General features: G+C 41.9%; 1 protein-coding gene and 4 long non-coding RNA genes across 14 annotated transcripts; all 5 read right to left on the reverse strand.

Moving 5' to 3' along the window:
- Positions 13,333-17,159, reverse strand: LOC109717855 (pentatricopeptide repeat-containing protein At5g11310, mitochondrial). Of its 5 annotated transcripts, none has more exons than XM_020243795.1 (3): positions 15,015-17,159; positions 13,927-14,143; positions 13,333-13,454 (listed from the first exon to the last, which is right to left on the reverse strand). In XM_020243795.1, the coding sequence occupies exon 1, from the start codon at positions 17,013-17,015 to the stop codon at positions 15,243-15,245; it is 1,773 nt and encodes a 590-aa protein (XP_020099384.1). In that variant the 5' UTR covers positions 17,016-17,159; the 3' UTR covers positions 13,333-13,454; positions 13,927-14,143; positions 15,015-15,242. The 5 variants fall into 5 exon arrangements, with proteins under 5 accessions (XP_020099384.1, XP_020099383.1, XP_020099382.1 ...); XM_020243794.1 differs by lacking the exon at positions 13,333-13,454 and adding an exon at positions 13,523-13,758; XM_020243793.1 differs by lacking the exon at positions 13,333-13,454 and adding an exon at positions 13,754-13,843.
- Positions 19,979-21,763, reverse strand: LOC109717562. Of its 3 annotated transcripts, none has more exons than XR_002218210.1 (4): positions 21,633-21,763; positions 21,431-21,563; positions 20,873-20,979; positions 19,979-20,330 (listed from the first exon to the last, which is right to left on the reverse strand). It is a non-coding gene; the product is annotated as an uncharacterized LOC109717562 (long non-coding RNA). The 3 variants fall into 3 exon arrangements; XR_002218211.1 differs by having other exon boundaries at positions 21,431-21,528; positions 21,656-21,757; XR_002218209.1 differs by having other exon boundaries at positions 21,431-21,528; positions 21,633-21,757.
- LOC109717756 lies at positions 29,060-31,900 on the reverse strand. Of its 3 annotated transcripts, none has more exons than XR_002218298.1 (6): positions 31,690-31,900; positions 31,527-31,610; positions 31,370-31,399; positions 31,204-31,271; positions 30,934-31,057; positions 29,060-29,258 (listed from the first exon to the last, which is right to left on the reverse strand). It is a non-coding gene; the product is annotated as an uncharacterized LOC109717756 (long non-coding RNA). The 3 variants fall into 3 exon arrangements; XR_002218296.1 differs by having other exon boundaries at positions 31,370-31,436; XR_002218297.1 differs by having other exon boundaries at positions 30,934-31,089; positions 31,370-31,436.
- LOC109717692 lies at positions 33,997-43,751 on the reverse strand. 2 transcript variants are annotated; one of them, XR_002218256.1, is made up of 5 exons: positions 43,580-43,751; positions 43,227-43,295; positions 43,052-43,129; positions 42,871-42,932; positions 33,997-34,012 (listed from the first exon to the last, which is right to left on the reverse strand). It is a non-coding gene; the product is annotated as an uncharacterized LOC109717692 (long non-coding RNA). The 2 variants fall into 2 exon arrangements; XR_002218257.1 differs by having other exon boundaries at positions 42,871-42,935.
- On the reverse strand, positions 49,125-49,471 carry LOC109717024. The gene is made up of 3 exons (XR_002218097.1): positions 49,448-49,471; positions 49,291-49,357; positions 49,125-49,192 (listed from the first exon to the last, which is right to left on the reverse strand). It is a non-coding gene; the product is annotated as an uncharacterized LOC109717024 (long non-coding RNA).

The following is a 72,089-nucleotide window of genomic DNA, read 5'->3' on the forward strand; positions in this document are numbered from 1 at the left end:
AGTATAGAGACCACCTATGTACCTACCTAGAGCACTTGTATCTGGGATTTTCTTGTATCACTTTATGTTTTATTTAGTGGATTTACAGTTTTATCCTTATCCTTTGTTGTAGCATTTAGACATTTATTATGCTCTGATACTCCTAGATGTCTTTTATTATTGCTTTTATTATCGTTGTTTTAGACGCCTTATACGTTTTAGACGTATGGCGGGTCTGGGCACGCGCCGGGCGGGCTTCCGCTGGGTCCCGGGGCGTGACATTAACATGTGACTCTTCTTCTTTCCATCACTAAATTTTCAATATGATTTTAAGGGTCCCATTAACTAAACTTTTAATTAGTGTATTTAAGTGGTCCCACTACCTTTCCTTCGCTATACTTTCAATTAATGTAATGGTTCCACTACCAAACTTCCAATTAGGATATTTAAATGGTCCTACTACTATCTATAAACCTAAATGAAGCCACAATACTTTTTGTCATGTGGCATGTTACCTTTCATTCTCAAAGCCCAATTTCACCTCCCTATATTTTAGAAATTATTTAGTGCAATATTTAATTATATCCATCATATTAATATTCTATGTGCTTTATAACTTTAATCCACTCTCCTTCTCCATTAATCTCCCACCCTCTCTCTTTTGTAACTCTTTTGCATGCACCATAAAAAAAAACTTTTTGCCACATGACATGTTACCCTTCATTTTCATAGCCCAACTTTAAATCAAACCACATTCTCCTCTTCTCAATGTCCAACCCTTCACCTCCCCACTCCTCTAATTACATGCAAGGTGCAACATTTAATTATATACACCATATTTATATTCTATCAATGAGTGGGTTTTAGCTATATTTTTATTTTTTTAACAGTTGAATTTAGTCATGCAAATTGGCTGTACTTAACATGGTATAACTTCCTATATATCAATAAGCTGTAAATATAAGTTTTATTATAATTTTTAAAATTTACTTCTATTATCTACCCGCTGCATTGCGCGAGTCTCTACACTAGTATGATTTATTTTGAAATGAGATTGATTATATGGACATTTAGGAGTTATTGTTTAGTTTCGTTTTAATTAATAAATTATTTAGTTTTTAACTGAGATGGTGGCTTTGGATCAATTTAAGGCCTTCCGTTTTCGGAGGTTCTTTCTCTGAATTCGTGGCCGGTTGTTGCGGTTCAGATCCGAGCAGTCGGATCTGGGGCGTGACAGCTTTAGTGGTATCAGAGCCTAGGTTATTGACACCTTAGGGCAAAATGACACCATACTTAGGGATTTAGGACGCGCGAGTGCGTGGGATTCTTTTTGGACACGAGGCGAGTGTTTAGCAAAATTTTATGTCTTGATTGTGTTCTGTTTTGTAGACGATGCCTCGTTCTCGAAGGACTATCACTTCGCAAGCTAATGTACCTGTTGATCGTATTCCACCGGGGGATCTACCGCCAGAGAACTCGCAACCAGAAGTATCCTCGGCAAGAAAGCGACAAAGAATGCCGCATGACTCATTACAAGAGATGCTGAGTGTTATTAAAACACAACAAGATCAGATGATGGCCCTACAGGAAGAGATTAGAGGCCTCAAGGCAATGCAAAGTAGCGATCCTCGAGGTGGAAATAGCCTTATTGATTTTTAGAAGCTAAATCCTCCTATTTTTCGTGGGTCAACAGATCCTCTAGAGGCGGAGTCTTGGCTCCAGGAGATGGAGAAGGCCTTGACGCATATAGGCATCGGAGGAGAGACACAGGTGACTTTCGCCACTATATGCTTCGAGAAGGGGCTTATGAGTGGTGGAAGTCAGTTCGGGACAGACACAACGACAAGACACAATCTTGGACATGGAAGGAGTTTTGTAAGATTTTCTATGACAAGTACTTTCCAGATAGTATTCGTCGAGCTAAGAAGGCAGAGTTCGTACACTTGGAATAGAGTAATCGCACGGTTATCGAGTACGAGCTCGAATTTACTCGGTTAGAGCGCTTTGCTCCTAAATTGGTGGAGTCCGAACTGGAGCGAGCTCGAAAATTTGAGGAAGGTCTGAGGCCAGACATTAGGCAACTGGTTGTTGGTTACGAGCTGCCGACTCTAAGAGATGTTGTAAACAAGGCATTGCTATTAGAGAAAGAATTACAAAGGACGCAGAGTGCACCGACTATTTCTGGGCCAAGTCAAACTCAGGCCCCGCCTTCTCAGTCTTAAAGATATGAAGTGTGACTATTGGAATGGCGACACGAGACAAAAAGATGGAGGTCGACCCCCACAATCGCAACTTAAAGGTATGAAGTGTGACTATTGTGGCGGGCCGCATCGTACAAATAGATGCAAGTGGGAGTCGGGCGCCTGTTCTGAGTGTGGTTCATTTGAACATAAAATTGCCAACTGCCCAGTCAAGAAACAAAAGCGAGATGCAAACCACCAGCAAGGTGCGGGAGCATCAACAAGCGGGATGACCCCACAGGGTCCGCATGTGCAAAGGTCGATACAAAACTGGAGAGACTCGAGTTGCTCGGGTCAGACAAGCCAAGCACGAGCTTATGCTATGACACAGCAGGATGGATCAGGAGGCGCGGACGTCCTGATAGGTATATTACATTTCTCAGCCATTTATGCATATACCTTATTTGATTCTGGTGCCACGCATTCTTTCATATCTAGTAAGGTTGTCTTAGATTATAGTTTGACATATTTACCGTTGGGTTGTGATTTGTGGGTTGACATGCCTGTGGGAGGTGTTAGGGTTTGCTGAGTGTGCAAATCTTGTCCAATAGAAGTCAACGGTCATGTGTTGCCAGCTGACTTATCGTCATCGATATGAAAGAGTTCGATGTCATCCTCAGGATGGATTGGCTAACAGCCCATGGAGCCACTATCGATTGCTCTGGTCGAAAAGTGGTGTTTCGTACTTCCTACGGATCAGAGTTTATCTTTGTCGGTGATCGAAGCCGCTCTCCCCCGAGAATCATCTCAGCCTTGAAGGCTACTAAAATGCTGCGGAGCGGGCGCTTCGCTATCTTAGCGTACGTGGTGGACTCACAGAATGAGCAGCTAAAGCTTAGGGAGATTCCAGTTGTAAGGGAGTTTCCGGATGTTTTCCCAACTGATTTGCCGGGGCTACCGCCGGATCGAGAGATCGAGTTTACGATTGATTTGGCTCCGGGTGCGGAACCTATCTCTAAAGCCCCGTATAGGATGGCTGCCGCAGAGTTGCGGGAATTGAAAGACCAGTTACAAGAGCTGCTGGATAAAGGTTTTATTCGACCGAGTGTTTCGCCATGGGATGCGCCAGTTTTGTTCGTGAAGAAAAAGGATGGAAGTCTGCGACTGTGTATTGACTATAGAGAGTTGAATAGAATCACAGTGAAGAACAAATATCCTCTACCTCGTATTGATGACTTATTCGACCAACTACAAGGATCCCAGATTTTCTCAAAAATCGACTTGCAGTCGGGCTACCATCAGCTGAAGATCAGGGCTGAGGATATTCCTAAGACGGCATTTAGGACACGCTATGGGCATTATGAGTTTCTTGTTATGCCGTTCGGGTTGACAAATGCTCCGGCCGCATTTATGGACCTAATGAATCGGATTTTCAAGCCTTATCTAGACTAGTTTGTGGTGGTGTTTATTGATGACATTCTTATTTACTCGTGGAGTGCAGAGCAACACGAACAACACCTGAGATTAGTGCTCCAGATCCTACAAGACAGGAAACTTTATGCTAAACTAAAGAAATGTGACTTCTGGTTGGAAGAGGTCTCTTTCTTGGGGCATGTCGTGTCCAAGGATGGTATCGTGGTTGATAAAAGAAAGGTCAAAGCTGTGCAGGCATGGCCGAGGCCTACGAGTGCTACCGAGATTCGTAGCTTTCTAGGCCTAGCTGGCTATTATCGACGGTTCATAGAGTGGTTCTCTCGAATCGCGGTCCCTTTGACGCAATTGACGCAAAAAAGAGCGAAATTTGTGTGGACCGATGAGTGCGAGGAGAACTTTCAAGAGCTGAAGCGACGGTTGATCACGGCTCCTGTCTTGGCACTTCCTGTGTGGTGAAGGCTTCACTGTTTATGGTGATGCATCCCTACGAGGTTTAGGGTGTGTCTTGATGCAAAATGATCGAGTGATTGCTTATGCTTCTAGACAGCTAAAGCCATACGAGCAAAACTACCTTACTCATGACCTAGAGCTTGCCGCAGTAGTGTTTGCTCTTAAGATTTGGCGTCATTATCTTTAAGGAGAGCAATATGAGTTCTACACCGATCATAAAAGCTTAAAATATCTTTTCACACAGAAAGAGCTAAATATGCGACAGCGTAGATGGCTTGAGCTTATGAAGGATTATGACTTGACAATCTTATATCATCCCGAGAAAGCGAATGTGGTAGTGGATACACTAAGCCGCAAGGCCACGGGAAATTTGGCTACACTGATTAGTGAGCAAAAGTATCTTTTAGAGGATCTACGAAAGATAGACTTAGAGGTGACTATTCACGAGCCGGGAGCTCGATTGGCTCAACTTCGAATTCGACCCACATTATTGGATGAAATTAAGTTATCCCAGTCATCCGATGCCGCTCTTCAGAAGATCCGAGCGGCCGTGGGGGCAGGTTCTGAGATAGAATTTCATATCCACGAGGATGGATCGTAAAGGTACAGTAATCGACTATGTGTTACCAACGATGAGGCCTTAAAGAGAAAAATCTTGGAGGAGGCTCATTCGTCAGCTTACACCATACATCCGGGTAGCACAAAGATATATCGTGACATAAGAGAGATTTTCTGGTGGGCCGGCATGAAACGAGACATTGCTCGATTTGCTTCACAGTGCCTTGTATGCCAGCGGGTCAAAGCTGAGCACCAGAGGACGGCGGGATTATTGCAGCCATTGCCGATACCCGAGTGGAAATGGGAGAAGATTACTATGGATTTTGTGGTAGGGTTACCACGTACACAGTCAGGGTCCAATGCGATTTGGGTGGTCGTCGACCGGCTGACTAAGTCTGCGCACTTCATACCTATTAATGTGAGCTATCCTTTGGAGAAACTTGCGGAATTATATATCAAAGATGTGGTGAGACTGCATGGTGTCTCGATATCCATCGTTTCGGATCGAGATCCGCAATTCGTGTCGCGATTTTGGCATAGCTTGCATGAGGCTTTGGGGACTCGCTTGGATATGAGTACGGCATATCATCCGCAGAGCGATGGTTAGTCAGAGCGCACGATACAGATCTTAGAAGATATGTTGCGAGCATGCGTGATTGACTGGGGTGGGTCGTGGGACCGGCACTTACCATTGGCGGAGTTTGCGTACAATAATAGTTATCAAGCCAGCATACAGATGCCCCCTTTTGAAGCTCTCTATGGAAGAAAGTGTAGATCGCCTATCCACTGGGATGATGTTGGCGAGAGGCAGATTCTAGGGCCTGAGCTGGTCCAACAAGCTAATGAAAAAGTGCGGGTTGTGCGAGAACGTCTACGAGCCGCACAGAATAGACAGAAGAGCTATAGTGATAATCGTCGGCGAATGTTAGAATTCACAGTTGGTGATCACGTGTTCCTGAAGGTGTCGCCAACCAAGGGGGTAATACGGTTTGGGCTTCGAGGAAAGCTGAATCCGCGTTACATTGGACCTTTTGAAATACTGGAACGAGTCAACAATGTGGCATACCGAATAGCATTACCACCTTCTATTGTTGGGGTGCATAATGTGTTCCATGTGTCGATGCTGCGAAAGTATGTTCAAGATCCAAAACACGTCATCGACTATTCTCCAATTCAGCTGAGAGAGAACCTATCATACGAGAAGCAGCCTATTCGGATCTTGGATCGAAGGGAAAAGGTTTTGCGAAAAGGGACGGTTCTGCTGGTATGTGTGCTGTGGAGGCATCATGCGGAGAATGAGGCGACGTGGGAGCCGGAAGAGGAGATACGGAGCAAGTATCCTCAGCTCTTTCCAGATTCTGTTAAGTAAATTTCGGGGACGAAATTTCTTTTAAGGGGGGTAAGATGTAATACCCGTATCTAATTAATTTAAATTAGAATTTAAATATGTGGCCATGATTGTAGTTTTGTGATAAACCCGTTATTAAATATTTTTGATTTATTTGTACCGTCGGATTAAGCAAATTCGGTTGGATTTGATTTTTAGATTAATTATACTCTAATACTAGTCAGAGTAGGATTGAGATTTAGCCCTAATTAATCACCTATAAATAGATAATTTAGGGAGGGTGTACGGCCAAAAAAAATATTATAATAATAAATATTGTTGCCGGATTCTTTGTGCAAGCGTGGCCGCCGGCGGGAGCAAGATCTGACAATCGTGGGGGAGAGGAAAAAGAACGAGAGCGAGGTGAGTCTCCAATAATTAGTTTTCTCGTTTTTTTCTCTCTTTTCTTTCTTCTTCTATCTCCCAATCTTATCCTCTCTCCTCGTTGTACCGCCGCCGCCATCGCCGGAGTGGTCGCCGGCCACCTACGGACGGGTTGGGGTGAACCCCGTATGGGGTAACCATGGTTGGCCATGAGAGGGGTATGAGACAGCTTCTTTGTTTGAGTTGGGAAGAAGAAGAGAGGAGATGGGATTATTTTGGATCTGGCTAGACCCGGTTCACGGTGGACCACGTTAACTTTTGCATGGTTTATTTTTACATTTAGGTTTCAATTTATCGTAATGATATTAGACGTGATTAAGTTGTTAATTAGAGTGTTTTGCTTCTATCGGTTGAATTATATTTAATTGGAAAAGCTTCTGGTGCACATTGCTGATGCTGGATAGGGTGCAGCGAAATTTTGGTGTGTATAATGGCTTAAAAGATCAGCCAGGGAGCAATCTGTAAATATCAGTTTTGGTTTTGGGGACTGATCCGTAAAAGAGGTAGAACTTTTTGTTCGTAAGGCGGAATTTTGCGATTCAAGCGCTATAGGACTCGTCTTGAAATTCGGATAAGATCGTGCGGTCTAATTATCCTGATTTAATGTATAATTTTCGCAGAACTTTTTTAATAGTTAAAGGGCTTGTTTGAAAATATATTTTATTTGGGTCTTTTCGTCGTTGTAGGTGCTGAGACGGCCGTAAAACCTCAATCTTAGAACGTGACGAATTTGTGAGCACTAATAGAGGCAAGTAAATAACTACTTTCTGCAAACGGTAGAAAATATGCGGATCAGAGTGGGTTCGGGATATAATTATTATCTGTTTTGTTTACTAATTGTTAATACATCCGAGTGGATTTTATAGTTATTATTGACAGACATGGTTTATTTATTTTGCACATTATTATTCTCATGTTCTATTATTGGATATGACTGTTGCGGTCGGATTCCTCGGATGAGAGGGATTTATCCGGTACGCAGTTTCCGAAGAGAAATGGCGCGAAATTGTACCTCTCGCGGTTAGAGCGACGGAGTGGAAATGCTCTAAATTATAACCTTTGTGGTTTCAAATTTAAATTATCGTTATTCTTGAAGTAGATTTCTTATTAAGCATTGCGCTTACTTTTGTTGTCTACTGTTTTAGGTACCGAGAGTCGGGGCGTATGAGATAATTGGCCAGCGAGAACTCGTTAGATAGATTTCAAATTTTGGACATATGATTTATTTTGACATGAGATTGATTATATGGACATTTAGGAGTTATTGTTTAGTTTCGTTTTAATTAATAAATTATTTAGGTTTTAACTGAGATGGTGGCTTTGGATCAATTTAAGGCCTTCCGTTTTCGGAGGTTCTTTTTCTGAATTCGTGGCCGGTTGTTGCGGTTCAGATCCGAGCAGTCGGATCTGGGGCGTGACAAAAAGTGTGTTTTTTGTTTGGAATTACCGGAAACTGCTGATCATTTATTCGCAAGCTGTCCAAGTACTAAAGTTATAATGGAGGCTTTGTTCCCAAACAAGCGACACTTCCCAAATTGCATGTCCACTAACCAGATATGGGAAGAGAGTAAGGCTAAAGGGGGCGCGCTCAGGAGGAAGGAAGTGGCGACGGTCGTGACCACGCGGTGGGTCATCTGGTTGGAGCGTAATAGTCTTATTTTTCAGGAAGCAAAACACTCTCTAGGTTTTTTGTTGGATAAAATTCGCACACTTATGGGACATTGGGACCGATTTTGTTCTAACAAGTGAAGTCACATTTTTTTTTTTTTTTCGATTTTCGACTGAGACCTGGATGCCGCATTCTGTAGCCGAGTTCATAACCTAAATGAATGAAACGGTAGCATGCTACCTTTTCTCAAAAATAAAAAAAAAAAAAAAATTGTGAATATAAAATAAATTTTGTTCAGCCTAGGAAAAGGGTCTCATCATCCTTGCATTTTTTTTTTTTTATTTACCCTCATATTGTGTAGTCCATTGCCAAAGATATTCGTTACAATGAGATCAAAGGAATTAGAATCTCAAATAGATATAGGATTTGAACAAACCAATACGTACATATCATGTCTAGCAAGTCTCCTCGAACCACATCCTACAAATCCACAATAATGAAGTTTTGTAATTAAGCAATTAAAATGATCATTAATTCCACTGATCGCACTTCCATGCATGCATGTCTAGGATGCATGATCTGATTCATGTACTATGGATTATTCTCTTCTCTCCAATTTTGGAAAGCCCACTTCGGTGGTCGTGGTGGCGGCGAGCAATTGTTTTGGCCGCCGCAGATGTTGTGCTTGACAGGATTGCCGGCTGGCGTTGCAGGTGCAGATCCAGCATGCCCGCCCAAATCCCTCCCCCTCACTTTTACACGAAAACGAATTAAAACAGTTAGTAATTAACAGCTCAGCACTATAAAAAGCACAAAAAACAAATGTATATATATACCTGCTTCTGCATCCAGCACTTGTGTACCACATAGAGTGATCACCAGTATCATCACCAACGCTATCAGCTGAGAGGGAAAGAGCGACGGCGAAGAAGAAGAGGAGACGGGTGTTTCCTTTTGATTCTCCATTAGACTAGCTAGCGCCTTTCGCGCATGAGTTAGATCGACAATAACACTTTATATATACACGAAAATAATGGAATCATTAAGTACTCGACATGCATGAACAATAAAAAAAAACACATCCTGATCGATCACCTAAAACAGTGGCTTGATGGCTAAGCTTCGGACTGCAATTTTTTCCTCTAACACTAATTTAATTAGTTTGAAGTTTCCCAGTAAAAGTTGGACCTCTGTGGAGCAATTAAAAACGATTTATTAATAGTTTAATACTATCTCTAAAGATATATACCAACTATTCTTGTTGAATATGAGATGAAGTTTTATATATATAGATATGAGCTAAAGTTGAGTGTTTTTTATATTTTTGGATATGATATATTAGTAAGATGGTAGATGGTAGATGGGATGAAGTTTCTTTTGACCGAGGGGAGTAGAAAGTGCTAGTGAGGTACGTTACGCCTTTTGAGAAAGATTAATTATTATATTAGAAATTTGTATTTTATGAATCCTAAGCCACGAAGAAGACGTAACAAGCGGCAACGTTAGTACAATTTTTGGAATAAGTAGTAATTAATAAGATTAATTTTGTATTTGAATAAAAATTAGATTGTTTTTTAGAATAAGAATAATTATAGTGTTTGAATAATTAGATTGAAATCATGAGAATAAGAATAATTATAGTTTTAAAACAATAGTNTCGGCGACGGCGACGGAGACGACGGTGGGGGTGGGCTCGGCGGCGGCGGCGGGGGAGAGGAGGAGGGGTCGCGGGCGGTGGAGAGGAGGGTGAGGAGGGAGGCAACGGTGAAGAAGGAGGGTGAGGAGGGAGGCGACGGTCCGATCCGCCTCTTTTTTTTCGACGAGAAAAAAAAGAAAAGAACGACCGAAACGAAGAGGAGAGAGAAAGAGGAAAGAGAAAAAGTAATAAGGGTATTTTGGTCAGTTTGCTGAAAAAGCGGACCGAATCTACAAAAATGAAAAAGGTGACCCGGTTTTGCAAAAGTCCAAAATAAGTGGATTTTTTATGCAAATTGGCCATTGTAGTTTTGTGATAAACCCGTTATTAAATATTTTTGATTTATTTGTACCGTCAGATTAAGCGGATTCGGTTGGATTTGATTTTCGGATTAATTATACTCTAATACTAGTTAGAGTAGGATTGAGATTTAGCCCTAATTAATCACCTATAAATAGGTAATTTAGGAATGGTGTACGGCCAAAAAAATATTATAATAATAAATATTGTTGCCGGATTCTTTGTGCAAGCGTGGCCGCCGGCGGGAGCAAGATCCGACAATCGTGAGGGAGAGAAAAAAGAACGAGAGCGAGGTGAGTCTCCAATAATTAGTTTTCTCGTTTTTTTCTCTCTTTTCTTTCTTCTTCTATCTCCCAATCTTATCTTCTCTCCTCGTTGTACCGCCGCCGCCGTCGCCGGAGTGGTCGCCGGCCACCTACGGACGGGTTGGGGTGAACCCCGTATGGGGTAACCATGGTTGGCCATAAGAGGGGTATGAGAGAGCTTCTTTGTTTGAGTTGGGAAGAAAAAGAGAGGAGATGGGATTATTTTGGATCTGGCTAGACCCGGTTCACGGTGGACCACGTTAATTTTTGCATGGTTTATTTTTACATTTAGGTTTCAATTTATCGTAGCGATATTAGACGTGATTAAGTTGTTAATTAGAGTGTTTTGCCTCTGTCAGTTGAATTATATTTAATTGGAAAAGCTTCTGGTGCACATTGCTGATGCTGGATCGGGTGCAGCGAAATTTTGGTGCTTATAATGGCTTAAAAGATCAACCAGGGACCAATCTGTAAATAACAGTTTTGGTTTTGGGGACTGATCCGTAAAAGAGGCATAACTTTTTGTCCCTAAGGCGGAATTTTGCGATTCAAGCGCTATAGGACTCATCTTGAAAATACGATAAGATCGTGTGGTCTAATTATCCTGATTTAATGTATAATTTTCGCAGAATTTTTTTAATAGTTAAAAGGCTTGTTTGAAAATATATTTTATTTGGGTCTTTTCGTCGTTGTAGGTGCTGAGACGGCCGTAAAACCTCAATCTTAGAACGTGACGAATTTGTGAGCACTAATAGAGGCAAGTAAATAGCTACTTTCTGCAAACGGTAGAAAATATGCGAATCCGAGTGGGTTCGAGACATAATTATTATCTGTTTTGTTTACTAATTGTTGATACATCCGAGTGGATTTTATAGTTATTATTGACAGACATGGTTTATTTATTTTGAACATTATTATTATTATGTTCTATTATTGGATATGACTGTTGTGGTCGGATTCCTCGGAGGAGAGGGATTTATTCAGTACGCGGTTTCCGAGGAGAAACGACGCGTAATTGTAGCTCTCGCGGTTAGAGCGACGGAGTGGAGATGCTCTAAATTATGACCTTTGTGGTTTCAAATTTAAATTATTGTTATTCTTGAAGTAGATTTCTTGTGAAGCATTGCGCTTACTTTTGCTGTCTACTGTTTTAGGTACCGAGAGTCGAGGCGTGTGAGATAATTGGCCAGCGAGAACTCGTTAGATAGATTTCAAATTTTGGACATCTATTAAACTATATGAATTCTCAATGTTTGTTGCCACGTGGCAAGTTTTTCTTCACCCTCATTAACTGTAGCACACTGGACCTTTGCAAATTGCGAGGTTCGAGTGTTCGATTTGTATTCCGAACTTTTCCACACTTGGTGGAGGGCCGTCGATGGTATACCGGCCTAAAAGTTCGATCTCGAGAGTTTTGGCAGAGTCCTGAGAGTTTTTACTCTCGGAGACCGGTCCCTGATAGGAGANATAAATTAATTACTCATATAGTTAATTAAATATGTATTAGAGTAATAAATCAAGTAGTTAATTATTTATCTAATTAATTAGTAGATAAATTAATATATTGTACATTACATTAAATATATTTTATTATTAAATTAGTAGAGATCTAAGTGTAGGAATTGTTGTTCCACCAAAAAAAGTGGAACAACAATTTCACCCTCTTAACAGGTTATTCTGGAATAATCCGTTAAGAGGTTGTGTTTGGGAACTAGGATGGGAATAAGACCCTTGCACTCCTTATTTCCCTCCTTGTTTCACAACTAAATAACGGTTTACCCCGAATTGGCCCAAGCTGTAGTGTATATGGAATATAAGTAGGGATGTAAAATTGGTCGGGCGGCACATGGGCCACCCAGCCCGGCACGGCCTTAGGCCGGGCTACAGCATGGCATAGGTACTGTAGCACCCATGCTAGGCCGGCCCGAGGCCCTGGGCCGTGCTGGGCCTCTCCTATGGAGCTCGACGGTCCGGCACGGCGCGGTCGAAACGGGCCTGGCAGGCTCGGCACGACCGGGCCAACCGTGCTGGGTTCGTCGGCACGGCACAGCCCGGCGGGCGGAAAGGAGCCGGTCCGTGCCANAAGGTCTGCCTAGGGAGGAGTGGTTTTGGTCCAATGGACCAAAGAATTTTGGTCCATTGGACCAGAAATCTATCTAACTTTTTTTTTTAAAAAAAAACAGTAATACAAATTTATTTATTTTTTAAAAAATTAAATATTTACTTTAGTATAATTATTTTTATAATTTTTTAATATTTTAATCAAAATATTAATTTAAATGAAAATATTTATTATTTATAATTTTAATTTTCACACTAATTTTTTAAAAAAATTTAAAAATAAATACTTAACTAGGCCGGCCCGAAGCACAGCACGGCCTGTGCCTTCCGGACCGTGCCGGGCCAGAGGGTAGGCAACTTGGGCCCAGCACGGCCTGACCCAATATTGAATCCGGGCCGGATCAGGCCAGGCCACCCCTAGCTCGTTTCGGCCCGAAAAATGTGGGTCGTGCCGGCCGGCCTACATTACACCCCTAGATATGAGGATATAGTTAACTTCATGATTAGAATGGAAATAAAATAAAATTGAATTGTACTATAATGGAGAATGAAATGAAGAATAATTCAAAAATATTTAGTTACTGCAAATTGGAATGAATAATTGGGATATTTCAAATTTTGGGAGGACTTTAGTTACGGAAGGAGAGAGTAATGAAGGGGGAGGAGATGTTTCTGAGAGCGCGCTTTGACTGGCTTATTTTGAAATGGGCTAATTAAATTTCAAAGCCGAATTGAACCATAGATAAATTAGGCCATTTCCAATCTAAAGCAAAAGGTTCAAAGCCAAATTAAACCATAAATAGATTAGATCATTTCCAATCTAGAGTGCAATGAAAATCAGAATATGATTTTTATAAAATGAATAACAACTATCAAAATAAGAAAATTCTATTTTGGTTTCAGAGTCTAAAATCAGTGAACGAAACAAGTCCACAATAATGTTTTTTTTTGGAAGGTCACGAGACCGTATCCAAGGTGGCTTTACCGTATTGAAATAACAAAGGCAAATTTCATACATACATACGCTTGCTCCATCCTTGAATTACATAGGTACTCCTCGAAAAGTGTGAATATCAAAAGTAGTCTAATTTAGAGAAACTATCATATGAACCTACAATTACACAAAATTTGTGTTCAACAGAAAAAAAAATATATATATATAAAAGACAATGACATTGATACCAAACAAGGTATCAGAATATTGATTTAGTGTTTTAGTTGTAATAGATAAAACAGAAATATGGTTGCCTTCGTATCTTCATAGCAAGTTCCTTAGAATGCATTTAAGCTGTGATTGCATCTAAGCATTGGGACCTGGGAATAGGTGTATAACTTTCAACTATGAGCAAATTCTGCAAGCAACAACTCTGGATTGTTTAAAGCATCTCCTTACGCAGACATATTTACTCCGGCTTCTGTTGATACTTGATAGTAACAATGTCTGAACCCACACTAGATTCTAACCATGCTAACTAAACCAATGGACTAGATATAAAGCACCTATATTCATGATGTGCAATCAGATAAGAAAGAACAAAGAAAAAAAGAAAGTCCAGGTATAACCATCACACAAGAGAGCTTACCTGATTCGCCCACTACTGGGCTACAACCGCAGGCGTAGAAAATAAATAGCATACAACATCCAAATAAGGAAAACCCTATTTCCTTGAAGCCCCTTCCAATCTTGTGAATTAGGCCTCGAAAACTTCGGGAACGCCTCCAATCACCATTGCAAGTATTGAACTAAGCAAGAAGACAAAGAAAGCAGACCTTCCCAAACCTTCTCTTCACCTCTCTTCTCTATCACAAACAACAAAAAAAGAGATCTTATAAGAGAAGTTAAGCCCTTCAAATTATACATGAGAAGTCCTCTCATGATAGAACCTATTAGCCCAATTCCGCTAATGGGACTGAGTGTGCCAAGTTTGGCTTTGGTTTGGCTTACGTATAATTTTCTAATCGAACCAAAATGATTACACTAGTCTTATTATTTACGAATAAAAAAAATGACATAGTCAACAATGAGAGCACCATACGGAATACACAACAATGAAAAATGACCACCATAAGTGACAAATGATGAACGTTTTATGTAAACCCTTTTGATGAAAAGTATGTAGATTGCTTCTAGACTGTGGAAAGAGTTGCGTTACTTGAGATTAAACATGCAGAAAGTTTAATAGTGTTGGAAAGTTGGCGCTAACCACAATTGCAAAAGTTTGAGCTATTATAAAGGGGTTAACCAATTCACTTAAGGCATACAGACGCAGTACAAATGGATCCCGATTTTGACTTGAAGTAGCCACAAGGAAAAGAGCATTGCAAGAAAGTTTTCTCAGGTATAACTTGAGCTGTGTGTTTCTGCATACAGAATCAGCTTATAACTCAGCTGAAAGATACATGTAAAATGAAAGCTAGGTTCAGTTGGCCTGCTCCCCCAGCAACGCTCTAGCATGGCGCCTACGCCATGGGCTCGAGCAACATTGGATATGTCAAAAATATAAGCGAGGAGTGCGAGCATAAAAAGAGAATACTAACTCAAACCCTAGTTGGCTTCCTATTCACTCTAAGACAATGAACCTCCAGAGACAACCATAGCTCTTTAAATGTTTAAAATTACTATTATGAAACATACACATGAAACGGTAAACTGGTACAAGTAATAAATTACCTTGTGAAGTTGTAAAAGCATCCCTTTTTTTACTTCAAAAGAATGAAGGAGCTCCTCTTGATCCACAAAAGAAATGAAACAATCAACTGCTTCAATCTTCCCTAAAGAATATACGAAGATACTTCATATGCAGTTTAGTTGGGAAGTATAACCAAAAATGAACACAACAGGTCACCAACACAATTCGTAGCCTCAGCCAGCCGAAGGAGCTCAAGCTAAGTCTCATCGCTAGTCACTTTGCACTGCATATACTCTTCTTCTAATATCTGCTACCAATCTATTTGCACTCTCAAGTGCACTCTCTGTAGAGCTCTTTAGTCTACTCAATTCCTTCGGATCATTACACTCCTTCAAAGCATCAGACATAGCTTGGGCCTTGTTTATAATGGACTTCCTCAACTTGACAGTCTCATCCCCTTCTTTATCCCTGTAAGAACCCGGCAATTTAGTAGAATGCGGGACAGAATGCATGAGATCGCTCAGCTTCTTTTCCAACCGGGGCATCCCCAACCTCTTCAATTCTTTCATGAGCATCCGATACGTAATGTACTGAGGAACAATTCCCCGCTTAAACATTTCCCCAAACTCCTCACAGGCATCTTCAAACCGGCGCGTCCGGCAGAGCAAATGCACCAACATGGTGCTCGTGGCCAGGTCGGATGCAAACCCACTTCTGTTCATCTCTTTTATCATCTGCACAGCCAAGTCTAGCTTATCATTCTCGCAGAACATTTTGATCAGAAGCTGGAAGGTGAGCTGATCCGGGGCATACCCAGACCGGACCATCTTCGTGTACAGGTTCATGCCCTCTTCGATCCTCCCGAACTTGGCAAAGAACCTGAAGAAGTAATTATACGTGGTAGCGGTCGGAAGAATGCCCCTCCCGATCATCGACTTGATCATCTTGCTGGCCCCCGCGAGATCACCACTCTTGCAGAACCCTTTGATGAGGGAATTATAAGTGGAGATGTCGGGGGATACGCCGTAGAGGGGAAATTTCTCGAGCATGCTGAGGGCATCTGCAAACCGCCGGGCCTCCGCGAGGGAATCGACGATGGGATTGCAGGTGAGCAGATTGGGCTCGATACCGGCGGCTTTCATCTCGTCGAGGAGGGCGGCGGCCTGGTCAGGGCGGCGCGCGCGGCAGAGGCCCTCGATGAGGGTGCCGTAGGTGACGACGGTGGGGCGCACGCCGTCGCGGCGCATCTCGCCCCAGAGCCGCTCGGCCTTCTTGAGGCGGCGCGCGCGGAACCAGCCGTGGAGGAGGACGTTGTAGACGCGGACGGAGGGGGGGGACCAGGTGCCGTCCTCGCAGCGGCGGCGGCGGACGAGGTCGGCGGCGGCGCGCGGGTGGCCCTCCTTGCAGAGGGCGTCGATGAGGAGGTCGAAGGGGCAGGAGCAGTCAGCGTGGGGGGCGGCGAGGGATTCGGGGTGGCGGAGGAGGAAGCGGAAGGTGCGGACGGCGGCGGAGGGGGAGCCGGCGCGGGCGTAGCGGCGGAGGAGGGGGGCGAAGGCGGGGAGCGGGGAGGGGCGGGAGAGGAGGAGCGACCAGGCGGAGTTGAAGGAGCGGGAGCGGGCGAGGAGGTCGACGAGGGAGGCCAGGAGGTGGGCGGGGAGGTGGGGGCGGGCCCAGAGGGAGAAGGAGAGGAGGGAGGCGGCGGGGAGGGAGGAAAGAGAAGAGGCAGGAGAGTCGAGGAGGGAGGCGACGAGGGAAGGGGTGGGAGATACGCCGCAGTGGCGGAGGGCGGAGGATACGGCGGAGGGGTCGGTGCTGCGCAGCAGGTGGAGGATGGTGTTGGCAGAGTCGGCGGCGGCGGGATCGCTGTATGCGCCGGGCTCTAGGGGTGGAGTGAAAAGGCAGGACGACGACGACGACGACGACGACGACGAGGTGTTGTTGAAGAAGCGAGAGGGAAGACAGAAATGGTAGTAGGGACTTGTTCGGGGTGGGCGCAGGTGAGGGAGGCGGAGGGCTCGGGAGAGGGGGTGGTTACAGAACATTTCAGCAGCATCATTTCAGTAATGTCATTCGGAGCAGGATGTTGGGTCGAAGGAAAGAGATTATCCGAGCGGGAAGGAGGAGGAGCAGGTTCGGTTCTGGTTAGCACTGAGCGAGAGGAGAATCTGACCGATCCGTCTCGTAACACTTTGTTTGAAACCAGAGGCGATCCGATCCGGATATCCGAACACCGTACATTCAAGGTTCGTGGGTTTGATTGTGGTCATGTTTTTTTTCGTTTTTATTCCTTCTGGTGAAGGCCCGCGCTTCGCACCGAAAAATTTACGTAATTTTTAAAATTTTTTGAACAGGTTATTCAACATTATTTACCAAAATTGGTTTTAATATTTAAGCAAAACCGATCATTTGCATAAGCGAAGAGTGAAGGAATCACATGTATAATCTGGATCATAAGTAGCTAAAAGTCTATCAAGAATGTAGAGAAAAAAATAATAAATTGAGCTTCATGTAAATAGCAGAAAGATGAACCTTCGTTGTATAGGTTAAAACATGCATAGAGAAATCTAAAAAAATATACAGGTAGAACAATCAAAAAGTACTGAACAATATAAATAGAAAGCAGGAAAAATAACACAAAAAACTAAGATTCAACTTTAAAAAAACATAATGAAGGAAAAAAAATCATGAAGTGCTAATCTCTGTGAATCTAATAAAAGATACTCCATAACAAGCTGAAAGAAAGTTCAGAGCTAACAGTAACATTCTTTATAATAAACAGTTTTAGCCGTATAACTGACCGTCCCTAGCGCAAGTGGTAAAAGGGCTTGATGGTTGGTACCCGAGACCCAAATTCGAATCCTAGTTGATTGACATTTCTAGATAAATTTATTTCTAAACAAAATAAACGAAGCGGGTAGCATGCTACCTTTCTCTAAAAAAAAACAGTTTTAGCCGTATAGGGAATACAATCTATAATTTCAGGGAGTTACAAAGTCACCAAATTGAAGGGATAAAGATGCTAGCACTTCAATTCAAATATGAGATGATTGCAACAGGTTCTTCGCATAAGAGAAAGAAAGTGGTCGAGATTGTTACACATGTAAGGATCAAAACTTAGCTGTAAATACCATCAAGTTTTGATTAAATGCAAGTGGCCTCTAGATATAACGAAGGAATCAACTTAAAAAATGGAGGCAAGATATTTATTTGCTCCTACAACAGTTTAGTAAGTAGAAAGTTTGAAGATTTATACACAGGTAAAACCTAACATACCTTTCTTCTTCAGAACCAAATATACCCTATTGTAAATAATCATCAACCTTTAAACAAACATAGGCTCTGACCCTTATAGTACAATTAAGATTTCGGAGACCTGAATTCTGAACTCAGGATTCTGCTAGGCAATTTAGAATTTAGCTAGGCAATCCAGAGAAGGCATACAAAAGGAGTTCTATGAAATTTCCATGTAGCAGAATTCAGCTAGATAATTCAGAATCTAGCTAGCTAACTTAGATTCCAAATAAATGAAGCATACAGTTATAGTAAAAGATGGGAACTTGTCTTCCATGTTATAAAATTCTCAGTAAGAATTCGATGCTAATGTTGACAGTCAAAATCAAGGCACATAAGGAAAAATCTTAGGGGAAAAATGGGACCAAAATTATTTAATTCTCAAATTCATACCTTATCAGCACGAAGCTTCCACAATGTTAATCTTTCCAACACATAGCGAAAGAATCAGTAAATATCAAGCAATAGCATCCATATAATATAGCTAATTTGGTTAGCTTAAATACATTTCGAAGGAAATCGATTTGCAGGGAAAGCAGTCAAAAATTGATAGAGGAGGCATCCATTTACCGCACAATCTTAGAAAAATGAGCTAATTGATACCAGTGAAATTAATCAAAATCCCACGAAAAAAAAAAATTAAAAAAAAGTAAACAAATCCAATGAGGATAATTTTTTTTAACAAACAGCTGAAGAATTCATACAAAGCATATAAAAAACTCAATTCGATACCTGAAAAATGGAATTCTCCATTAAGGATATACGGAGATTAAATATACTACCTTGAAACAGGAAGGGAATTTGCATAAGAGTGCATGCAAAACCTACACCTTTTGCAAATACCAATAATCACAAATTCAGAAAGGCTGCAGCTGTAAGCGACGATTTAGAATTCGGAATTTAGATTTCTAAATTCTGATTTTCATTTTTTTATATATAATTCTAACCTTTGAGAATCTAGAAATTTGAATTCCGGAACACTCATGTTATAATTCAGTATTTTGTATTCGGATCTTTCATATACATCAAATATCTTGATGCGATTCAAATCAGATTTCTCAATTTGAAACTTTTATACACAGCAAATAGCTTGATGCAATTCTAAATTCCAAATTCTCAATTCCGAATCTAGAATTCACTTAGATAAGTCGGAATTCATGTAGACAATTCAGAATTCAAGTAGACAATTCAAAATTCCACGAAGAATATAGGAAAAATAAATATTCTTTGCTCAGACTCTCCCAGTTATCAAATATTATTACTTTAGAACAAAAGCCTGCTTGGTTAGTAACGTTAACTGCATAAAAAACCCACATGCATACCGAAAGTATCTGGAGTACAAATAAAAGCGGCTGGTTGCCAAAAAAAAAAAAAAAAAAAAAAAAAAAAAAAAGGGAAATAGACCAAAAAAAATCAGAATATTTTCCCTGCCATGCAAATTGTGTTACTTCTAAAATGCCAAAACACTAAACGCCTAATAGGGGCATTGTCGAGTTAATTGAAATTTTTTTTCATGATAGCCTACCATGCAAATTGTGCTACTTTCAAAATGCCAAAACACTAAACACGTATTCACCTTTTTTATAAGTATTGCCGAGGAAATTGAAACCCAAACTGAGAACCCTAATAAGAGAATAGTGTTGGGAAGAAGCAAAGAATTCTCACAAATTTAAAAATATCCAAACTTGAATATAAGAAGAGAAAAATCTGAAAAGTTGAAAGCATCTAGCAGGTAAATATGTTGATATGCAACTGTTCACTATGCAGAAATTATCAGTGTCCTAGTATCTAATCTAGTTTTAACATCCATAAAGCAAGAACTCCAAATCAGTTACTCCAAATAGAACATAAACAAACAGTAAATACACTTTTCATCAAAAATTGATTCCACTCCTATGAAGCTGCAATTAATTAGATTCTTACCTTAATGTTGTAAGGAACGGCCATTGCTGTAAGCTTTCCAAGAATTTCCAGAGAAACAAAAGCACAGATGAGCCAATATATCAACTTGAGATTGTATCGAGTCTTTAGTAAAATAAGTAATAGCGGCAGAGTAGAAGAAAAGGCTGAGAAATAAAAAATGTCATTGGCATTTAGTTCTAATGCACACGTCTAAGAACACCTTCTAGTAACAAAAGTTATTCAATATAAATGCAAACCAAGATACTGATTCAACGCAAGAAATATGAGTAAATTCATTGGCAAGAAACTTTGTTGTTAATGTGACCACAATTTCATCCTAGGATATTATATGACTAAGAATGGGAAATAATCAAGTAATAAATGCCAAAGATGAGCAAATCCATTTCTATCACCCTTACATAGTATTACTATCTAAGATCAATTTTCCAAGGGGCTACACCAAACCTTCTCTTTACAACCCCTCAAAAAGCAAATGTGCTAAGCTATTATCAGTTTATCACTATCATCTAAAGATTCAATCAAGGATCAGAGGTTTTAAAGAAAATAAACAGTATCAGAGCTTGCTGTTGACAATGGGAAAAGATGGCATAGCATTTACATGGATATTAGTTCATTTGCAAAACTTCCAGATGATGCAATAACCCAAAACTTGAAAATTTCATAAGCCAAAATTTAGAGCACTAACCTTCAACTCTCTCTTGCGATCGATCACAAAGTCTGTATTTGGGCCATAAAGCCGAATATTCAAAACAGAATCAGCAGCACTGTCTTCTCTCACAGATACTTTCAGCACTAAAGAAATGAAGACCAAATGTCGTTAATTAGGTTTCGCACTATTAAGTGAACAATATTCACATTAAAATCAAACAAAAGGTCCGATATCCAAATTTAAATAGATAAAAGCCCATTGCTGAGCTCACTGTCCTATCAAAAAATACAGATTTTTGCATCCCAAATGAGCAATCAAAGGGTAAAACAAAGAACATATCGAAGCAAAAGTTTAGATCTCATTGAAGTCTAAATTATAATTTCCAACTAAAACATCCTAGAAGTTCAAAAAATAATAGATAAAAACCCATTACTAAGTTCTATGATCTAAAAAATGTAAATTTTTCGCATCCAAAAGCAAGAAATCAAAGCAGGAAAACACTATATTAAAGTAAAAACGTAGATCAAACCAGACTAAGATGAAAGGAAGGGTGCTTTGGGGATTGGAGAGAAAATAAAAATTGAGAATTTTTACCCTGAAGTGAAGGGTTTTGAGGATAGGACTTCGTCTACGGTTTTAAGGTTGAATTCGTTTCAGCGGCGCATAGGACTTACTTCTGAGTTGCTCCATTCCTGCAGGTTAACATCGAAAACTTCTAAAAGCTTGCCTACAGAGGGAGAGAAATAGATAAAGAGTTTGGGTGCGAGTGTTAGTAGGTCCATTCGGCAGGAAGAACCAGTTCGAGGGGAGGAGGCTGACACGGCATCATCCGCTGCTGCTTCTTCCCCACCACCACTGCTGCATGCTTTGCGCTCTGCACCTGCTGCGGATACTCACATCCTCCTCTCACACCCTCTCCGATGCCCAGGGCAGCTCGGCATTTCGTCGAACAGGGCGCGGGCACCAAGGAGAAATCATTGGGGCTCGCGAGAAGGAGGTCGAAGAGGGTGCCAGGGAGAGGGCGCGGTGCAGGCGATATATATATATATATATATAACAAAAAAAGAGAGAGAGAGAGAGGGAAAAAAAAACCGCTGCTCCCTCCCGTACCGGATCGCGCTCGTGCCTGCTCGGACCGGCGCGGCGCCACGCGCCGGGCGCCTGCTCGCGCCCCTGCGCGACCCGCGCCCGCACGCGCACCGGCCCCAGCCTCCACCCTCGGCTCCCGCAGCGCCCCGCTCCACGCTGCTCGCGCGCCGATCCCGGAGAGAGAGCAGCGCAAAAAAGAGGGCGGAGGAGAGGAGGGAGAAGAGAGAGAGAGCCTGGATGGAGGAATGAGAGAGCGGGGGGCGCGCGCACCGCCGGCGCGGGGGTTACCACCGCACCGTGTGGGAGAGAGAGGAGAAGACGAGAGGCGGGAGGGAGGGAGGGTCTGGGGAGAGAGAGAGAGAAGGGGGGGCTGGGGTGGAGAGGAGAGGGAGAGAGAGAGTGGAGAGAGAGACCGGGGTTGGGGCCTGCCATATTGGCAGGCCCCCCCTCTGTCTGCTCTCTCTCTCCCACTGTGCTCTCTCTCTCTCTCTCTCTCTCTCTCTCTCTCGCCCGCGCGCAGGCCCCCACGCCTCGCGCTCTCTCTCTCTCTTTCTCTGTTCCTCTTTTTCTCTCGAGCGCCGAGGATTCGCCACGTAAGCCACATTAGAATTGGGCTTTTAATATATGTATAGATTTTGGCAAAGGTCTACTCCGAAAAAAAGTATCCATCCATTTTATAATTTGATAAAAAAAAAGTTATTTTATAAAAATATTAATTTCATACATATCTCTACGAATATAGTGAATTGTAAATATATTTCTACAAAGTTCAAGTTTCATACATTGTCCATATAAAAATCCTAATATTTTCAAATATGTTCCCCACCGTTAGAATCCGTCAGAAAATCATAAGTTAAATACTTAACCGTAGTTAGTTAATAAGGTGAATTGACCTTTTTACCTCTCTTCAATTAACAGTTGGAACTTTTGGAGGGATATATTTGTGACGACAAAAACAAAAGGTTAATTTACTTATAAAATAGATAGAGCTTTAATAGTAATAAATCAGATAGACATATTTGAAAATGTTAAAATTTTTGTAGAGATAATATATGAAGGTTGAATTTTATAGAGATATATTTGTAATTCATTATGTTTGCAGGTATCTGCATGAAATTAACCTTTTATAAAATTTTATAGATTTGATCCAAATTTTTAATAAATTAATCAAAATATTTGTATTCCTTTTTCTCTTCTTTTTCGTCTCATTCATTTTTTCTCCTCCTGGTCATTTTCCTTGTCTCCATAATTTCTTAGTCTCTCTCCTCCCACGACCTCTCCTTTCTCCTCATTCCCAACTGCCTCTACGTCGACACCGCACTTCGTTTCTTACCTCGCTCCTACCTTCGTCGATGCTACCTTGAATATGGCAATATTGCGAAGGTAAGTCTACGTCGGTTGGCATAGCGGTGGATGGCAACAATGACAAGGGTGTCGTAGGATTTGAGGTCAACGGGGAGGGGGAGATCACGTCGAGGCGGTAGCTGAGGCAGTGGACAAGCTAAGAGGTACGGTAGCAAAAAAGAATGCAGAAAATGAAAGAAAAAGAATAAGAAAGAATAAAAAAAAAAAGAATAATATTTTTCTTCTCATGAGAGGTCATCATGTATTATGGTCAATAGAGGAAAGTCCAAAATTAAAGTTGATAAGAAGAAGAAAAAGACGAAGTTGCGCTGTTTAAATCTAAGTTGCACTATTTGAGACTAAGTTGCACTATTAAAAATATTTGAGACTAAGTTGTACCATATAAAATAAAGTTACATTATTTGAGACTAAGTTGCACTGTTTGAGACTTAATGTAGCACACTGGACCTGTGCAAATTGCGAGGTTCGAGTGTTTGACTTGGGTTCCGAGCTTTTCCACACTTGGTGGAAGGTCGTGGAAGGTGTTCCGACTTGAAAAGCTCGAAAAATCTGAGTTCTGGCAGTCCTGAGAGTTTTTACTCTCGGGGACCGGTCCCTGAAGGGAGAGACCTGTCCCATTGGGCTGAGGTCGTGGCAGACCCTGAGGCAACCGGTCCCTGACGGATGAGACCGGTCCCCGAACGCATTTTCGCGTGGAGAGACCAGTCCCATGTGGGGAGAGACCGATTCCCGAGAGCATGTTTTTTGGGATGGACTTGAGAGACCGGTCCCAGGCAGGGAGAGACCGGTCCCTCTGGGCGAAATTTGCCCAGACCCGGGCAGTGTGCAGAGTTGATTGTTGAGGGGCTTATCAGGATTTTGTTACATGAGAGGGTGTGAGGAAGTGAATTCTCGAAATACGAGGATTTGACTTCATCCCGAATCGACCAAGGGTCGTGCTGGTGTACTTTGGAAAGGCCAAAGATATTAAAATCACCAAAAGTGCATTGGAAACGAGTCCACGAGAGCAAATAGTGCGAAATCNTGTTTAGCCTTGGGCGGACAGGCGAGGTGCTGTCCGTTCGGCGTCTGTTCGACGCGCCCGAACCGGACCAAATTGGTAGCGGCCTCGGGGCGTGACAGAGGGCTTTTAGGCCATTTCTCTTCTCTCTTTCTCTCACTTCTCACCCTCTCACACCCTCTAAAGAGAGAAGAAGGAGGAGGAGAAGAAGGAGAAGAGGAGAAGCTTGCTTGAGGGAGCTTGGAGACTTTGGAGCATCAACCCTTTCTCTCATTCTTCCCCATTGGAGGCTTGGAGCTTGCTATTGGAGCTTGGTGGTGGAGCAATCTTCAACCCTAAAGGATTTTGGACTTGGTTTGGAGCTTTCTAGAGGTATGTGGCTACTTTCTTTCCTCTAGATCCTAGTTTTGGAGCTTTTGACTAGATGAAACCCTAGGTTTGGATTTTAGGGTTTATTTTGGAGATTTTTGATTTGAGGACTTTGGGACCCAATTGATGGGTTTAGAACCTTTGTGTAGGTTGGTTTGGAAGGGCTCTAACTCTCATTTGGAGTTTAAGAGAGGATTCCTTCACTTGAGGTGAGTTTCTAGCCCTAGTCTTGAGGTGGTTAATGATCAACCTTATGGTTGTTCGTAAAGTTCGTTTGATCTTTGTTCCTACATCTTTAGAGTGCTAGGAGGCTTGTGGACACCTTCGTTGAAGCAAACAAAGGATCGCGAGAGTTGTGGTGGGTTTGGCTTCTTGAAAATGGGGCAAATGGCCCCTAGGTTTTCTATACTTGTCGTAAAGTCTTTTCGAATGCAAATCCATGCTAAATATGATTTATGTGAATTTTAGAGCACTTAAAATGCATGCATTATGTACAATAAAAATTTCACTCTATATAGTAGAGTTATATGTGTAGACTGCATGCATGTGAAAGGTGTTCACCCTTGCAAGTTGAGAACATGTCTCTTATACTAGAAATGGTTAAATTTATGCATTCATGAACATGATTACCATGCTTGGACTTATTGAACAATAGTGTCATAAAGGGGCACTTGAAACTAGTAAGCTATGAAAATGCAACGCAGAGACATTGTGATAGGCCATTGGACATATACTATATTCCATGTTAGAGAAATGATGACATAGTGATAGGCCTTTGTGATATTCGATACATATTCCATGTTTTAGACATGAGGACATGATACTTGAGACAGACTGATACGCATGCCTGCCTTTGTGCTCATTCGCACATGCTTGTGAGGGTCGCTCCCTACAAGCCAGCACTCCGGAGTTGGCCATCACGATACATATCCGCCATGCGGGATTGGGCGCCGAAGTGGATTGCCGTGGGGGAGGCTCATTCCTAGAGTGGGGATGTTGACTACCACGGGGCCATTAGGCACGGTACAGGCCAGACAGCCTTCGGGTGGGTATTCATGCCAGACAGCCTGCGGGTGGGTCTTATTAGATGTGAACTTTAAACAGTTAAAGTGACTTGTGGACATTGACTAGAATAGTAAACAATGACATCATTACTATTTAAATTGTGGACATTGGGTTGGTGGCATACTCATGCATTTACATGTTGATCACTCTCATGTACATATTTGTAGTAGTTGCTTTATTACTTATGCAAATCCTGCTAAGTAGAGACATCATGGTTGAGTAGTATTCATGGTTATTTATCTATTCTTTACATCGCTTTTACTTATACCCGTACTGACCCTCTTTTGTAGTTTTTGGGCCTAGTGGTGTTTTTCACTGAAGTCAGTAATTGTCCACTGGAAACTATTATTTAATAGTTCTCACGCCCCCTGTTTTGTGGTTTTATTTCAGAGCCTTCGGCACCGGCGGAGGCACGGGATCGCGGCAAGGGTGTCGCCTAGCTAGATCGAGATAGCTACTTTGGGCTTAGGTGGTTATAGTTGAGAGAGAGAGAGAGAGAGAGATTTGAGTACCATGTATAGGGAGACCACCTTTGTATTCAGTTTAGTACTTGTTATGGGATTCTATAGTATTACCTTATGTCTTTACTTTGGATTTTCAGTTTTATGTTTACTCCTTTGTTGTTAGAACTTATTTGTACATTGCTATGATATCTATAGACTTCTTGTTCTGCTGCTATTTCATCGTTTTATTTTAGACGCCTTGTATGTTTTAGACATATGGCGGGTCTGTACACGTGCCGGGCGGGCTTCCGCTGGGTCCCGGGGCGTGACACTTAAGTTGCATTATTTGCGAAAATTGCAACTTCGTCTCAAATAATTTTAATTGGTGCTCTCAAATAGTTTTAAATGGTGCCACTTAAGTCTCAAAAAATATTTCTATTTTATATCATGCAATTTAATTTTAAATACTTTTAAATGGTGCATCTTAGCCTCAAACGGTTCTTGGCATTCTCTTTAGAGGCTACGATATATAGGCTACGATATATAATGGCCGTTCCAAAAGAAGAAAATTATTTTTTTTTATTTTTTATTCTTTCTTCTTCTTTTTCTTTCACCATCTACAATTTTTTACTGTATCGCTATGATGCCCCCTCCCTTGGCCACAGCAGCAAAAGTTGCTCTCGCCCCAAAAGCACTCTCTCCCCGTCGTCCTCAAATCCTATGACACCCTCCAAGCCGTCAACGTCCATGGCTATGCCCTTCGTCGCAACCTCACCTCTACAATCTATGCCATATTCAAGCAAGCATCGGTGAAGTTATGGGCGAGGCAAGAGAGAGAAGTGTAGCATCGATGTAGGGGTGGTGGAGAAAGAGGAGAAGGGAGAGGAAACATAAGGAGAAAGAAATGGCGAGGATAAGGGAGACGAACAAAGAGAAGAAAAAAGAACAAGGGAAAAAAAAAAAGAGAGAAAGAGAATAGCGGTATTTTAGTCAATTTACTAAAAATTTGAGCTAAATATGCAAAATTCAAAAAAGTGGCCTATTTTTGCCAAAACGCAAAATTAGTGGATTCTTTTTATGCAAATTGGCCTGTAGCAAAAATAAATAAGTAAATAAATAACTTGCGTAAAACTGATTAGTAGTATTCCTATTATATATGAATGGTTTAAGAATTGGTCAAACCGGTCTATTTGACAAATTCGAATGTGACCCAGTTCATAAAGCGGTTTGATTCAACCCTTTGAATAGGGTAGGTTGAAAAATCATTTTGAACCATTTGGATTGGCAGTTCAATGATCTAGCAGGTGAATAGGTTCGATTTTAATAAAAAAGGTCCAACTTTGTTGATCAAGTCATATTAAAATCCAACGACATAATATTAATTTAGCTGTTTTTATTTTCGATTAGCATAGATTAGTTTTATAAAAAGTGAAACTTGAAAACTTATGCTACCAAATTTAATTTAAAAATCAGTATGTTATGATTAAGTATGATACAAGAATAATAATATATATTTTGTATAACAAAATATAGAATAATAATTAATATTTATGATATCATGCTCACGTCACTGATTCAATCAGTGGTTGATCGATCTGTTGGTTGAACCAGTGACTCTTGACTAGTAACATTTTAGGGTCGCTCTTCGACCCAATTTTAGAAACAATGCTGTACATTAGGGTTGTTATAGTAGATCTTCTTATTGTGAATTATTGAGTTCGAATATCATCTATATAACTTATAAACTACAAATCCTGAGCGGGTTCGCATGATCTTTGCATCTTGCAGGGAAAGTGAGTCCCACAGTGCCTTTGCATTAATTGCTATGTAACATACATCTACGCCTTCATAGATGCTTTTTGACTCTCCTTGGGTACTTCACTTCATTTTACCTATCATTTCTTCCCCCTATTACCTCCTAGTTTTGCCATTGTTGTTCACTATTTCCTCCTTCGTGGGCGCCAACTTTCTGTCTCTATTATTATTTATCTTCATTAATTTGTTTGGTCGCTCTCGATGTGGGGCGAGGTACAACTGCAACTTCGGGAATATGACACTATATACATACTAAAGCTGTTGTCATGCCACGGGCCCAGCGGAAGCCCGCCGGCAAGTGCACAGACCCGCCGTGTACACCAACAAACACTATGCACACGAGGTGTCTACTAAAATAAGAAATAAACATAGAAGTCCTAACAGGGCTATCAGAGCGAGTATAATAAAATCACTAAAGTTCTATCACGAGAGATCTACAAAAGATACAAAGTATATTCAACTAAATCCAAAAGTCTAACAATAATCGCTAATCCAAAATACATAATATATCTTTTCACCAAGTACAAAAATGAAAGAAGATGTCTGGTCCCTCTAAAATACTCCGTAGGGGCTCTAGCTAGTCGCTAACCCCTTGCCACGATCCCTAGCCACTCCCGATGCGAATGGCTCTAAAACAACAACAAAATAGAGGGCGTGAGAACTATTAAAAATTGTTCCCAGTGGGCAAGTCGCCGACCTCAGCGAAAGTACTCCACTAGGCTAACATAGGCATGCTATAAGGGAAAAAAATAATTTAGCAATACGAAAAGCAAGCAATTAAACATGTTTATATGATACTTATGCTTCTACGACAAGTTTAACTATCAAATATATGATGTTCTAAACTCCCTCTGTCACGCCCTGGATTTCAGCGGAAGCTCACCAGACGCGTGCACAGACCCGCCGTGTACACCACAACTCAAGTATACACCAGGCATCTACAATCACTATAGTAAAAAAATAACATCATAACCAGGTAATCAGAGCAAAACTTAAAAATCCATAAACTTATACAACACATAACCTTNAAAAAAAAAAAAAAAAAAAAAAAAAAAAAAAAAAAAACATTCGATTCAAACAAGGTAATCAGAGAAAAACTTAAAAGTCTAACTTATACAACCCAAAACCTTATTACAATAGATAAGAACAAAGTAAAATTTTACATAATTTTAATATACATCACGGGAATAAGCTACAAGCTACATAACGTCAAAACGGCTCTAGCTAGCCGCGGACCTCTCGCCAGGAACCCTTTCCTTTCCCGCTATGGAAGGATCTGTAAAAACAACAACATAGAGCGTGTGAGAACTATTAAACAATAGTTTCCAGTGGGTAAGCCGCCGAGAGTGGCGAAGTACACCACTAGGTCAACTGTGACATGAGTAACCGGTAATAAATAAGCAAGCAAATGTAGCAGGTATTAAAATAAATCAATCATATTACTTACTCGAAATTCATAAATAACCACAAGTTGTAGGTATCAGTTTAGCATGATAAGTTCTATCATTCATGTTAATTAACAGTTTAACTAGTCATACGTCAAGTGGTATGCAAGATAATTCATTATCCCTGAAATAACTGATGATATTATGTAATTATTCCTACACTAGTAAGAGTGTAACACACTGTCACTAAGTCACAAACTAATCAAGATGTCAACTTTCTCGCTTGTTCATCACTAAGTTCACTTGACCAATGACATAACGTATTCTTGCTACTATATCCATTTAAGGTTAAGGCGACTTTCATAACCGAATCCACAATTGACTTACACAAGGTAAAGTCATAGCCGCGCCGTGCCTCATGGCCCCGTGGTAGTGTACACACCCCACGGCAATCCACTTCGGCGCTCACTTCGTACATAGGCGAGCATCTGTCGCTAAGCCACTCCGGAGTGTTGGGCTTGGGGGGCGCGACCCCCGCAAGCGTGTGCGAAAGAGCGTAATGGCATGCAAGCTGTAATCCAGGGTACAAATATTCCAACGGCATCATATCTCTGACATGGAATCTCGACCCAAGGTCGACACTGTAGTACCCAATCATAAGTCACCATCAATAACTTGTTGACATACATCCACTAATAGCTAGTATAACTTGATAGATTTAAACTTTACATCATACAAGTAATTCTATCAGACTGCACCTGGACACTCACTCATAGTCCTCTCACTACTCCTTACATATAAGGAAAGTGGTTTACTACAGTTATGTTCAATGACTCATGGCACATAATCTATAGTTCAACATCATTCTTTTCTACTTTGTAAATAGGAATAAACAAACACTTCTACTCGATTATACAAGTAAAGTCCCGTATTCCATTTGATACTTTTAAAAGAATAACCTTCGAGTTATATTATGATGCCAATGCCAATTTCTAGTTATTTAACTAGATCGACACCATAACATGAAATTAAACGAGTTTGGTTCAAATGAAGTAGAAGCAATAGTTTAGAATAAATAGAGACAACATTCTATGAAATACTTCTTACCAGATTCATATACAAGTCCTTCGAGGTATTCAATGTAGGCTCAATTTCGGATCTTTAACTAGATCATATTCAAATTCGAAGGTTATACTAGTGTTAACATCATGAATGGAAAAACAGTACCAGCAAGGGAGCACACGCATATAAACACCATCTAAGATATTCTTATAGGTTTCTATGTAATTATATCATAGCTTCCTATGTAAGATAGACTACTAGTCCATGTATACTACATGCTTGCATAATTTCATTTCAAGTAGTCACTCTCTTGTTGTCTAATAGAACCGAATAATACTTTTCCAACTACATAGGAGTTTCCATTAGATCCAATATGAAATGCATAATTAAGCATGCCCAATTCATTCAATTAAGCTATATGCACAAGAATATGCAATAATTCCGACTCCAAATGTCCAAGATAACATAGAGGGAATTCACCCATTTCGGGAAAGTCCGACCCACCGATATACGACGCCTCTTGTCGAGTTCACGCTGATAAGCGATTCGGGTATTCAAGCTACTTAGGTTTACACTTCTCTTCAGGTAAAGGCTCCCAATGCTCAGGTTAAACCAGCTCAAATGTGTCCTGAAATTCAGCTCAACGGCATTTCAATCCTGCTGAAAATTAAGTCTCAAAACGGCATTGAAACTATTACTAAAAGTCTAATTTCGGCAAATTCCTCAATTGTACTAAATTGTAACTTAATTTCCTGTTTTTGTTCAGTTTAATACCTCAAGTTTAGCCCCCAAAAGCTCTCACATATTAGCCGTAGATAATCCGAAGGTCAATCGCAACCTCGCTGCGAACAATTGCCAAAACAGCATCAAAACACTTATCTACTAGATTGAATAATCGGAATCTCACTTAATCCGATTTCTAACTGAAATTTCATCTTACCCCAGGTTGAAACACCTTCTAAACCAGCCCCTAAGGTCACAAATTCAACTCAAATTAATTTAAAAACCTGCTGTAAATAAACATCCCAACACTAGATCACTACTTTGCCAATATCATCATTTTCATCATCGAAATAAAGAAAAAGCTCATTAATTACCTCTAAGGCTTTAAGTCTGATTTTGGGGTGAAGAATTACAGCAAAACCACTCCTCAATTGCTGCTTTAAACCATCTCAAACTAGCTGGTAGCAAGAATCAAGAATCAACATAAAAAAAAACTATAACTAATCTCAAACTAGAGAGAGAAACTAGTTTGTCTACCTCACTAGACTTCAACTCAGCTTCCCTGTGAGTTGGAGTTGCAAAAATACCTCCCCTGCGAGTCCTTTCCACCGTCTCGCAGCCGCTCTAAAGTCCGCAAACCAGCTAGCGCAAAGAACGGCCAAAAAAAGGCGCAAATCGGTGATTCCTACTCAAAGAGAGAATTTCTAGAGAGAGAAAATGAGGGAGGTGCAAGAACACTCGTCTGGTCTCTAGCATCATCCATAGAGCTCCAGGAGTCGTGCTGGGGGAGATAAGATAAGTATAAGATGTGAAATTACCGAAATAGCCTTACTGCCACGTATCTGCCATTGTGTACCGGTACACGATGATGGCTGTACCGGTACACAATGCAGAATTTCGCCAGAAATGCACTTTCTTGCTTCCGACCGTTCAATCACTTCTCTAACTTGTCCAAAACCTTGTCTAAGCCCTTTAGAAGATGTAGGGTAGTTCCATTTATCATTCCCCACATTCAAACTTCGTAATTAACCAAATTTAGAGCATCACAATAGAATAATACATTTGCAATGCACTTTTCCATTTCCAGTTATCTGCTTGCTCCAGTAATGTGCTGAAGCCTCTCACCAGTCCTTCAAAAGTTATGTAAGAGTTCCAATCACTATTCCAACCCTCAGATTTGCAGTTTGCCGAAGTTCAGGGTATTACATTCACCCCTCCTAAAAGGAGGTTTCGTCCGCGAAACTAGAACGGGATCCTCATTCACTATCAGCTAAAAAGAACGGGAAATACCTTCCATCTTTGTTCATGAGTTCGTATCACATTCTCACAATAAAAAGTTCTTCTTTCATCCATGAAATCCATGATTTTAATGGATGAAGTTCCATTTCAGCTTTTCCAATGATTCGAGGATAAAACCCAACTCTTCTCATCATGCTCATATGAAGGGGGGGTTCCCATGATACTTATCATTCATTTGATAAGAAGAATTCCAATGGTACCATTCTTGTAGTTACACTTGGTACATGTCTCGAGTGCCAAAGAATTATCTGATATTGATAAAGAACAATGGAATTCTCAATTATCAGCTTATTCCTAAAAGTCAAAAGTCTTTAAGGGATTGGGCAATTCTATGCCGAGATGGAAGTCATCTTTTACTATAATTTGCTCAATCAGTCCCTCCACTCTTCACAAGATCTATTGCCTTTATAAATTGCCTTTATAAATGAAATTCATTTCTTATTTTCTCACATAGGTGGAGGCTGAAGCCCGACTTATTCCGTCATGTTTATCTAACTAAAGTGTAATCATTCCTTAACAGGCTTCATAGGTTACCTCTGAGGTACATCTTAGGCTTTCCAAGATGATCATATACCCATGATTAATTTGCATCATCCACTAGTTACAACTTTTCAGAAATTGTACTCTTGGCGCACTGCTACTCCAGATAAGGAAAGAATCTCCCATATACCTATTCCACAATTATAACTAGCTTACTAATGAACTAGTCATCCCTGGTTGTACCCCTTCAATAACAAATTAAAATTGATTCTCTTTTCCATCAATCTACTAAAGGTGGATTCCAGATTTACTATTCCGCATTGTATCACAATGTCTTAGTGCCATATTTCATTCTACTACTAAGCGATAATCCCAATTTCACATTAATGGATGCTGTCCCATGTCAATACTTAAATTCATACAACTTCCATTAATGTTGCCTCTGCAGCTTTACTATTTTTCTTTATACCAATCATAAAAGAAATCATAACCATTTCGTTATTGAGAGATTTTCCTCATGTACTCTAACTCGATTTCCACTCAATTCTGTTCTGAGAATGTGATACTTAAAGTATTCATTGTTTCAAATCCAATTTAGGCAATAGAAGGGAGATCAACTTATACTTCACCCACACGTTCTCTATTGCTATCATACAACATATCACTCTATAATTGTCACGCCCGATTACCAGCGGAAGCATAACCGGCACATGCACAGACCCGCCATACACCTGCAGTATATAAGGCGTCTACAAGAAGACAATTCCAAAGGAAGAAAAGATAGAAAAATCCTATCCTGATATCAGAGCAAAGTACAAGTCTACAACATTATCAACAGAACAAAGAGTAACCAATCACAAAATTTCACATCATAAAGAAATATAAAACTATAATCTCTGGATCCAGAACTCATATATATCATAGGCTACTCAAAACAAATATACACTGGTAGTCTCTCTATACACAGGGACATCACCCTCGGCTGAAGCCCGAGCAACAAGGTGATCACTAACATGCTCCAATGCTAGATCTAGCTAGACGTGACTCCCTTGCCACGGGTCCCTGTCTCCTGAAGCGGGCTCTGTAAACAGACACACACAAAGGCGTGAGAACTATTAAACATAGTTCCCATGTGGGTTAAGCCGCCAGCCTCGCGAATTACACCACTAGGCTCTATGATTATGAATGAAAGTAAAAAGCAGTAAGTTGCATGATTATAAGGAACATGTAAGCAACGAGATACTTCTCTACAGTAATGAAATAACTGAATAAATAAAGCTTAGCTACTACAGTAAGCATAAAATAAAAACGAAACTAGCCGAATGTGAATTAACGCTATACACTGTAACTGGTAATTATTCATTACTGTCAGGTGTCATTTATACTTTCTTTATTATGAGGACCTACTCAAGGTAGTCCAGCTTGCGCGGCGCTAATGGCCCGTGGTAGTATACACTCCCCAGGCAATCCACTCCGCACCCACCCCGCACGGGCGAGCAACTGTCGCGTAGGCCAACTCGGAGTGCCAGCTTGTAGAGCGACCCTCATACAGCGTGTGCGAAGGAGCACGATGGCAACAAGCAAGTCCATAACCTCGACATGTTTGTAATTCTCACTAGTTAACTTGTAATGATTTCCTTTAATCGGAACTTCAATATAACAAATATTGACCATAGCTAGTTCCACTAGAGTACTAAACATGTGAAAGTAATGCTAAATTGCATATGCATTAGGAACTTTTCCACTATCATGGCAACATCAATATAGTCACAGAGCATGTCATATGTTCTTACTTTCGATCATTAGTATCCATAAGAATGTCATTGTTCTCTAGTTCCAAATAAAGTCATAAAAATGTCATTGTTCTCTACTTCTAGGAACATATAACTAGCCAACATGACAATAAAGACTTTTAGCATGGAATGTCTCTCTACTTCCTAGAGATTTCATTTCAAGAAGTTAAACTTGTGATGAGAATTCAAACCCTTGATCAATCACATAAGCACACAATAAGACCATTCTCTATGAATACATATAGAAATAGGGGAGTTTCACGTTGCTCTGGTTTAGTCCGACCACCTCGTACTAATCCCAAATCAGTCACAGTGATGTCCCAATAATCAGCTCAACAATATCCCAATCCTGCTGAAAATAAGTAACAAAAGACCGCAGCCGATTACTTACAATTCCAATTTCGGCAAAATTCTCAATTACTACAAGGTGAAAGGTTAACTCCTGTTTGGGTAGTTCATATCTCAAATTAAGCCTCCAAAACTCCCAAAAGCTCTTCTAAGTCAACTCAAGACAATCGAAGCTTGATCACACTCTTCGCTCGAACAGTATCAAACCAGCGTCAATATGCTTGTATATAAGCTATTATGCGAAATTCTTGTGAAATTAGGTGTCTAACTGAAATTCCTGGCTTACTCAGATTAGAATATCTCTAAACCAGTCCCACGGTCACTAATTTGTTCAACTTGCTTAAAAACCTGCTGTGAAGATACAAATCCAAACTGCGTCAGTTACGCGATTAAATGCAAATACGTTCGAATTAGTTTCATAAATGGCTAACTTTTTGTCAACTAAACACTTTCGCTGATATAATTACAACACAAGATAACTCCTCTTCACTGCTGAAAAACAGCCACGAAGTTAGGTGGAAGCAGCGAAACCAAAAAGATCAATTCCGATGCTAGTTCACAAACAAGCGAGAAGTTGAACTATTTCTGATTCTAAAACTGAGATTTAGTTTCTCTGGGACTAACTCACAGAGAACTCAGAGAAAAATCCTCTCCCCACGGCTGGCGGCTTCCTTTTGAGTCGTCCAATCAGCGAGCGTCGACCGAGCGCCGAAATCGACTCGGATCGACGGCTTTTATGTAGAGAGACGAAAATTCTTAGAGAGAGAGAGAAGAAGATGTAAGAAACACTTCCTGAGCTCCCAGCAACTTCCACTAAGCATCCCTGGTCGAGCTGGGGTCACACTAGATTAAGGATTGAAATGTGAAATGACCAAAAGCCCCTTGCTGCAACGATTCTGCCAGTCTTGATACTGGTACATAGGTAATGGCTGTACCGGTACAGCCAAGCAGAAAACTCAGATTTTTTGCCAGAGCAATTGCACTTTCTCGCTTTAACACATCGCAAGCTCTCTAACTTGTACAAAACTTGCCCAAGCCTTTTAAAACATGTAGATCATCGATCAGAGCAATCAATCTCTCAAACTTCGCATTTGCAAAGTTCAGTGTATTAATTCACCGCCTTCTAAAAAGGAGTTTCGTCCGGCGAAACTTGAATGCTTACCTTAAGATTCCACCAAAAAAGGTAGGGATAGTGCGTTCTAAACTGCACTCTCTTCTAGCGTTCCCAGTGGGCTTCTGCGTTCATTCGTGAGTTACTCCAAGTATTCTCACGTAGGGTATTTCAACGGTTTCGAAGCCGTTTCACTTCACGAGCAAGAATCTCCACAGGTGCTCCTCAAAGCATCAGTCTTCCTGTAGCTCCACTGGGCACTTTCCAATATATGAGTTGATCAAATACATACTTCCGAAGAGTTGATACATAACATACATATGTCACTCCAGATAGACTAGGTGGCAATGCTACTCGTATTTTACGGACAAATTCGCTCCAATATTTCATAAGGTCCAATGAATCAGAGGACTTAATTTTCCTCGAAGCCAATCTCTTTATTCTTTTGTCGGTGAAACTTTTAGGAATACATGGTCTCCTACTTGGAATTCCAATCTCGCCGAACGTTTATTCCGCGTAGCTCTTTGTCGACTTTGAGCTGTCAGTAACGTTCTCGTGCAAGTCGAACTTTAGCTTCAGCCTCCCAGTAACATCTGGACCCAAGACTATCTTTCAAACGCGTTCCACACTCAATGAAGCGTGATCTGGCACTTTCTACCATAAGGCTCATCTAGGTGCCATTTGGATACTTGCTTGATAACTATTGTTATAAGCAAATTCAACATCGCGTAGGAACTGTGGCCAATGCTGATAATCTCATCACACAGGCCCTCACATATCCTCAAGGTCTGGATGGTACGCTCGATTGCCCATCACTCTGGCGTGGGAAAGCAGTACTAAATCCAATCGGTACCCAAGGCCTCCTGTAAACTCTCCAGAATGTGAAACAAATCGAGTGTCTCGATCAGAAACAATTGAAGCAGGTATTCCATGTAATCGCAAAATTTCATCAGGTACATTTGTGCGAGTTCTCTCCCTCGACCAAGTTTGTATGTATTGGAATGAAATGAGTGGATTTTGTCATCTATCCACAATTACCCAGATAGCATCGTGACCCGCTTGTGAGCGAGGCAATCCACAATGAATCCATCGTGATCCTCTTCCCATTTCACACTGTATGGTAAACTCTGAAGTTTTCCTGCTGGAAGTGATGTTCAGCTTTGACCTGTTGACAGCTTAAGCAATTTAGCAACGACTCGCAACTTCCTTTTTCATTCAGGCCACCAGTAAGTTAACTTTAAATTTTATATATTTTCGTACTCCCAGGATGCAGTGTATACCGGCGGCGCGATGTGCTCTGTTTAAAATCTCCTCTTTAATACCAGAGATTCTGCTGGTCACAAACATTCTATCATGAATTTTAACAATCCCTATCATCCACTCGAATGTCAGAACATAATCAGCAGTGATTTTCGCTCGACATTTTTGCAGGAATTCATACTTGAGTTTGCTTTTCCTTATTTCGGATCGAGCAGAGTAGGTTGCAACCACCAATCAACATCAGGTCTCCAAGGGAGTGTATCGAGCTACCACTTGCCAAATTTAACTGCTCCATTTCTTTACGAACAGGGGTTGGCATAGTTATCGACATAGCCAATTTTTCCGTTCGATTTCGACTATAAGCATCTGTTCAACATTAGTTTTCCAGGATGATAGAGGTGGTCAAATATAAATCCTTGGCATTCCAGCCATCGACTTGTTGCTCAAGTTAACTCCCTATCTGGGTAAATAGATACTTTCAAAGCTTTTATGATCTGTGTTACACCTCAGCAAAGCTCGCCGTATGAGGTTAGTGGCGCACAGAGCTTATTATGCAAATACCACAGCTGCTAACTCAAGATCTATTGGGAGTAGCGGTAGTTCTTTCATAATCCTTAGACTGACGAGAGGCATAAGCAATTACTTGCCATCCTGCATTAGAACACACCCTAATCCATTAGCGAGCACTTGCTGTAGATACAAATCCACCCCAGTGACCGCAGCCTAGAATTCGGGGCGGAATAGTCAACTGTCTTCTTTTAGCCTTGAAAGCTTCGTGTTCACAAGCTTGCATATCGCAAGAAACTAGTAGCGTCCTTTATGTGTAAGTCGAGTGGAGGGGGTGAAGGGACAGGATTCTTTGCGGAGACCGCTTCAAAAATCTCGCGGTAGATCCCGCCAAACCGAAGGAAACTCCGGATCTGCTGTGACGTGGTTGGCCTAGACAATCTTTATCGCGCTTAATCTTCTTTTGTCCAGCAGCTATCCTCTTAGTTCCTGAAATCACATGGCCGCAGAAATGATACCTTCGCGAAGCCAAAAGTCGGCATTTTTTAATTTGCAAACAGTTTCTTTTCTCGAAGTACTTTGGCATTACCACTACGCAAGTTGTTTTCACGCTGCTTCATTACTTCGAGAAGATAGATCAAAGATTGATAACGGTTGATAAACACGACCACAAACCTGTCCAAAAAGGGCTTAAAGACAACGGTTCATAATCCATAAAAGTGCTGGGGCATTTTGTAATCCAGAATGGCATATAACAGTGAATTCATATGATGCCCATACGAACTGTCCTTAGAAGGCGTGTCTTGGATTACATTTAGGGCTTTGATCTTAAGCTGTGATACCAAGATTGACAATCGAATTCTTGGAAGTATACCTCGATCCTTGCACGCTGATCGAGACAATCATTCAATCTCGGGGTAGCGGGTTATTTATGTCTTGATTGGTGACTTTTGTTAATTTCCGATAAATCCACACACATCGAAGAGGATCCATCCTCTTTCTTAACAAATACACGGTTGCCCCCATGGTGAAACACTGGTCGAATGAAACCCTTACCCAGTAAATCCTGTAACTGTGCTTCAGCTCTTTCATTCAACAGGTGCATCCTAAGGGTGCATTTTGAGATTGGGATAGTCGCAGTGGCAAGTCTTTCACAAACTAACTTCCCTATCAGGGCAATACCTGGCAAATCTCACGTGGAACACAATCCCCGAATCCGCACAACGGGATCTCGTCACATGTGGGAAGTCTCTACCCTCCACACGAAATAAAGCTAAGAAAGAACACAACTTCTAACGAAATAACAATCTGTCGTGCCCTGTAATGACTTCTTGTAAGTGAAACCAATGAACTCTGCACCCTTATAACAACACTCTCTGTTGACCCAGTTCCGCTAAAGGTCAGCGTATCTGTTCGTCAATCAATAGTGCGGCATAAACTTGTGTCAACCAGTCATACCCACATACGACATCAAACTCTCAGGTTTTGTGTAGAGTAGTAAATTCCACTGGCTAATCGAGTCGCTCTACCTCGAACCTGGCCAGCGATGGGCAAACTTAACGAATATCTAGGGTATGGTTGGACCGGAATCATTCATCCTAGGTGAAGAGTAGGTCTAAAAGTAAAGCTATGCAACTCGCGAATTGCGCGATCAATAACAAGAATGGAAGCCCAGTTATCAATACAATGCACGTTGACGAAATATCATAAGCATATGATACCTGCCACGAGTCCTCTGCTTCTGGTATTCTCTCTGTGTCTGGGCGGGCAAAAATACGGCCACTCGACAACCCTGTCGAAAACTCTCGGAACTGCTGCTGCTGTCCAGGTGGTCATTGTAACTGATAGGGTGCTGTCGGGGTCCCTGATCGGAGATGATGATACAGGACAGTGCTGAATGGAATGGGAGGCAAGGACCTCTCGGGACTCGGGAGCGAAATGGCCCTCCTGACCGCCAGAAGAAAGCACTTACCCCTACGTTGTGACACCATGTCGGCGGGTACATGAGGCCCAAACCACAGAATGACACAACGTGACTGTCGTGTAGGTCAGCGCTCCACGGAGGTGCTGAAGAGCCTCGCGACCCCTCGACTGCCCGGCTGGCCTCTCAGAATACTATCGGCGGTTCTCCGAAGGATTGCTGCTGACAACTGGCTTCCGCCGCTGTCTTTTTCCTTTACTTGCGCTCAAATCAACATCACCGTTCCTTCAATAATTTCTGCCCCCCTTCTCATATTAATGCCGGTTTCACTACTCCCTGTAAGTAGAAAGGTTGACGCCTGGACCAATCTAAAAATCGTAGGTCGTGAACGCCACCCAATATAACGGGCCTTACTCCTATCATCCCTAACCACAAAAGGAACACAGTGTAGTAATCGGGAGAACTCTCGCTCATACTCAGCCACTGTCTTGTCCCCCTGTCTCAGGTTTCTCAAATCCCTTTCCATTTGTCTCTTTACACTCTGAGGGAAATAGGTAGTCAACAATAGTTCCTTGAACCTGTTCCATGTGATAGCGGACAAATCAGCACGAGGATCCTCACGGATGTCTGTCCACCACCTGTAAGCCTCGCCATCCAGATGGTGTGTCGCAAACCAGACCCGGTACCGCTCCTCCACGAAGGTATCATAAAATAGCTTCTCCATATGCATCAGCCATTTCTCGACCACCCAATGATCGGCTTTCTCCCCGTCAAAGATACGAGGGTTGCAACGACGGAATTCATTCAGTCGTTCCATCATCCGCTCTCGCTCCTCAACCCCTACCATCTCAGGTAATACTGTGCCTGTCACAGCTACATGTACTGGTGGTGGTACTACTGTCTTCTGTCGGGGCTCTACCCTCGGAACTACTCGGGGTGTGTCTGATACAGGTGACTATGCTCTCACTGTCGCATCCCCGCCTGGTACTGTAGGTATAGGGTCCGGAATCTCTCTGTCGGTTGTCTGCCGCGATAATAAATCCTCTAACCTCTTCATCCTGTCCTCCTGTCTTCAAGCAGCATCCATCTGCTGTCGCGCGGCTACTGCCTGCTGTGTCACTAGCTCAGTCAACACTGCGATCTGATCCTGTAACTCCCGGACCTCACTGGATCCCGAGGTGACGGAAGTCTCCACTTCTTCGGCAGCGGCCGCCTCAGCCGCCCCGGCGGTCCCAGAACGAGTCGTAGGCATTTTAAGCTGCTACAAACAAAAAAACATGGATTAATAAAACTGACACAACCCAGCTAATCGGGCGAAAGTAAGGAAGTGTAACATATACTAACTTCCGATGTCACGTTGTCGGCCGCCAACGTGACCCTCTGCAAAGTTAGTAATAGAACACTTCAATCAACCCCAACTATTTGGAGTTTCACGTCACCCAATCAAACACTTTCGCTGACACCAACCTCACCTAGACCACGTCTCTCACGAGCCTATCCTTATAGTCCAACCAGCCTAAGGTTTACTAGGTCCACTAAGACGCAACCCTAGGCTCTGATACCACTATAATCTGTCACGCCCGGTTACCAGCGGAAGCATAACCGGCACATGCACAGACCCGCCATACACCTGCAGTATATAAGGCGTCTACAAGAAGACAATTCCAAAGGAAGAAAAGATAGAAAAATCCTATCCTGATATCAGAGCAAAGTACAAGTCTACAACATTATCAACAGAACAAAGAGTAACCAATCACAAAATTTCACATCCTAAAGAAATATAAAACTATAATCTCTGGATCCAGAACTCATATACATCATAGGCTACTCAAAACAAATATACACTGGTAGTCTCTCTATACACAGGGACATCACCCTCGGCTGAAGCCCGAGCAACAAGGTGATCACTAACATGCTCCAATGCTAGATCTAGCTAGACGTGACTCCCTTGCCACGATCCCTAGCCTCTCCTGTAGATGGCTCTGTAAAAACAACCACCAAAAGGGCGTGAGAACTATTAACAATAGTTCCCAGTGGGTAAGCCGCCAGCCTCGGCGAATTACACCACTAGGCTCATGATGTACTGAATGAAAGTAAAAGCAGTAAGTTGCATGATATATAAGGAACATGTAAGCAACGAGATACTTTCTACAGTAATGAAATAACTGAATAAATAAAGCTTAGCTACTACAGTAAGCATAAACATAAACACGAACATAAGCCCGAATGTGTAATTAACCGCTATACACTGTAACTGGTAATTATTCATTACTGTCAGGTGTCATTTAGTACTTTCATTTCATTCATAAGGACCTACTCAAGGTAGTCCAGCTTGCGCCGCGCCTAATGGCCCCGTGGTAGTATACACTCCCCACGGCAATCCACTTCGGCACCCAATCCCGCACGGGCGAGCAACTGTCGCGTAGGCCAACTCCGGAGTGCCGGCTTGTAGGGAGCGACCCTAACAAGCGTGTGCGAATGAGCACGATGGCAAGCAAGCAAAGTCCATAACTCGACATGTTGTAATTCTCACTAGTTAACTTGTAATGTTTCCTTTAATCGGAACTTCAATATAACAAATATTGACCATAGCTAGTGTCCACTAGAGTACTAAACATGTGAAAGTAATGCTAAATTGCATATGGCATTAGGAACTTTTCCACTATCATGGCAACATCAATATAGTCACAGAGCATGTCAATGTTCTATACTTTCGAATCATTAGTATCATAAGAATGTCATTGTTCTCTAGTTCCCAAATAAAGTCATAAAAATGTCATTGTTCTCTACTTTCTAGGAACATATAACTAGCCAACATGAACATAAAGACTTTATGCATGAATGTCCTCTACTTCCTAGAGATTTCATTTCAAGAAGTTAAACATTGTGATGACGAATTGCAAACCCTTGATCAATCACATAAGCACACAATAAGACCATTTCTATAATACATATAGAACATAGGGGAGTTTCACTTGCTCTGGTTAGGTCCGACCCACCTCGTACTAAGCCCAAATCAGTCACAAGATGTCCCAATAATCAGCTCAACAAGATCCCAATCCTGCTGAAAACAAGGTAACAAAACCGCACCGAGCCGATTACTTACAATTCCAATTTCGGCAAAATTCTCAATTGCTACAAGGTGAAAGGTTAACTCCCTGGTTTGGGCTAGTTCAATACCTCAAATTAAGCCTCCAAAAGCTCCCAAAAGCTCTTCTAAGTCAACTCAAGACAATCCGAAGCTTGATCACACTCTCGCTGCGAACAATATCAAAACAGCGTCAATATGCTTGTATATAAGCTATTATGGCAGAATTCTTGTGAAATTAGGTGTCTAACTGAAATTCCTGCTTACCTCAGGTTAGAATACCTTCTAAACCAGTCCCCACGGTCACTAATTTAGTTCAACTTGCTTAAAAACCTGCTGTGAAGATACAAATTCCAAACTGCGTCAAGTTACGCGATTAAAGTGCAAATAGCTTTGAATTAGTTTCATAAATGGCTAACTACTTTTGTCCAACCTTAAAACAACTTTTCGCTGATAAATTACAACCAAGATAACTCCTCTTCACTGCTGAAAACAGCCCCGAAGTTAGGTGGAAGCAGCGAAACCCAAAAAGCATCAAATTCCGATGCTAGTTCACAAACAAGCGAGAAGTTGAGCTATTTCTGATTCTAAAACTGAGATTTAGTTTCTCTGGGACTAACCTCACAGAGAACTCAGAGAAAAATCCTCCTCCCCACGTGCTGCAAGCTTCCTTTGAGTCGTCCAATCAGCGAGCGTCGACCGGAGCGCGAAATCGACTCGAATCGGCGGCTTTTTTGTAGAGAGAGAAAATTCTTAGAGAGAGAGAAGAAGATGTAAGAAAACCCTTCTCTGAGCTCCAACAACTTCCACTAAGCATCCCTGGTCGACCTGGGTCAAATAGATAAGGATTGGAATGTAAAATGACCAAAAGCCCCTTGCTGCCACGATTCTGCCAGTCTGTACCGGTACAAGATAATGGCTGTACCGGTACAGCAAGCAGAAAACTCAGATTTTTGCCAGAGCAATGCACTTTCTCGCTTTTAACCATCCAATCACTCTCTAACTTGTNGGGACCGGTTGCCTCAGGCTGCCTCAACACTGCTCACTGGGGGGACCGGTCTCTCCTTCCAGGGACCGGTCCCCGAGAGTAAAAACTCTCAGGACTTGTCCAGAATTTCCGTTTTCGAACTTTTTAGGTCGGAAAACATTCTACGACCCTCCACCAAGTGCGGAAAAGCTCGAAACACATCCAAACACTCGAACCTCGCAATTTGCAAAGGTCCAGTGTGTTACACCAAGCCTTTTAAAACATGTAAGATAGATCCACACATCATTCCTCGCACTCGAACTTCGCAATTTGCAAAGTTCAGTGTATTACAATAATGAAGGAAGGGTTCTACAGAAGCTTCCCGTTTCCACAGAAGCTTCCCGTTAACCCACAATTAGAACCTCACAATTTGCTTTCAAACTGTATGGGATTTATCCTGATACGATCATCAATCAAAATGTTAATCCCAAAAGTTTGTCTCCTGTAATCTGTTCCAAAATGCTTAAGTCCATTATCCATAAACTCAAAATAGAAAGAGAAAGAAATAAGTAACAGGATGATTTCTTTCTCAACATTCCCCAAAACACTCGATCCGCTTAGGAGAGTCTCTTCTCAATCCTGTGATTTGTGTCAAGAAGCTTAATTCCATTAAAGCCTAAGCCAAAATAGAGGGAGGAGGAAGTAAGTAACTAGGAGATTTCTTCCTCGCTATTCTCTGATACTTAATCCAATTATGAGAATTTCACTTCAATCCTATCAATTCTTTTATCTGGTCTCCCATCATCTGCAGAGTTTCCCAGAACAAACCTTGTCATGACATGGTTCCTCAAATTGCCACTCAATCTATCGAATGCATCAAATGCTTCAGACTGATTACAAGATCAACATGTCTCAAAATAATCCAACCACCTGATCGATTTTTCAATTGAAATCACGATATTCGACATATAGTCGAACGACTCACCCAGTCTCCCAACAATTAGGATTGCCTCACCAAAACGAAGCACTAGGCATAAAATTTGCTTTCAAACTGTATGGGATTTATCCTGATACGATCATCAGTTAAAATGTTAATCCCAAAAGTTTGTCTCCTGTAATCTGTTCCAAAATGCTTAAGTCCATTATCCATAAACTCAAAATAGAAAGAGAAAGAAATAAGTAACAGGATGATTTCTTTCTCAACATTCCCCAAAACACTCGATCCGCTTAGGAGAGTCTCTTCTCAATCCTGTGATTTGTGTCAAGAAGCTTAATTCCATTAAAGCCTAAGCCAAAATAGAGGGAGGAGGAAGTAAGTAACTAGGAGATTTCTTCCTCGCTATTCTCTGATACTTAATCCAATTATGAGAATTTCACTTCAATCCTATCAATTCTTTTATCTGGTCTCCCATCATATGCAGAGTTTCTTAGAACAAACCTTGTCATGACATGGTTCCTCAGATTGCCACTCAATCTATCGAATGTATCAAATGCTTCAGACTGATTACAAGATCAACATGTCTCAAAATAATCCAACTACTTGATCGAGTTTTCAATTGAAATCACGATATTAGACATATAGTCGAACGACTCACCCAGTCTCCCAACAATTAGGATTGCCTCACCAAAACAAAGTACTAGGCATGAAAGCCTCCCTATTAGTCAAGTTCACAATTTGTGACTTGATCATAAATACCACAACCACTTCTCAAGAATTACCCTTCACTTCGAGGGTTCTCACATCTAACGTATCAGCCAATTAGGCTCCAACCTTTCCATAATTACCTAATTTAGGTAAAATGACAATTCTCGCAACCATGGTACAGAGTACCTCACAACTACATTTTAACCAAACCACTCTATCACAGGTAAGGCCAATCCATTTGTTGGCATATACTAAATTCTCATTAAGCAGGGCGTCAAGTAAACCCTTCTGTTAAATCAACCCTACATGCATAATAAGGAGGGAATTGATGCTATTCAACTCGACAAATAGTCGATCCGAGATGCAACTAAAGCAATCATTATAATCATACTCGAATTATAGAGACATTGCACAATGTACTACCTGCAGTAATCATTTCCGCCGTCATATCTGACTCTACAATCCCGTCGGCGTACCTCCACTGGGTACTTCTTGCAACAGAGTCGGTGCAGACACTTTAGTCAACATGTTAGTCCTTAGGCACTCGGATCGAAGATGGCCCTCCTGACCGCATTTAAAACACTTTCCCTTCCGTTGAGGACACTTTGGGGGAACATGCGAACCTCCACAAATTACACATGGCTGTGGTGATCGACGTCTCACCATTCCTAGCTTCAAAAAAGAACCATGCTTCCGAGATTGATTCTTCTTCACTTTTCTTGATGATTCTCCAACATATAACTGTTCATCTTTGGTAGTTTCCTTCACTTTTTCATTATATTTCGCACCTTTTCTTACGATCGATGTACGATCCGAAACTTCGTGGAATTTCTTGAGATCAGCCGTCTGTTGGATCAACAAGTTTTCCAACCGTCTGATTCCTTCATCCTGTCGGCGCAAAGCCTCGGCTTGAAGTAGCGTCACAGTCGATTGTCACTCCACTACTCCAACTAGAGTAGCCAACTGCTCTTTTAATTCCCAAACCTCGCCAAATTCAGAAGGTGCAAGCTTTTCTGGTTTAGTCACCTCAGTCGCCGTAGAATGCCTCTTTGACATCGCAAGCTGCAATAAACAAAATAGCCACAGGTAAACAACCTGTGCTATCGTAGCCCCACTCATAAATATACAACCCCAATCATGCGAAAGTAATGAAATGACCTCCCACTATTCCCCAATATCACGTTGTCGGCCGCCAACGTGATCTTGCAAGGACACAGAGGTTGTTCAATTCGATTCAACCCCAACACTTTTGGAGTTATAAATAAGACCCAATCAATATACTTTCGCCCAAAATAGTCGCAAAAGACCCCGTCTCTCACGTTCCTAATCCTGATCGTCCGATCGTCCAACCGGCCTAAGGTTTACTAGGTCTCCTAAGACTCAACCCTAGGCTCTGATACCACTATAATCTGTCACGCCTTGGATTTCAACGGAAGCTCACCAGTCGCGTGCACAGACCCGCCGTGTACACCACAACTCAAATATACACCAGGCGTCTACAATCACTATAGTAAAAAAAAAAAAAAAAAAACATTCGATTCTAACAAGGTAAGCAGAGCAAAACTTAAAAGTCTAACTTATACAATCCAAAACCTTATTACAATAGATAAGAACAAAGTAAAATTTTACATAATTTTAATATACATCACGGGAATAAGCTACAAGCTACATAACGTCAAAAAGGCTCTAGCTAGCCGCGGACCTCTCGCCAGGAACCCTTGCCTTTCCTGCTGTGGAAGGCTCTGTAAAAACAACAACAAAGAGGGTGTGAGAACTATTAAACAATAGTTCCCAGTGGGTAAGCCGCCGAGAGTGGCGAAGTACACCACTAGGTCAACTGTGACATGAGTCAGCAGGTATTAAAATAAATCAATCATACGATTTACTCGAAATTCATAAATAACCACCAGTTGTAAGTATTAGTTTATCATGATAAGTTCTATCATTCATGTTAATTAACAGTTTAACTAGTCATACGTCAAGTGGTATGCAAGATAATTCATTATTCATGAAATAACTGATGATATCATGTAATTATTCCTACACTAGTAAGAGTGTAACACACTGTCACTAAGTCACAAACTAATCAAGATGTCAACTTTCTCGCTTGTTCATCTCTCAGTTCACTTGACCAATGACATAACGTATTCTTGCTACTATATCCATTTAAGGTTAAGGTGACTTTCATAACCAAATCCACAATTGACTTACACAAGGTAAAGTCATAGCTGCGCCGTGCCTCATGGCCCCGTGGTAGTGTACACACCCCACGGCAATCCACTTCGACGCTCACTACGTACATAGGCGAGCATCTGTCGCTAAGCCACTCCGGAGTGCTGGGCTTGGGGAGCGCGACCCCCGCAAGCATGTGCGAAAGAGCGTAATGGCATGCAAGCTGTAATCCAGGGTACAAAAATTCCAACGGCATCATGTCTCTGACATGGAATCTCAATTCGACCCAAAGTCGACACTGTAGTACCCAATCATAAGTCACCATCAACAACTTATTGACATACATCCACTAATAGCTAGTATAACTTGATAGATTTAAACTTTACATCATACAAGTAATTCTATCAGGCTGCACCTGGACACTCACTCATAGTCCTCTCACTACTCCTTACATACAAGGAAAGTGGTTTACTACAGTTATGTTCAATGACTCATGGCACATAACCTATAGTTCAACATCATCCTTTTCTACTTTGTAAATAGGAATCAACAAACACTTCTACTCGATTATACAAGTAAAGTCCCATATTTCATTTGATACTTTTAAAAGAATAACCTTCGAGTTATATTATACAAGTAAAGTCCCATATTATGATTCATATACAAGTCCTTCGAAGTATTCAATGTAGGCTCAATTTCGGATCTTTAACTAGATCATATTCAAATTCGAAGGTTATACTAGTGTTAACATCATAAATGGAAAAACAGTACCAACAAGGGAGCACACGCATATAAACACCATCTAAGATATTCTTATAGGTTTCTATGTAATTATATCATAGCTTCCTATGTAAGATAGACTACTAGTCCATGTATACTACATGCTTGCACAATTTCATTTCAAGTATGTCACTCTCTTGTTGTCTAATAGAACTGAATAATACTTTTCCAACTACATAGGAGTTTCCATTAGATCCAATATGAAAAGCATAATTAAGCATGCCCAATTCATTCAATTAAGCTATATGCACAAGAATATGCAATAATTTCGACTCCAAATGTCCAAGATAACATAGAGAGAATTCACCTATTTCGGGAAGGTCCGACCCACCGATATACGACACCTCTTGTCGAGTTCACGCTGATAAGCGATCCGGGTATTCAAGCTTCTTAGGTTTACACTTCTCTTCAGGTAAAGGCTCCCAATCCTCAGGTTAAACCAACTCAAATGTGTCCTGAAATTCAGCTCAACGGTATTTCAATCCTGCTGAAAATTAAGTCTCAAAACCGCATTGAAACTATTACTAAAAGTCTAATTTCGGCAAATTCCTCAATTGTACTAAATTGTAACTTAATTCCCTGTTTTGGTTCAGTTTAATACCTCAAGTTTAGCCCCCAAAAGCTCTCACATATTAGCCGGAGATAATCCGAAGGTCAATCGCAACCTCGCTGCGAACAATTGCCAAAACAGCATCAAAACACTTATCTACTAGATAGAATAATCGGAATCTCACTTAATCCGATTTTTAACTGAAATTTCATCTTACCCCAGGTTGAAACACCTTCTAAACCAGCCCCTAAGGTCACAAATTCAACTCAAATTAATTCGAAAACCTGCTGTAAACAAGCATCCCAACACTACATCACTACTTTGCCAATATCATTATTTTCATCATCGAAATAGAGAAAAAGCTCATTAATTACCTCTAAGGCTTTAAGTCTGATTTTTCGGTGAAGAATTACAGCAAAACCACTCCTCAATTGCTGCTTTAAACCATCTCAAACCAGCTGGTAGCAAGAATCGAGAATCAACATAAAAAAAACTATAACTAATCTCAAACTAGAGAGAGAAACTAGTTTGTCTACCTCACTAGACTTCAACTCAGCTTCCCTGTGAGTTGGAGTTGCAAAAATACCTCCCCTACGAGTCCTTTCCACCGTCTCGCAGCCGCTCCAAAGTCCGCAAACCAGCTAGCGCAAAGAACGGCGAAAAAAAGGCGCAAATCGGCGATTCCTACTCGAAGAGAGAGAATTTCTAGAGAGAGAAAATGAGGGAGGTGCAAGAACACTCTTCTAATCTCTAGCATCATCCACAGAGCTCCAGGAGTCGTGCTGGGGGAGATAAGATAAGCATAAGATGTGAAATTACCGAAATAGCCTTACTGCCACGTATCTGCCATTGTGTACCGGTACACGGTGATGGTTGTACCGGTACACAATGCAGAATTTCGCCAGAAATGCACTTTCTTGCTTCCGGCTGTTCAATCACTTGTCTAACTTGTCCAAAACCTTGTCTAAGCCCTTTAGAAAATGCAGGGTAGTTCCATTTATCATTCCCCACATTCGAACTTCGTAATTAACCAAATTCAGAGCATTGCAATAGAATAATACATTTTCAATGCACTTTTCCATTTCCAGTTATCTGCTTGCTCCAGTAATGTGCTGAAGCCTCTCACCAGTCCTTCAAAAGTTATGTAAGAGTTCCAATCACTATTCCAACCCTCAGATTTGCAGTTTGCCGAAGTTCAGGGTATTACACCCTCGTTCAACTATATGCCAATGTTGATTTACATGCATAATCTATTGTATGCCAATGTTAAACTACATGCGTAATCACAATGTCCATGATGCTACATAAAGTAAATTGTGTTTTGCATTGTTATTCTAGGCATGCATATATACTAAGCCACAAGGATATAGGTTCACTACCACTAAAGTTATCAATGTCACAATGTTCCACAAAATATCCAACTACTAAGTATGCATCAAATAGTAGTATAAGGTAGCAACCCCATGTATGAACATTTACTATATATACATCAATTGCGATGATGTTCATTGTCAAGTAATGACTCAATACCCAATTTACAAGGATCGTATCCGTAGTAACGTCCCGGCTCGTGCCGTGCCTTAGTGGCCCAGTAGGGATCATCATTTTCCTTGCAAGAAAAGAGATTCCGTTCACGACATCCCACTTCGGCACCCAATCCCGCACGGGCGATCTATCGTCGCAAGGCTAAACTCCTGAGTGCTAGCTTGTAGGGAGCGACCCTCACAAGCATGTGCGAATGAGCACAAGGGCCAGCAAACGTGATCATAACATAGGGTCCACAATTTGAGATCTCAATCATCATGTTTAAAACATGAAATTGTCACTCATCGACTCAACAGTCGGATTCTAGAATCATTCATGTCATGTCTTGTTTACAACTACTTGTCATGCCCCGAGTCCCTTTTAGGTTAAAACACAGCGAAATTTTTTTTTTAAAACCTGACCACGGGGTATGCCAAATCCGCCACAAATATAGGGAGTCCACCGTTCACACGAACAGAGTCTCCCCTGTATTTGCACTGCGTCGCACAAGTACAAGTACATAACCAAGATACAACCACTACACTGAACATACAAACATTCAACATCTATATATATCCATACACCATTCACCACAGGTTCACATTCATGATTTGAACATAAATTCACAACTATTAGTCAAACGTTTCCAACTCGAAAACGGGTTTTGAAATACTAAGTTATGAAAATCACGAAAAACCTTTTGAAAACTGTTTCCCACACGTAAACTCTTTTCTTTTTAAAACGCGCTACCACGAGGGGTAGAAAACCATTTTTCATTTCACAAAATCCACAAATCTTTTTATTACATTCAGAAACCAACTGAAAACTTAAATATTCAAACACAATAAAATATTGAACCATATTAAGCTTTCTAAGTTAAATCAACAGAAATAAATAGGGTAACAGCTAAATTGAACAAACCGGGTCAGAAGCTCTAGCGACCACTACGATCGTGTCTCATATCTCGTCTCAACTTCACCACCCGCAATACCTAAAAAATGGTGGGAAAGGTGAGAACATGTAAACATGTCTCCCCTCCGAGTGGGTACCGCAAGCCGACGAAGGCGAGGAGTACTTACTGGATCAGAAAGATATAATCAACAGTATGGGTAAGTGAACTACAGTAGCAACGATAATGAACGAATGAGATATACATATATGAAAATACAACTACCGCTACTGTAATGAACAACTGAACGTATGCATGCAACAAAACTATAGTAGCAAGACCAGTGTAAAGAAAAAACTAAAGGTATGCAAGCAATAACCGCTACTATAGCTATATGCGTCAACCGGACAAGAAGTCCAAATATACCCAATCTGAAAGCCGTCTATCGGTCCGTAGACCTCAGGCCTGTGCCACAACTGCTTATGTAACTAAATCACACACAAAAACATCGTCAACAGAGAGTTTAGCTGCACTACAGTAGCAACGATAATGAACAAATGAGATATACATATATGAAAATACAACTACCGCTACTGTAATGAACAACTGAACGTATACATGCAACAAAACTATAGTAGCAAGACCAGTGTAAAGAAAAAACTAAAGGTATACAAGCAACAACAACTACTATAGCTATATACGTCAACCGGACAAGAAGTCCAAATATACCCAATCTGAAAGCCGCCTATCGGTCCGTAGACCTCAGGCCTGTACCACAACTGCTTATGTAATTAAATCACACACAAAAACATCGTCAACAGAGAGTTTAGCTGCACTGCCAAAATCTTAGTCCTTATATTATCCCCCCTTTAAAGAAGTTTCGTCCCTGAAACTTGACCACGTATCCACCTGAAATCAAATTCGGATATAACTCTACCACTGCGGTATCATTTTTGAGTACTGGTCAATTACATTTTCTTGAATTTGGACGAATCAACCTCTGAAAGGTGGGGAGCATAGAACTGCGGTTCCACTCAGATAAGACGAGGGAAGGCATGTCAACCCAAAATCTACGGACCAAAATTCACCGGGATCAATGCCATCCTATAACCTGCAGACAAAGACAGTCCAGCGACCAGGATTATCAGATCCCAAATTGCCTATTTTTGAGATAATAATTCACCTCGGAGACCATAGTCTCTAACAAATTAACACACGTTCCATGCAAGTCCATCCCTTGGTGTACAGGATTGCCAATCGCACTCAGCGATACTAACCATCAGTGATGCTCAACACTTGTATCTATGAAACCCTGTCGCTACCGTCCTACAAAGGGACCCTAGCGATTGATGTTTCCAGCAACACCCAATTACCTGTCTCATTGAGACCTATGCGCACCTGTCACCAATTTGACTGGACAACAATACCATTCCAAGATTTGCACAATAAGCCGAATCACCAACCTTATATGCTATCACCTACGGTGATAATCAAAGCCAACAACTAGGCTCAAGTAACTCCACAACTGTGATTCCGAACCTCTCGACAAAAGACAGAGACTACTAACTAAACAAACTTTTTAAATATGGAAAGCACAACTAAGTAGCTACTAACTCCCAGACTCGAACTAGAGTCAAAATGATCTGCAGTGATGATAAATCAATTGCGCAAACTTGCCAAGGAGTAACCCAAGGCTCGCTACATGGTCATAGACGACCAACACTCACGCTTTCTCACAAGACTATCTAGAGAAAGTATCGACCCAATCCATGAGTCCCAAACGGGAAGAAGGTATTTCGTCCCAACTTTCGACTCTACATTGTCTGCAGCCAATGTACTTATCAAAAGAAAAACAAAATATCCGAAGATCCACTACCAACAACAAGTTGGAAGTGTGACACATCGAAATATTAAGCTACCGATACCTCTTCACTGAACCAAAAGTTCACAACCAAAACCGTTGAAACATCGACTTTGCGAGCCAACGTTCGAAATCAAATCGACCCTGAACCGACTCACTCGGAGTCGCAAAGCTTTCAACGTCCGAAAGCTACTAGCGACACTAAGCCGCGAATCGTACAAACTGAGACTTTAGGAAACGGTTTCTCTAACCAATTTCTGCACCACAACCTCACTATACCAAAACTTCGAGAATTCCAACATGTCATGCCCCGGGACCCAGCGGAAGCCTGCCCGGCACGTGCCCAGACCCGCCATATGTCTAAAACATACAAAGCTTCTAATACAAAATGATAAATAAAGCAGTAAAGGAGAACATCTAAGAGTATCAAAGCGAAGTATATCTAGATGCTACAATAAGGGAAAGAACATAAGCTAAATCCACTATGTAAATACATAAAGTAGTACAATAGGAATCCCCAAATACAAAAGCTAAACAAGGTACATAGGTGGTCTCCATACATGGTACAAAACCTCTCTCTCACTATCAAACATAAGAAAGAGCAACTACCTAAGAGCAAAACGAACTCCCCGCGAACTACCTACGCGACTCCTTTGCTGCTATCCCGTGCCTCCGCCGGTACCGAAGGCTTTGAAAGAAATCATAAAAGAGGGGGCGTGAGAACTATTAAATAATAGTTCTCAGTGGGCAATTACTAACTTTAGTGAAAAGCACCACTAGGCCCAAAAGCTACCGAAAAGAGTAAATACGAGTATAAACAAAAGCGAAATAAAGAACAAGTATGTAACCATGAGTACTACTCTACCCTGATATCTCTACTTAGCATGAATTGCATAAGTAATAAAGTAACTACAACAAGTATGCACATGGGCGTGAATAACATGTATAAGCATGGATATGCAACCAACACGATGTCCTCGATGCAAATAGTAAAGATGTCATTGTTTACTATTTTAGTCAATATCCACTTGTCACTTTAACTGTTTAAAGTTTAATCTTATGAGACCCACCCGAAGGCTACCTGGCATAAAGACCCACCCGAAGGCTGTCTGGCCTGTAAGACCCACTCGTAGGCTGTCTGGCCGGTGCCGTGCCTAATGGTCCCGTGGTAGTCAACATCCCCACTCTAGGAATGAGCTTTTCCCACGGCAATCCACTTCGGCGCCCAATCCCATACGGCGAATATGTATCGCGATGTCCAACTCCGGAGTGCCGGCTTGTAGGGAGTGACCCTCACAAACATGTGCGAATGAGCACAATGGAAAGCATGCGTATAAGTCTGTCTCAAGTCTCAAGTCCTCATGTCTAAAATATGGATTATATGTCAACTATCTCGATGGCCTATCACTATGTCATCATGTCTAAAATATGAAATATAGTCGATGTCCAATAGCCTACCACAATGTCTCTATGTTGTAGTTTCATAGTTTTCTAGGTCAAGTGCCGCTTTATGACACTTTGTTCCACTAAGTCCAATCATAGTGTAGTGTTTACAATTACACAAATATGAGCTAATTTAACATAAGAGACATGACTCCAAATGTTATCCCGAACACTTCTCACATGCATGAAGATTATCCAGAATGCTCTACTATATAGAGTGAAATTTATCTTACACATAGCACATGCATTTTAAGTGTTCTAAAATTTTCATAAATCCTATCTAGCATGGATTTGCATTCAAAATGACTTTACGACAAGTATAGAAAGCATTGGGGTCATTTTGCCCCGTTTTCATGAAGCCAAACCCACCGAAGTTACCGAAACCCTTCGTAAGCTCCGACGAAGGTGTCCACTAGACTCCTAGCACCCTAAAGATGTAGGAACAAGAGTTAAACGAACCTTACGATTAACCCTAAACTCAAACAACAAGCAACATAAGCTAAGGTGGAGAAAACTGACCAAATGTGAAGGAAGCTCTCACAAAGCTCAAATGGAAGCTAGATCCCTTCCAAAGCAATCTAAACCTAGGTTCCAAACCCATCAATTAGGTTCCAAAGCCCTTAAATCAAAAATCCCCAAAATAAATCCTAAATCCCAAAATCTAGAGTTTCATCTAGTTTAAAGCTCCAAAACTAGGATCTAGAGGGAGGAACTAGTCACATACCTCTAGGATGCTCCAAACCAAGCTCAAAGTCCTCTAGGGTTGAAAGTTGGTCCACCACCAAGCTCCAACAACAAGCTCCAAGTCTCCAAAGATGAGAAATGAGGGAGAGAAAGATGCTCCAAACTCCTCCAAGCAAGCTCCTCTTCTTCTCCTTCTTCTTCTTCTCCCTAGAGAGTGTGAGAGTGTGAGAAGTGATGGAAAGAGAGAGGGAAAATGGTCTATAAGCCCTCCCAGGTAACAATATCCACCTAGGTCCCTCAACAATCCAAACTGTGCACTGCACGGGTCTGGGCAGTTTTCGCGCTGAGGGACCGGTCTCTTCCAGCTGGGACCAGTCTCTCAGGGTCTCCCCGCAAAATCGACGTTCGGGAAGCGGTCTCTCCTTGCATAGGACCGGTCTCTCCCCGCGAAGACGCGCTCGGAGACCTGTCTCATCAGCCAGGGACCGGTTGCCTCGCGTGACAGAGACAACCTCAGCCCGCGGGGGGACCGATCTCTCCCACCAGGGACTGGTCCCCGAGAGCAAAACTCTCAGGACTTAGAAGAAATCCAGAAATTCGAACTTCTTAGGTCGGAACTCCGTCTATGACCTTCCATAAGGTGTGGAAAAGTTCGGAACACCATCCAAACACTCGAACCTCGCAATTTGCTCAGGTCCAGTGTGTTACACAACAATACCCTGGAGTATCTCGAGTCGAGACGAGTCCTAACACCAACCACAGACTAACCCACAACACACCAATTTAGGTGTTAGTATAACCGCATACGATGTATGCATCAATAGACACCTGACACCAGAACTGTGCCAATCCAATTCTAATATACATCAATTTGACGAAAGAACTAGTTCAAGGTCAAAAAACCCAAACCGCTGATTCTAATCAGCAATTAAGGAGGAGAGGTAGGCATCGCAACCCTACCCAAAGATCTGCAGAAGCAACACGAACAATGTAGTCGCTTAAACGACTACTATCCAAACCCTGGGCAACACCCTAGTAGCCCCACTAAACTCCGGACGTAACTAGTCTAAGTATGGTCTTGCCTAGGACATGCCATAGTCACTGTTCCTAAGTAGAGAGAGTAGCGCCTAGCGCGTGACGGCAGTTAGACACTCGCCTAGGCCGAAGATCGTTCTGGCCCTTCAAGCCCCACCTGACAAGAGCGGCAAACACTGGTGAATCGTCGCGCCACTCGATGTCCGTATAAGTAAACCTCACTACTCCGACTTAGACACCAGCTTGTGCGAAAATCGTAGCACATACGAAAATAACAGTGCACTCTCGAGTTTACCCAACTCGAATGCAAAACCAGGACACAGTCCAAACCCGCACTCAGTGCCTATATATCGTAGGTCTTCTTATGGGTCAACCTAACTAATGGCTCAGTTTTTTTGTTATTTTTAAACAGCTGGTGAATGGTGTTGTGGTTGGAACTTGACTCTGATACCACTTTATTCTGTCACGCCTCAGGTCCTTTTAGGTTAAACAACAGCGAAGTGGCTAATTTTTTTTTTTTGGAAAACCTGACCACGGGGATATCAGACCGCCACAAATACGAGAGTCAACTGTTCACACGAGACAGAGTCTCCTCCTTATATTTGAACGGCGTCACACAAGTACAAGTACATAACAGGATACAACCGCTACACTAAATACAACTCAACAATATATATATATATATATATATATATATATATATATATATATATCCATACACCATTTACCACAGGTTCACATTTATGATTTGAACATAAATTCACAACTATTAGTTAAAACGTTTCCAACTCGGAAACGGGTTTTGAAATACTAAGTTATGAAAACCACAAAAAACCTTTTGAAAGCTATTTTCCACACGGAAACTCTTTTCTTTTTAAAACGCGCTACCACGAGGGGAGAAAACTATTTTACATTTCACAAAATCCACAAATCTTTTTATTACATTCAGAAATCAACTGAAAACTTGAATATTCAAACACAATGAAATACTGAACCATATTAAGCTTTCTAAGTTAAATCAACATAAACAAAGAAGGTAACAGCTAAACTGAACAAACCGAGTTAGAAGCTCTAACGAATACTACGCCCCCTGTTTTATGGTTTTTTTTCAGAGCCTTCAGCACAGGTAGAAGTACGGGATCGCGGCAAGGGGATCACCTAGCTAGCTAATGGAGCCAGTTTTGCTCCTAGGTGGTCATTCTCTCTTTTTGGTTTTTGGTGAGAGAGAGTTTTGTTACCATGTATAGAGACCACCATTGTACTCCCCTTTGTACTTGTATTTTGGGTTTCCTTTGTATTAAGCTATGTTTTATTTTAGTAGATTTCTAGCACTCTTTTACTATTCCTTGTTGTAGAACCTAGTTACTTTTGCTCTGATATCGCTAGAGTTCTTTATGGCATAGTTGTATTTATTGAAATTTTGGTAGACGCCTTATATGTTTTAGACGTATGGCGGGTCTGGACACGTGCCGAGTAGGCTTCCGCTGAGCCCCGGGGTGTAACAATGGATATTCGAAATTTTATGCGAATCCGAACCCGAATGAAACGGATATATCTAATACTAAATGGATAAGAATTCAGATATGTATATAAAAAATAGAAACCCAACGGATATGAATTCAGACATGAATTTTGACTATACCTGATCCGAGCCCGAACTTGACCCGAACCCGATCCGAACCCGAATTTATTTTGTATTATATATATATATATATATATATATATATATGATGTTATATTTGAATTTATATTTTAAAAATTTAGATTTAATATAATATATTTTGAAATATTGAAAAAAAGATAATTATTTCGGGTTCATGTTCGGGTTCGGATTTCGAATTTTTGGTCTATTCGGATTTGGATATAAATTTTTAAAATTCGTCAAATTCGGGTTCAGATTCGGGTCTTGGGTTAGAGTCGGGTTCGAGTTCAGATTTTTAAAAATTTGTTCCGAATCCGTTTCGTTGACATCTCTACCTCAGCAAATAGTCCTGTTGTTACATAAATTTAATAATTTTAAAGCAATATGAACGTGAATGGGACGGTTCGGCGATGTCTCAATCAATTTAATTTTTGGGCGGTGACAAGATCCATGATGTGAAATGGTGGGCCCGCCGTGGTGCGGTGACTCAATGTGCCACGCGTAAAGTTAGTAGTTAATTTTAGAAAAAAACTTTTTAAGTATCATCCATGATATTTCTACTTTTTTATTATAATTTAAAATGTACTACTTCAAGTATCTTGTAATTTTATTTTTACTATTTTAGTTATTTTTTATATTAATTATTTTGTTAAATTAGTGATAAAGTTAAAACTATATAATATTAAAATAAAAATTCGGTAAACCACAGAGTACGAAAGTAAATATTCGATTGTGGGATATCTGAAATGTTTTGTATATAATTTAACAGGGGGTTAATCGGAGGTACTGACGAAAAGAAAAAAAATAAAACAACAAAATATTAAAGTGAAAAAATGTGAAAAAATTTTATGATATTAAAGTGAAAAAATATAAAACTATAGGATATTAAAATAAAAAATTGTAAAACTATATGGGTGGTATTTGAAGTTTACCTTTAATTTTATGATTTGGATCCAATTGAACTCTAGTTTGGTAATGAGCTTTAAAAATTACATAATTTTATATTTTGGAAAAAAATTAAAGAATTAAAAAGTATTTTTTTTTTCGTTATGCAATAAAATTGCACTAATGAGTGTCACTAGAAGAGCATGTATTTATACTTCTAAATTTTTTTTTTTTACCATTGTAAAATATAAAATTAAATATTTTAGAAAATGCATAATCAAACTAGATCTATGTGGCAAGGGTCATCTTCTTTTTTTTGAGATAATTTTGTACATGAAATTCGCAATGTGATATATTTTTGGAATAATTTCCTCAATACCGTTCTAAAAAAATATATAATTTCATAAATAAAATTAAAAAATAAATAAATTAAAAAAAATAATATTATTATTTATCATATTTAGAAATTATTTGATTTCATGTAAAACTAGTTCGAAGATCTAAAATATTATAATAATAAATTTTAATTAATATTTTTATCTTGTTATATCATCATAACTTCTAAGAGTAATGCTTCTTTACTTCTTTTTTTTTTCATTACCGTTCATTCATGAGTATTCAACGGCTCAGATTTGATTTTTTTTTAAATTGTGACCTGCAATAGCAGGTCACTTTGGGAGAGGTACCGGTTACCAGGTATCTCAAAAAAGGGTATTTTGGTCTTTTAATATATGGGCAATTTAGTCATTTTACCTGTACTATATTTTCAAAATTTTAATTTTCTCTTTGTTTCCTTTTTCTCTCTCTATCTTTCCTTTCATAATTTGGCATTCATATAAGGAAAATTTCAAATGAATTGATTTTTAAATCTTTTATTAATAAATAAGAATTAAATTTAGGCCAATTTGCATAAAAAGTCCACTAGTTTTGGGCTTTTGCAAAATCGGGCCACCTTTTTCGTTTTTGCAGATTCGGTCTGCTTTTTTAGCCGTCTGACCAAAATACCCTTGTGCTTTTTTCTCTCTCGTTTTTTTTTTTCTCTCGTTTTTTTTTTTCTCTCTTCCCAGAGAGCGGCGAAAGCAGAAACGCCACACCTCTTGCCCCGGCGACGTCGCCCTCGCCTGCTCCGGCGACGTCGCCGGCAATGAGCCCGCCTTTCCCGCCTCAGCCTTTCCCTCGACCCCTCCTCCTACCGCGCCCTCGCCTAGGCCCTCTGCCGCCGCAGCCAGGCCCGCTCCGCCACCTCCCTGCTCGACGACATGCTCAACCGCGGCATTCTTCTTCCTTCTCCTTCTCCGTCGGCGCGCCAACGCGAGATGACGACGGAGAGATGCGGACTCAACCCGGAGCCAGTCGGAGTCGCGGGGGAAGAGCGCAGAGAGGTGGGAGGCGCCGCCTCTCTGCCGATGCTGACGCCGCGAAGGTCGCTACGACGCCGCAGCCTCGAAGCAGGAAGTCCTTAGCGACGCCATCGCCGGCGCAGTGGTCGTTGGTGGAGAGGCATGAAAAAAAAAATTATAGGAAAAAAATAATAAAAAAATAAAGACTAAAAAAATGGAAGAAAAAAGAAGAAGATAACATTACCCTGTTTAAAAAAAATTGCACTGTTTTAAAATTTTTTGCACCATTTTAAATAAAAGTTGCATTCTTTGAAAAAAAATTACACTCTTTAAAATAAAATTACACTATTTAGAACAAAATTGCACTATTTTGATCGAATTTACACTATTTTTGTAAGGACTGAGATTTTTGCAGTGTAACTAAACTCTCAGTTGACGATATTTTGTGTGTAATTTAATTACAAAAGCACTCGTCAAGTTTCGGGAGAAATCGAGCTAAAACGGAGATTCTACGCGATTTCCAAGTTTCACTTAAAGTGAATAGTAACTTGGTTTTCCGGAGAGCTCAATGCGTAGAGTTGGCTTCTGGCTCGTATTGGACTCCGTTCATAGCAGTCCAATAGCTCGTTTCGACCGGTTCAGCCATTCTGGAACTAATGGCGCTGACGGATTTTGAGTTTGACACACGGATTTCAAGAAAATCCAAAAATACATGTTTTATATGTATTTGTGCGTAGTTTCTTCCGTTGGAGGGTTGGAACGGATTTCGTCGCGAATCCGAGAGCGATCGAGGTGAAACGAAATCGTAACTTTGTTGTCTCCGTCGTGCTGATCGCACTAGTGCGATCCGTTCACAAATCTGACGGACGGATCTACGGAGATTGCACGTTGATCGAGGAGAGGTCGGTGTTGGGAAATCGGTATTTTCACAAAAGTCACGATATTTTATGTACCATTTCGCGTGAAATCGTACGTGGAAGGGTATTCACGGGTTTTACTCACGCTGGGGAGGATTCAGTTTGAAATACTGAAGTTTGATGGGCTTTTCCGCAATTTGCACCTTATATATATTTTATTTTCTAGGGTTTTCTTGGGATCCGAACCCTAGTTGAGCCCCCAGCTACCCTAGCCGCACCCTACCATCTTCACCTCGCTCATCTTCCCTAACCGCATACCTCCGGCCGCCGCCGATTGAGCCCCAGCCGTCGCCGAACCACCTTCTTCTTCTTCTCCTCCATATCTTTCTTTCTCCCTCTTCTTCTCGGGTTGAGGACATGGTCCGAGGTTGCAGTTCATCTTGCCCCTTTCCAGCACCACCACGGATCTCCGGCGACCTCCCCCGGCCGACTGCTGCCACCCAGAGCGCCGCCGACCGCGCTGATGCTGCTTGGGGCAGCTAGACCGAGCCCGCTCCGGCTGCCGTTCCAGTGCCCTCGGCGTCCCTCCCCGACGGTCGCCGCCGCCCCTACTAGCCGCCGTCGCCGCCTCGACCAAGTTGCAGCCGCCCCAGACTTGTGCCGGCCGAGGCAAGCCGCGTCCCCTATCCCCGCGCCGCCGCCACTCAGGGCCGCCTCCCTCCTCCTCCTTCGACCCATGGGGACCTACCGCCGTCGTCCCCGAGGAGCCCCGACCGCCGCCGTGGCCGCAGCTGCTCTGGAATCCGAGCCCGAGCTGGTGCAGGCTCGGCTAGCTCCGCCGTCACCGCCGCCACCCTCCGCCGCCAACCGAGGTGAGCACCATACTCATTACCTCCCCCGCACCCATCTCTGACCTGCGCGCACGTCGTCGCGCAGCCGGAAGCCAGCCGAAGCAAGCTTGCTCCGGCCAGGCCCGAAATAGGGCAATTCCCAGGTGGCTTGCTGTTCCGAGCTTCCGGAGCCTCCCTGATCTCTACGGAAGGGAGCACGATGATCGTAGCAAATTGCTGACCATCGTGCTCACCTTGGTTTCTGTCGGGAAGGCCCCATTCCGCTGTTTCGATGATGTCGACCCTGTAGAGCCTTTTTGGCTGCTGTTTTGGGATTGCGCATACTTATCCGGTGATCCGAGGCTGTCTTGATGCCTCTGGAGGTGAGCACGGTGATCGTTGGTTAGTTCCGATCACAGTGGTCACCTCACTTTGGATCAACAGAGTCCGGTTAGTTCTGTTCGATGCGTTTTTCTCGACTGCGCGCTGTTCGCTGAACCTTCGGATTGCTCCCGCGCCTCCCACAGTGAGCCGTTGCGCTTCGGATCATGAGCACGGCCTCCGGCATGTCGAGACCTGTCAGTATGTGTCTCGGCGGAACTTACAAGTTCTCAGTTTGCGTGAACGAGTCATAGAAGTCTACCGATTTACATAAAATGATGGATTTTATGTAAATAGAGGGTCTTTTATGCACTTGTGCACCTTATGGCTACGGTGGGCAGTGTGAATGCTTGTGTGTGACCTCTGGACTGATTGTCCATGATCCTGTAGCTTTCGCGGAAATCGAAAAGTCGATTCCGGTGCGTTTTTCGACGAAATTCGCCGAAAGAACGCGGTTTCGGTTCGGATTTCTTCCGACGTGGTTTGGTTGCCCTGTGAGTTGTCGCGAAGCCTTGTTGGCTGGTCACCATCGTCGTTTAGTGGGTTTGGTGATGATGGGTGAGCGACGGTGGGTTCCGGTGTCGAAATAGACACTTTCGGGAACCCGTATTCGTACAATTATCCGGTGATAATTGTGTAGTGGTGTGATCTTGTGTTTGCTGCCAAAACATCCAAATCGGAGTGTTTTGGGGCAGTAGGCGACTCGTGACACGAGTTGGTGAGTTTCGGGACACTCAGTGGGTCCCGACGGTGTACCGATGTGGTTTTCGGGACTTCCGGTGAGTTACGGTGATCGGTTTTGGGAAACCGATTACGGGGATCTGTGTGGGGTTTGTGAGTTGTGTATTCTAGACTTGTGAGATGGTTACTGACTTAGTGGATCTTCTTAGGTCCGGTAGACTCCGTGCGCACCTAGTGTTCCGACGCGACAGTGACAGGTGGGTGCTTCGAGCTGGTAGTCGATGAGATCGTTTCACCCTTCCTCTGTTCTTTCATATCAGTATCGTAGTCTCTACATGTTATTTACCTTTGCTTATCGTTCGTTATCTTTACCTTATTGGTTGCATATTGTTAGTTGTTGATAGACATGTAGAGCATGTTGCATATATATATTGTATATCTGTGGACCTTGGGTCCAGGCAACACATTGACTTCTTTATCGTGTGTTTCGATTTGGTTGATCGTGGTTCGGCGTTGTACGCCCTTGCACCTGGCTTCGGCCAAGGCACCGGTCTCTTTTTGCCGGTTTTCGTTTAAGCATATCAGCATGATTTAGTCACAGCAATGTGTATTCGAGACACCAGGTTGGTTTGGCCACCAACCAAGGAGTGTACGTATCCGGATAGGTCGTCGGTGACGCATGAATAAGTTGGCAGTGTCTGCTCTGTGACAAGCAATGCTTGAGGTCTGCTGACCAATATAGCAGCATCAGATTGGGTTTGGTTTGGACTATTTACCTTTGAGGCATCCGATCAGTTGAGTTTTTGGTTACAGTAGTAGTTTCGTTCTTGCTCAGTTATTATCATATTTCTATTACTATTGTAGTTGCTCTTATATCACATCATGCTCATATCTGTAGTTCTGCTTCATATCAGCATATATACTTGTTTATCTATCTCCTTTGGTTTCCGGTGATTACGGCTTGCCTTCGTGGCTCTGTCGTACCAACTGGGAAACCATGGTTGCGGTTTCTCACCCTCCTTTTCCCCAGGTGATTCGGGCTTGGAGTTGGTCTTTGGCGCGACGAGAGGACGATCTAGCTAGTCTGGTATAGCGATCGCCACCTGGTTGTATTTTGTAAAGACTGAGATTTTTACAGTGCAACTAAACTCTCCGTTGACGATGTTTATATGTGTAATTTAATTTCATAAGCACTCGTCAAGTTTCAGGAGAAAATGAGCTAAAACGGAGAAGTTATGCGATTATTAGTTTTCACTTAAGTGAATAGTAACTCCGGTTTTTCGGTGAAGCCGCGGAGTAGAGTTGGCTTTCGGCGTGTATCGGACTCCGTTCATAGCGATCCAATAGCTCATTTCGATCGGATTAGCTATTCTGGAACCAATGGCACTGACGGATTTCATTTTCGATGCACGATTTTTGAGAAAAATGAGTTTTAACAAAAAGAGGGTTTCCGCTCTTTGCTATTCGTGCATTTTAAAACTCCCCGTGCTTTGTACAAGTGATCTGGAGATGGGTGAGAGATGTTTCAAGTACCTACTGGTGGTAGGGAATTCAAATACGAGTTTGAATTAAAGGATTTCGGGTTTCCACCAAGGCCTATGTGTGACTTATGGATTAATTAGAGAGCGGATGGATTCCGTCGCAAATTCGTGACCAAATCTGACGAAACAAGATTGTAGTTTTGATGCCCTCGTCGTGCTGAACACGATGGTGCAATCCGTTCTGAAATCCGATGAACGGATTGTCGGATATTGCATGAAGTTCGCTAAGGGGTCGAGAGTGGAAAATCAGAATTTTCGCAAAAGTTCCCATATTTTATGTACCGTTTCGCGTAATCTTGAACGTCGAGGTGCATACGCGCATATTACACGCGTGGTGAAGGACTGGGTAAGAAATACCAAGCTTCGGAGGACTTTTTTGCAATTTTCACATTGCATACAATGTGAATCTAGGGTTCTTTTGCAAGAAACCCTAGATCTAGCCGACCTAGTTCCCCAACCGTGCCCTAGATAGCCCCAGCAGGTCCCTGCCCTGCCTGCGCTCGTGCCCAGACCTCCGGCGAGCAATTCCGACCGCCGGAAAACTCATGGTTATCTTCCTCTCCTCCCCTCTCGGCCACCCTCTCCTCCTCTCTGCCGAAGTTGCTGGGGAAGCGACCACAGACCCTCTTGGAAGCTTCCTGGGAAGATATCTCCCTCTCCGCCGCCGGCACCGGCCATCCCCGCCGTCCTCGCGCGCCGCCGGCGCCGCCCAAGCAAACCACGGGCAACCCGGACGAGCTCGGCCCGAGCAGACCCTAGCTCGAGGCTTGCGAGCCGTAGCAACCCTAGCTCGGCCGCCCTGCCTCATCTGGCCTCCGGCGTGACCTCGCGCGCCATCGCCGCCGCTCCCGACGCCGCCGGCCGCCGCCCCTGCTCTCTGCGGCCGCCCAGACCGAGTGCGGGTCGAGCCGGGGCTAGCTCTGCCTCCGCGCGCCGCCGCAGTTCCCCGCCGGCCGAGTCGCCCTTCCTCCACCTCCGGCGAAGTGCCGCCGTCGCCCCGACCCTCCTCCGGTCGCCGCCGTGGCCGCCGCTACCCTAGGAGCCGAGGTGAACCCGTGCGGGGTCGGGTTGTTCCAGCGCCGCCATCGTTGCCTTCCGCCGCCGGCCAGCGTGAGTGCCGGCTCTGCCTGGCCGGCCGCACCCGTCAACCGTCGGAGACGCTGCCGCCGGAGCTCGCTGTCCACCGGAATGAACCCGTGCTCCCCACGGGTTTGGTGGCTAGGGCATCATTGGCCATCGTCGCCGCCGCCTCCTGTCGCCTGCTGACGTGAGCCCCAGACCTCTCTGACCTTCCGCACCAACCCCTGGCCGGCCTTCCCGCCGTCCGGCCGCCGCCGGCCACCCCGTGCCCTGCCTAGCCCCGGTAAGCCTAGTTTAGCTTTCTGCACCTTGTCTTAGGGTTCCGGTCACTGTTTCGGTGAACCGAGGCCACCTCGAGTCTTCGGAAGGTGAGCACGATGATCCTAGTTCAGTGCTGATCATCGTGACCACCTTCATTGGAGTCTGAGAGCCTCTGATTTGCGAGATAAGCATGTTCTTCATGCTGTGCGGGCAGTCCGCTGAAGTTCGTCTCGCTCCCGCGCTCGCCACAGTGGCCGGCCATGCTCCGAAGTGTGAGCACGGCCTCCAGCATGTCGATACCTATCAGCGAGAGTCTCGGGTCAACTCGAGTGTCCTCGATTTGCGCTATCGGACCGTAAAGTCCCGTAAATAGCATGAAATAATATAATTTTACGTATTATAGGGGACTTTTGTGCAATTGTACACTTCGTGGCTGTTGTGGGTAGTGTGTAAGGACAGCGGGTGACCTCTGGACTAGTTGTCCAAGGCCATGGCCAGAGCAGGGAGGAAAAGACACTGTGGACTTTTCCTTCTCCTCTCCTGATCTTCTCTCTCTCTTTAATGCTTCCGTAAGCTGTACGAACAAGCTATCATGCTGCGAAAACTCTGCAGCAGAGAACATCGACGAGAGTGAGTTCTGATTAGGCTCAAAATCTGAGGTAGAATAAGCTATGTTCTTGATTAGAGATATGCTATTGACCCTATATCTGTATAGTATAGTTTTCTAATTGCTAGAACCTCTATGTGATATTTCAGCTTAAGAAAAACTTAATGAAATTTGCGGACAGCGTATATGATAGTGTTCCCTAGCTTTTTGGATGTAATCCCTATGGAATTAAAGATTATTTTTTACTTTCATGAACGACAGGTTAATCTTTGACTTTTATGGAATGGCAACAGTTGGTGGGGTATGAAGGCCATAACTAAGCTCATGCTAAGCAGCGGGATAACTTGAATGTTATGGGAATTGTTTCAGCCTATAGCTTTTTATATGCTTAAAAATGCATGTTGATACATATAAATGAACCTTGGGTTAATTGTGGAGGCTATATAAAGCTAGGACAAAGTATGGAATTGTGGCCATTGATTCGCCGCTAATATTCAATCTCCCAAAACTATATATTTTGAGTGGTTCATAGATGGAGCTAAAATTATGATGGCAAGGAAATTATATAGAGCTTTATATAAACGCTAAGCTCGCTAATCGCGGCTTGTGCAGATAAAACCCTAATATATACATGATCGCGTACAAACCTATTGAGTAAAGCGAACATCGTTGGCAAGTCGATTCGACAATTCGTCGTAGCACTACCGAACGATATCGTCAAAAAGACGTTTTCGGCATGCGAATTGTCCACGAGCCGCGGAACTGCGATTTTTGGAAAAAGCGCGGGAAGTGAATTCTGCGCATTCCGGATTAAAATAAAAAGGTGGCTTTGTTACCGAAGTGATAGGTCACTCCATGCCCCAAGTAAGTATGGTTCATTTGACGCTATGACGAATATTATTGTCGAATAGAATATAATTGCGAAATGTCTCTAATAGTTCATAGAATACCAATGCATGACTTTGAAGCTAGAGACATAAGAATAGATATATATGAATGTATTAAATGGTAATAGTAAAAACATCGAGAACATGTGAACCTCCCATACTAATGGACCATATTCATATTTCGTGCGACAATTCATATAGATTGTCGATATATAACGAAAAACAGATGTTAGTTAAATTGTTACATTATTCATATAATACCCTTGTAAAGTTGAACCTGTAAACGCCCAATGGTCATGAAATCTGAATATGAAATGTGATCGTCGATGCTAAAGTCTACATGCTTATGCGAAGTTTTATTAGGGATTATTTTATTATGTCCTTATTGTCTTATAACAATTTTATATAATAGTTGAATATTGTATATCTCTATTTCAATTTGCATATTTGAATGCTTGACTTAATTTTAGTTATTTAGTATAATCCTTCTGATATATTTAATTGAATATAATGTATAGAATATTTTATTATCTATTAACCATATTTTATAATTTTCCCTATAGATATTGGTATGTTTGGATTATTTTAGTGACAATCTTTTTCCTAATACAATAATTATATTTCAGGATATTAACAGTAATATCTTATAAGCTGTCATAATTTGTTAATCCTAGGCGTGATAACTTAGGATAATGAATAAGATCGAGTGCATGAACCTAGTGTCTTTCACATAGGTCGACATTAACCTAGTGTCATTGGACATAGGTCAAGTAATAAACCTAAGTCGAGTTCTAGTGAAAATGAGTCTAAAACCATAGCGATATGAACCTAGTATACATAAGTACATTGAGTAAGAATGAACTAAATGTGAATTATTAGTGGTATAGGGATCACTAGAAAGATTGATATTCGACCTAGGAGGGTCGCACATAGGTAAAGTAGTAAACCCTCATTTGAAAAGTGGAGTTCCGAATCCCAAGATCTATGATGACTTGGTATCAACAAAGCTAGGGCTGTGGCGACGATTCGCCGCCGAATTGATACAAGAGATTGGGTGTGTGCGCAGCGTCCACACACCCGAGGCTTGAACCATTTCTTGGCGTGTGCGACGCATTTCGCCGCCGTAAATAAAATGGTTAGCAGTTTGTGGATCCCTACCGCACCTGTTGACTGAACCACTGTCGTTGCTTGTTCGACATTCGTCGCCTGGTGGCTAATCATAACCTAGGCCCGTTGTTTGGTGAGGCTGCGATCTTCGCCGCCAGACGCTAGGACAGGCAGTACATGAGCTGTTGCCAGCTGAGTGCATTGAGATTCCTCACCTCGAGCTAGACAAGTGAGCGACATATCCCCGATGTGATATGACCTCAGACCGAGTCGTGGCATAGAGAACTAAGGTAAAGATACTTTAGGAAGAATAGCCATTAGCAAAGTGCTACAAAGTGTAAAAAGTAAAGAATGCTTAGAGTTAAATGAACATTCAATGCAAATTCATAAGAGAACGATTAAGACATAAGTAGCGTAAAGTAACCTACTTACATGATACAGGATTATATATTGCATTTAGTTAAGGCATACATGTTTAATATTTACGTAAATTATTATGAATTATCTGTGGACTAACATTTATAGTGCCTCTTTGGACTCGTTGTCGAGCTCTCCCTTGGTGCCGTACCACTGGGAACTATATTATATGTTCTCACCCCGTGTGTTTTGGGGTACAGGTGGTCACTTGAGCGCCGGCGGCGCTGAGACAGGGCATAGTTTTCGTAATAAGCGCCTATACACCACCGAGACCAAGAGCTAGAAAGTCCTTGAAGTGGTCAAGCTACAGAGTATGAAATGAAAGAACAAAATTTGTATTAATTTGTCTAAGTTTTGTAATAAGTTAAAGTTCTCTGTTATGCTAAATGTAAAAATATTGTAAAGTAAAAAATCTCTGGATGGAATGCTTGTATGCATAATGGCAACTTTTGTTTTTGATACTTCTCAATCTTACATACCTGGCTACAGTTTCCTGTTTGGAACCTCTTATTGCATTGTTAGATTGTTACTACCTAGAACGTACAGGGGAGCTCTGTCGCCGTCGCGTCTGTCGGCGTGCCCGAACCGACTCAAATAGGCGAAGCTCGGGCGTGACATAAGGCTAGAACAATAAGTTTTTTATGCGTCGTGTGAGCCAGGTTGACAGTGCGTGATATCCCGGTATTTTCATTTCAAGTCTACGTAAAATACTCTAAGATTAAAGTGGTGTTACTCGTGAATTTTCTACTGAACTTTGCGACGTAGTCGAGTCGTTATGGCTATGCGGACCAAGGTAGAGTGGACCTAAACTTTCTGAGTGTTGAAGTGTTATCTCAAAATTGGCGATTTGGATCTGATAATCGGGATCTGTCTTTGTCGAAGTTTATAAGGATGTATTGATCGCCGATGAGTCTTTTGGTCTGTAGAGTTTGGGTTGGAAACATTTTCCGCTCGATTTGTCTGGTGAACCCAGTCCTATTCCCCTTCTACGGAGGTTGATATATTCAGATGTAATTGACCAGTACTCAAGAGATGGCTACCACAGTGGGAAGAATTACTGAATTCTATTTCGGTACGTGTCAAGCTCAAAGGACATAAATTCTTAAAGGGTGATAAATGGTTTAGTAGGATCCGTCTTGGCTCGAGTTACTCCAAGTATTGCCAGAATTCTCGGAGCTTTGATTATAGCTCGGTTGAGGTGCGAAAATCGGTTAGAGAAACCGTTTTCTAGAGCCTCAGTTGGTACGGTGCGCGGCTTAGTGTCGCTAGCAGCTTTCGGATGTTGGAAATTATAGGACTCCCAGTGAGTTGGTTCAAGGTCGTTCTGATTTCGAATGTCGACTTGTAAAGTTGATGTTTCGATAGTATTGGTTGTGAACTCGTGGTTCAGTGAAGAGGTATCAGATGACTTGATACTTCGATGTGTCGCGCTTCCAACTTGTTGATTGGTAGTGGATCTTCGGATATTTCGCTTTTCTTTTGATAAGTATATTGGCTGCAGACAATATACTGTCGAAAGAGGGACGAAATACTATCTTCCCTTTTGGGACTTATGGATTGGGTCAATGTGTTCTCTAGACTGTTTTGTGGGAAAAGCCAGAGTGATAGTCATCTTTGACCACGTAGCGAGCCTTGGGTTATTCCTTGGCAGGTTTTGCACAGTTGACTTATCGTCACTGATGAAGGGTTCTGACTCTAGTTCGAGTCTGGGTATTCTTAGTTCGTTAGTTGTGCATTCCACAATTAAAAGGTTTGGTTGGTTAGTAGTCTCGGTCTGTTGTCATGAGGTTTAGAGTCAGTGGTTGAGCGACTTGAGCCTGGTTGGTCTTTGATTGTCACCGTATGTGATAGCGTATAAGGTTGCGACTTGGCTTATTGTGCAACCTTGTAATAGTATGCTTGTCCAGCTAATTGATGATAGGTGCGCCGGGGTCTCAATGAGACAGGCATTTGGTGTTGCTCGGAACATCGATCGCTAGGGTCCATGGTAGGACGACAGCGACAGGGTCTTGTGGAGACCAGTGTTGAGCATTACCGATGGTTAGTATCGCAGTTGCGATTAGCGACCTGTGCATCAAGTGATGGACTTGCAAGAGCATTTGGTGGTCTGTTGGTACCGGATTAAGTTTGAGGAGACAAAATTATCTAGCTCAATTGGTATTGTCAATTGGACCTTTTGGTCAGATGTAAAGTAAGGTCTTGGACCTAGGACTATAGATTGTCGCAGGCGACTTTCCGTTGATGAGGTTTTGGTAGTTTGTGTGGTTATTGGTGGGAGACTGTGGTCTCCAAGGTGAGAGTTTTGACTGAGGTTGTAATATATTGAAACTTGGAGTTGCGATGTCAACTTTGATCTAGAAGATCAAAGTAGGGTTTGAGCAGGTTTTGTATCTTCCCCGAGTGATTTTGGACGCGTGGGAGTGAGTTCCAAAGAGAAATAAGTGTTTCGGCGCAAATTGGGCGCGAAACAAAAGGTAAAAGGAGTTTTCGGATCATGACGCCAACTTGGATTAAATGAATCAAAGTGAGGTTTGAGGATAATTGGTACTATCTCCGAAGTAATTTGGAGGCTTTGGAATAGCTAATGGCATGTGTTAGAAAGGTCTTGAAGTGTTTGGGGTGAAGTGGCGATGCAAAAAGAAGCTCGGAGTAAGTGCGGCCAAGTACGAGAATTGCATTGGCTTCTTCTAAGTTAATGGGTCGATAATGCAAAAATGAAATTGAATTGTTCCCAAAGTAATTGGGAAGCATGAGGGTAGTTAAGGGCTAGTTCTGGAGATGCCCGAAGGTGTTCGATGCGAATTCGAAGCACAAGTAAGCTTCGGAAGCATGTTGCGGCTAGAAGCAGGTTGCATTGGTAATCTTGATCAATTGGATCAAGGAAAAACAAGAAAGTAAAATTGGCTTGTCCTTGGATTGAACTGCGAGTTTATGGATGGTTATTGGCATACAATGGAAGTGTTTAGATGGATTCGAAAGGAATTAAACGCGCGAAACGAGCTCCGAAGCGAGCTGCTGCCAAGAATGGAATTGGAGTCGATTTAGTTGCTACTCCGGCTAAAAG

This window comes from Ananas comosus, linkage group 11, assembly GCF_001540865.1.
Source record: "Ananas comosus cultivar F153 linkage group 11, ASM154086v1, whole genome shotgun sequence".
NCBI classification, from domain to species: domain Eukaryota; kingdom Viridiplantae; phylum Streptophyta; class Magnoliopsida; order Poales; family Bromeliaceae; genus Ananas; species Ananas comosus.

Bases quoted from the DNA above. Each gene is read 5' to 3' on its own strand.
- LOC109717855 (XM_020243795.1), bottom strand. From the start codon at position 17,015: ATGTTCTGTAACCACCCCCTCTCCCGAGCCCTCCGCCTCCCTCACCTG.